This window comes from Nicotiana attenuata, chromosome 10 (genome assembly GCF_001879085.1).
Source record: "Nicotiana attenuata strain UT chromosome 10, NIATTr2, whole genome shotgun sequence".
NCBI lineage: Eukaryota > Viridiplantae > Streptophyta > Magnoliopsida > Solanales > Solanaceae > Nicotiana > Nicotiana attenuata.
This window is the reverse complement of record NC_031998.1, coordinates 14,288,757-14,360,845: the sequence shown is the minus strand read 5'-3', so window position 1 is coordinate 14,360,845 and position 72,089 is coordinate 14,288,757. Positions and strand designations below refer to the sequence as shown.

The 72,089-nt window shown below is 38.7% G+C and overlaps 5 protein-coding genes across 6 annotated transcripts; 4 read left to right on the top strand and 1 right to left on the bottom strand.

Moving 5' to 3' along the window:
• Positions 25,435-26,881, top strand: LOC109233045 (zinc finger protein CONSTANS-LIKE 4-like). The gene has a single exon (XM_019398790.1). It carries the CDS (start codon positions 25,548-25,550, stop codon positions 26,337-26,339), a length of 792 nt encoding a protein of 263 aa, XP_019254335.1. The 5' UTR covers positions 25,435-25,547; the 3' UTR covers positions 26,340-26,881.
• LOC109233595 lies at positions 40,978-41,484 on the top strand. The gene has a single exon (XM_019399479.1). It carries the CDS (start codon positions 40,978-40,980, stop codon positions 41,482-41,484), a length of 507 nt encoding a protein of 168 aa, XP_019255024.1.
• Positions 41,840-44,722, top strand: LOC109233594. The gene is made up of 5 exons (XM_019399478.1): positions 41,840-42,143; positions 42,797-42,984; positions 43,096-43,413; positions 44,089-44,206; positions 44,541-44,722. The coding sequence occupies exons 1-5, from the start codon at positions 41,840-41,842 to the stop codon at positions 44,720-44,722; spliced, it is 1,110 nt and encodes a 369-aa protein (XP_019255023.1).
• Positions 53,350-57,464, bottom strand: LOC109233044 (peptidyl-prolyl cis-trans isomerase FKBP13, chloroplastic). Its single transcript, XM_019398789.1, has 5 exons — positions 57,009-57,464; positions 54,354-54,446; positions 54,203-54,263; positions 54,051-54,119; positions 53,350-53,675 (listed from the first exon to the last, which is right to left on the bottom strand). The coding sequence occupies exons 1-5, from the start codon at positions 57,381-57,383 to the stop codon at positions 53,611-53,613; spliced, it is 663 nt and encodes a 220-aa protein (XP_019254334.1). The 5' UTR covers positions 57,384-57,464; the 3' UTR covers positions 53,350-53,610.
• Positions 58,748-61,766, top strand: LOC109233848 (putative late blight resistance protein homolog R1A-4). Of its 2 annotated transcripts, none has more exons than XM_019399701.1 (2): positions 58,748-59,249; positions 61,083-61,766. In XM_019399701.1, exons 1-2 carry the CDS (start codon positions 58,911-58,913, stop codon positions 61,143-61,145), a joined length of 402 nt encoding a protein of 133 aa, XP_019255246.1. In that variant the 5' UTR covers positions 58,748-58,910; the 3' UTR covers positions 61,146-61,766. The 2 variants fall into 2 exon arrangements, 1 of the variants encoding a protein (XP_019255246.1); XR_002069094.1 differs by lacking the exon at positions 58,748-59,249 and adding an exon at positions 60,610-60,967.

Here is a 72,089-nt window from a genome sequence, read left to right as displayed (position 1 = left end):
ATTTGGTAAAATAACCTATTTTTTCCCAAGAGCCAATAAAAAAATTCATAAAGAAGCTTTCATAAATATACATAAGAGGTCAACATAATCAAAGAGAAATTTAATGTATGCATAATAGAAACAACTGCACAATATATATACATTAATACCTACTAATCATCATATTTTTATATCCTCTTATACGAACTGTTTAGTTCTGTGATTATGTAGGAGAAACTAATTTTGTCCTGTGAGATCAAACATAGTTGGCGATATGAAATTCTCAAAGCTTCAGAATGCTACTTTGGAAAACTGCACGTCTAAACCATTGAAATATATAGATGGAATAATCTTTGAGAGAAAACTCATATAGTGAAGAAACATTAAATCTAGCCATAGGAACGGTTTGTTTAAAGAATATATATATATATATATATACAAATTTTCCGGAATTTTCTTTTTAAAGATAGAATTAATGTTGTAAGGGTACAAAAGTCCATCAATATTTCAGGGATATTTTTGTCGCTCAACATTTAACGTAAATTATTCGTGCTTTTATAATAATATAGATAGATAGATAGATAGATATAGATATAGATATAGATAGATAGATAGATAGACTAGTCTTAGGGTACCCGCGTTGCACTGTATTTATATCAACGAAAATAATTTTTAAAAAAATTACGTATATAACATTATTTAAAAATAATTTTGAGTTATAAACTGAAATATTAAAAAAAAAATATAAATTCTTTTAAAGCGATTTATGTATATTCTACTTAACTTACTAATAGAAGAAGAAATCCTTCCTCGCATAAGTTTTCAGATAGGTTAAGCTTAGAGATTCCTTTACTTCTAGCATATTTGGATGAGTCTCATGAGGACGAAATTTTACAAGGAATATCAAGTTTTTGAACTCTATTTTAACTTTCTCCGGCCGTCATAAAGGTTGAGGAATGACTCAAAAATAAAGAGTTTAAAGTTTAAATCAATTAAAATTTTAAAATAAAGAAATTGCTCATCGAAGTAATCACCTCACTTTGTGCTTTATAAAACTTGAAACAAAAAGTTTCATCCTTGTCCAAATAAAAGTAGAACGAAGAAAGAATCAGTTTAACTTTCCGGAAGAAAATAAGGCAATAAGAATGTAAATAAAACAGAAGCCATTTCAATACTCATTCGCGTATCATGCTTTGACATTTTTTTTTTTTTTTTTTTTTTTTTGGAAACTTCCATTACCTTTTTATATTTCTTTATCGTTTACTTCTTCTTCTTTTTTTGGTATTTCTATTTCTAACTATATTAGCTCCAAAATTGTTCTGTCTAGCTTTATATTCTTATCTTTATTTATTCATATTTTTTTATGGATAAGATACTGAAACATAGGCTTTTTTAATTATTGAAAAATGCAGTTCACCATGCAAAAAAGAACCTAAGTTAGAAGTATTAACAATTATGCAACAGATCAAATCTAGAAAGAGGTATGAACACCAACATATGTAAAAAATCAAGAATTGAAGTATCGACAGTTTTACTTCTCAAATTATCTTGAATTTTAAGAAAGCAAAATGTGATAAGCAAAACACTAAAGAAATTTAATCACATACATCATCACGGTATAAGAATATTATTTTCGAGAATCCAACTTTAACCATCGAATTATAATCCAAGGAATGATCATTATGCATACTATAAAAACATTAAGTGAATATATAAAAAACAAACCAAAAATTAAGATACAAAGAATAATACTCATTGGAGTTCCAGTTATGACCATAAAGTGTTCTTTCAAGATTCACCTTACAAATAAAGTTTTTATATAAATAAATCAGTCCTAAAAATAAATTCACATATACTACTCAAACACATATACAGACATACATACAAAATAACATTGACAGTAAAATTAATACAATATACATGAAAAAAACTAAAACCAAAATCTCACAAATAGGGGTGCACATGGACCAGGTGTTCGAATTTTATTAAAACCAAACCAAATCACTATATCGGTTTGGATCGATTTGGTTTGATTCGATTTTGTCGGCTTTTCCGGGTTGTCGGTTTTTTTTTATTAAATGAATAATATTTCAATCTTACTTCGTTAAAGTTATAGATAAAGTTTTGATAGGTGAATATATGTTTAGTAAAAATTAAAAAAGCAGACAAATATATGATCTATTAAAATATTCTTATAGGAGAACTTTTTTAGTAATATATGATAGTTATTTTCTTAGTCGTGTAACAATAATTTTTCATTGATGTACGTTTTCAAGGTTAACCAAAACCATAAAAGCAATTTTAAAAAAGGGCAGCCTGGTGCACTAAGCTCCTGCTATGCGCGGGATTCGGGGAAGGGCTAGACTACAAGGGTCTATTGTACGTAACATGAAATCAATATGAAACTTAAATAATGATATGTTCTAATTAATTTCAAAGTTATCGAACTGCCATTTCAAATTCGAAAAAGGTAAAAAAGAAATTAACAGATTTTGATATATGAATATTAAAGAACAAAGAGATTATTGCATTTTAATAACACTTGATAAGAAAGTGATGATACAATTCATTATTTAACGATAATAAATATGGATGCACTTCATAATTCTATTAAATATTACATCCATGAGAGGATCCCAAATATTTTTGGACATTTTCTAAAATAATTCTATATAAAATCTTAAAAGTGTATGTATATAAATTATATATTTATATGTCGGGTTGATTATGGTTTTTTTACTTAATACCAAACCAACTCAAACCAAACCTAATAGGGTTTTTTAACCGATTTGATTTGACTTTTCGGTTTGGTGCGATTTTTCGATTCGGTTTGAACACCTCTAATCACATATTTACATAAACTATTATTCTTACTTATTTAGAATATTTTACTATATAGTATACAAGCACCACAACTATTTGGATGATAAACTTTTAACTGATAAGCATACTACTTGATCTCTAGCATAATGTGTTTTTTTTTTTTTTTTTTGGGTGATTTAGCTAATGCAAGGAAGGTAGAATATAAGGAATGAAATTACGAATATTATTCTTTTAAAAGACACTAAATTCAAACGAACAATTGCCGGGAAAAAAAGGCACACAAAGAAAAACACTTCGTAGGGCAAGGGCTTGCAAAATACCTTTGTTAAATCCTTTTCTTTCTCAATTTCATGTTTAAAATTTCTGCCATATCTTTCATCAGTCTATTGCAAACTTGTTAATATTTCTGTCTTTGTCTTCCACAAAATAATTTATGAAGGAACACCGTGATGTTGTTGGGAAAAAAAAATTTCTTTTTCTTCAAATAATCTTTGCCTTCTTCTATCATTATCATCATCTACTTCTGACTCGAAGAATTGTTAAACGCATTCATCTAAAATTTGCAATCTACTTTTGCTCAAATTGAAACCTATTTCGTAAAGAAATTCCTTTGAAGATGAATACTTCAATGGTATTCCGTTACAAATTTAAATTTAAAATCCTAAAATTATAGCATAGGGTTCTTGCTGGTGCACCTTCAACCATTGGTGAGAGATGCTTGCTAGACAAATAAAACTATTTGACAATATTGATCTGAACCTGGAACAATTGTAGCTACCTTTCCTGCAATATTAATTTTTAGAATCAATCGTTATATTTATTTGACAAATACTAAAGACTTCTAAACGTAAAAGTAGTCTTAAGTGACAAAAGTTTCCTATTTTAATAATTTTTCCAACGTTGCTTTTTTTTTTTAATTAATAATTCTTTTTTGTGCTACATCATTTAAATAAGGAAGGATTTATACAATCTATTTAATATTGGGATTTTTTACATATTTTTAATAAGGAAGAATTTAATGTACAAATTTTGTTTAGTTAAAGCTCCTAAATATTAGGGAAAAACTTAAAATGACGATTTTGTTTAATATAAAATCGATTTTAAGGGGTAAAAAAGACGAACGATATTTTGCTAAGGGCCTTTGTGCTTTTAATATAAATATAGATAGATATAGATAGATGCTCTATCATATCTTGTGAAATAAGAGAACTAAAATAAGGAAACAAAATCATAAAATAAAAACTAACTGAATAAAATGTGGATTTCTAAATCTAAGAGGGCCCTAAGATCCATTTTTCTTATATTTTCTTTTTTTAAAAATTTCACTTAGTTTAGTTTCGAAGATAATATTAAAATATGAGGGAGAGTGAAATGGCACAAGATTTGGAATCTATGTGAGAATAAAAGAACACAAAGGAAGATATGTAAATGCACTAAGGAAGCATGGAATATATGGCTGACCTCAAATTGCAAGTGTAATCTTGAGCTAGATTCAAGGATTATGGTAGATTTTTAGGTTATTCTCATCCATTTGAAAAGTGCCCTTTAAATGAAATATATACTGTAAATATAGAAAGAACAACAAAAGCTATTCTCTAATAGTAGGTACAGCTGCAAAGTCAACTTTTTTCCTTTTTCTATCCCTTTCTTAAGTTGGATCCAAAGGACTGATATTTTACTATACTACTTACTACCTTTATTCTAATTTTTATATGACAGTTTCGGCTTCGTTCATATTCTCGTCTGCTGTCTTGGAATTAGTTTTCTAAATATGTTATCTTGCTGCTATTTGTTATCAGTACCCCTTTTATATTATCTGTTGTTATCTCCGATTTAATTTTCTAATTATTATTTTTCTATTACTTGCTACCAGGGCTTCTCTCACCTTCTTTAGCTGAGGGTCTATCGGAAACAGTCTCTCTGCCCTTCCAGGGTAAGGGTAAGGCTGCATACATCCTACCCTCCCCAGACCCCACTTGTGGGACCACACTGTGCTGTTGTTGTTGTTTGTTGTATATGATGTTTCGGAATACGACAATCAAGTTGACTAATTTTATGAATTTGGACAGAGAATTTTCGTGTTCTTTTATATAAAATTTATATATTTAAAAATTACATAAAAAATATTTAGTTATAATAGTTAGCAATTCAAAATATATAAAAGTATTTGTTAAAAATATGGTTAAAACAAACCTTGTTTGACTCTCCAAATAGTAAATGCATGGGTCACATAAAGTGGAACTAAGAGAGCATCTTTTTTGATGATGATAAATTTTAGTGACTTATTAAAATTTAAAATTTAAACAAGTTGCCTTGATTCTGAAGATCACAATTTATTTTGATATTGTCTGTAATAATCGCACAAACTAAAAAGATAAATTAGTATAAGTAACTTTAATTTATGTCTAATTTCAGTCTTTTTGTTGCAAAAATTTAGGGTGTGTAAGTAGTTGTAATTTTAACATTTCTGTTTATCTATTACTATACACATGTCGTACATATTTTATTTTTTCTCATTATTATTTAAGGGTTTAGGCAATAAAATATATTTACTGAAAGATTATATGTAGATTGTTGTTTTGGTTTTTACTAGACAAGATTATGCAAAATCAGTGAATCTTTTTACATGGTTCTAGTTGATACAACTACACTAAAAGAAAATTCGAAATCAATCCAAGGAAATTGGAACATGCATGCAAGTTGCTGTCATATCTGAAATATTCTTCAGTTATTTTCTTCGTATCCAAAATCAAAGCATCTAGAATTTGGGGCGGAGTTAGAATATAACCAAATGGTTCGATCGAATTTAATAATTTTAGTTTAAACAATGTATTGATATTAAAAAATCAAATAAACTTTTACATAAATTAATTAAATTCAAGACTCAGTTATAAACACGTGATATTGCCATTTTACAATTTAGAACGTAAAATTTAAATCTCGATTCCGGCTCTATCTAAAATAAATAAAAAGGCTGGTTGACCCTATTAGTGTCGTCAGATCTCTACCTAGTGGGGATGAATTATTGAATATGTTCTAAACAAAATCTCGAGACGTTAACCTCTTCCTTCTTCCATGGGGCATCTTAGGGTGACTATCATGAATTCATGATACCCCGAATCCGGTCGTGATGGCGCCTCTCGTGAAGACAAGGCCAGCCAGTTTAATCCAATTCATCTTTTAAAAGCAGTTAAACAACACAAAATAGTCTAAACATGATTTAATAATTCTAAGTAGCGGAAATATCAAGAATAATGCGGAAATCCAACCCAACACAGCCCTAACCGAGGTGTCACAAGTCAAGAGCATCTACGAGTCACAGTATAGTCTGCTAGAGTCATAAACTACTACAAGTGTTTGTAGGAAACAGAAATGATAGAAGAGTAGAGACACGGGGTTGCGGACGCTAACAGCTACCTCGTAATCTCCGAAAAAGCCGCCTGGAACTGGAGGAAATCAACACTCCGGAGCGGAACCAGCTACGTTTGAATCTGCACACCGGATGCAGGGAGTAAAGTGAGTACTCCAACTCAGTGGGTAATGAATATAAATAATAACTGAAAGCAAGAAAACACGTAAAGCATATGGCAGTCTATAATGAAGCAGTAAAATCAGTTAATTTCAGTAAAAGCAGTACAAATCAAGGAAATTGCTCTTTAAACCAATAAAACAGGTGATTGACAGGTAATTATGATAACGTAAACAAATAGAAATTTGCCCCTCGGGCATAGTAACACCACATCCGCCCCTCGGGCAACAACTCACAACAGTAACAGCCCCTCGGGCTCAAACTCACATCACAATGGGTACCCGCGCTCACTGGGGGTGTGCAGACTCCTGGAGGGGCCCCTTACGGCCCAAGCGCAATAACAAGCCATCTCGTGGCATCAAATCTAGGCCCTCGGCCTTATATCAATCAAGCCACCTCGTGGCGTACATATCTCAGGCTCTCGGCCTCCAATCGGTATCAGTATCTCCTCACAATATAGGCCCTCGGCCTTACTCAGTCAAAAATCATCACAAGCCCATCGGGCAATAGTAAAACAGTGTTTCTCAGCCCAAACATCATTTAAAATATCATTTAAATCTCAAAATCTGAGTAAAAACGGCTGAGTAGTAAAATAGTGGAATTTAATATGACTGAGTTCAAATAATAACAAAATAGTGAGAAAATATCAAATAAAAGCCCCGAAAAGGTTCAAATAGTTGGCACGAAGCCCAAATATGGCAATTTGCCCAATAAACGATGATAACAAATAGTTTTAAATCCAATACGCGGTAAAATCATCAATCGGGACGGACCAAGTCCAAATCCCTAATAGTACACGACCCCACGCTCGCCATTGAGCGTGTGCTTCACCTCAATATAGTACTACGATGCACAATCCGGGGTTTCAAACTCTCAGAACATCATTTACAAGCATTACTCACCTCGAACCGGCTAAATCCCTAGCTCCGATGCCTTTGCCCTTCGAATTAGCCTCCACGTGCGTCGAATATATCCAAAATCAGAACGAATACGTCACAATATGCTAAGGGAATAAAGCCCAAGCAAAAACAATCGAAAAATACCAAAAATCCCGAAATTAGCAAAACCCGAGCCCCGGGCCCACTTCTCGAAACTCAAAAATTTTTACACCAATAGGTTCCTTATCTCTCCACGAGTTCGTACATACCAAAAAAAAATCAAAATCCGTCCACAAATGACCCTTCAAATCCCAAATCGAAAGTCCAGAATTCCAAGCCCTAGTTCTTCCATTTTTAGCTTAAGTTTCAATGATTTTCTAGGTAGTTTTCACAATAGAATCGAGTTTTAAGTCCAAAAATGTTGCCTCAAATCGTTTCCCCTTGAATCCCTCTTAAACCTCATTCAAAAAGCTCTCAAAATGATCAACTATGGGTGAAAATTGACCCAAAATCGCGGACAAGACGACTTAAAAACATTTTGCCCAGGCCTGACTTTCCTTCTTCGCGAACGCGGTCAAACCCTCGCGTTCGCGTAGCACAAACTTACGTTGACCACTTTTTACTCTTCGCGAACGCGACACTCCCATCGCGAACGCGACACTCCCATCGCGAACGCGATGCTTCTTCTTCCTACACCTTCGTGAACGCGATGAACAAAAGGCCTCGAACCCCTCAGACCCAAATTACTCTACGCGATCGCGAGGCCCATCTCGCGAACGCAATGACCAAGTTCCAATCCCTCTGCGAACGTGAAGCCCCTCTCGCGAACGTGAAGGCTTAATTCTGGCGCTTCCTCAGATCCTTCTACGCGAACGCGAGTCTCCACTCGCGAACGCGAAGGGATAAATCCCTGCAACAGCTGAGCAGATTTTTCTGCAATTCCTCCAACTCCAAAATGGTCCGTGACCACCCGAAACTCACCCGAGGCCTCCGGGACCTCAACCAAAAGCACTAACACATCCTAAAACCTTATTCAAACTTGCTCCAATCATCAAAACACCTCAAACAACATCAAATTATCCAAAACATATCGGATTCAAGCCTAAGTTTCTAAAAACCTTCCGAAATACGCTTTCGATCAAAAACCCAACCAAAACACGTCTGAATGACCTGAAATTTTGCACACACATCCCAAATGACGCAACGGAGCTACTGCAACTCTCGAAATTCCATTCCGACCCCTGGATCAAAATCTCGCCTATCAACCGAAAATCGCCAAAATATCCACTTCGCCAATTCAAGCCTAATTCTACTCCGGACCTCCAAAACCCATTCCGATCACACTCCTAAGTCATAAATCACCTCCCGAAGCTAACCGAACCATCGGAACTCACATTCGAGCCCTCTAGCATATAATCAACATCTGATTGACTTTTCCAACTCAAACCTTCTTAAAAGAGACTAAGCGTCTCTAACCTCTCCAAACCAATCCGGATTCAATCCAACCAACCCGATTACCTCAAAACACAGGTAAACTAAACATAAAGAAGCAAAAATGGGGGAAACGGAGCGGTAACTCATGAGACGACCGGCCGGATCGTCACATATTCCATCTTAGATTTTACAGTAAGATGATTGATATAAATGTTCACATTTGAACATTAGGATAACCTATACTATCTTTTATATATTGAGCACAACTATATATATATATATATATATATATATATATATATATATATATATATATATATATATATATATATATATATATATATCAAAAGAGAATTCTCATTACTTTGATTTGGAAAAACTTTCTTTTTTAAAATATTATTTTTATATTTACTTATTATTTAATAAATTATTTTACATTTAATAGATTCAAACTAGGAGTTAACTAGTTGTTGGAGTAGCGCTTGTATATACAAGGTATTTTGGAGACTTGTTGATACACTTTTCTCAAACTTCTTCTTCCTCCTATACATGGCACTCTTGTAAACAATGACAAAGATTTTCCAACTACCCTTTCTATTTCTCCTCCTTATTCTATGCTGGGTTTCTTTATTGGATTTTGCTAGTTTTATTTTTTATAATTGGAAGAGCTTGTTGAATCCTGATGGATACGCCTAATTTTATTCTTTAGAAATATCCTTAAGGATAGTCACTACTAGAAAATTATCAAAAACCGTCCACAGAATAACGACCAAAATCGATCGAAAGAAAAACCACCCGAAATCGATCGAAAAATAGGTAAATTGATCGTAAAAGTCAAAGAAAAAATTTCACACTAACATACCGACCACCATCGGTCGAAAATAGTGGTCCCACAACAAAGACGTCTGACACATATAAATCGCTCGGGAATTGGTCAATCTTTGACCAAGGCCTCGTCATACTTGTATTTTATCTACTAAAATAAGTTTTAATTAAAAATTTTAAAGTATACCGACCGAAATCGGTCGGAAATTTGAATTTATTTTTTTCCACCCAAGATTAATTAGTTTTTTCCGCAACAAAAATTTCATAACATAGTTGTTGGCGAAAGTAGTATGTCGGTGGGGAATAGCGTTCAACATCCTAGATACCATGAAATGGTTGCAGATGCTTTTGGGATGCACTTCAAGTTTGAACCCCATGAAAGTGTTGAACAAGCTCCTAACGAAGAGACAAAACAATTTTATGAACAGTTAGAGGCCACTAGTCGTCCATTAACCAAAGGGAGTATGCACTCTCAGTTGTCTGTTGCAGTTAAATTATTAAGTATCAAATCAGATACCAATATTTCTCAAGCGGGAATGGATTCTTTCATTGGCCTTATGAGTGAACTAGTGGACCCAACATTCAATATACCTGAAAGATTGGTTTCTAAGTTAGGACTCTCGTCTATGAGAATCGATTGTTGTGAAGATGGTTGCATGTTATATTATAAGGGTGATGCAGATTTAGAAAGTTATAAATTTTGTGAAAAACCTCGTTTTAAGCGGGTTTCCTGCGGGAAGAAGGTTGTTGTGAAGTCGATGCATTATTTACCTCTTATTCCTAGATTAAAGACGTTGTATGCATCGATGAGTTTCGCTCCTCATATGAGATGGCACTATGAAAATAGAAGGATGTCTGGTGTTATGTGTCATCCTTCAGATGGGGAAGCTTGGAAGCATTTTGATAGGACGTATCCGGTTATACTATGAATTGAGGAATGTTCGGTTGGGTTTACGCCATTTTCTATTTTTGCAACACCATATATATTCATGCTGGCGAGTCTTTATTATGCCGTATAATCTTCCTCGTGAATTGTGTATGACTAGTCCATATATTTTCTTAAATTGTGTTATTACCAGTCTCCGCAATCCAAAGTGTTTGATTGATTTATATTTGCAATCTTTGATTGATGAGCTAAAACAGTTGTGGTATGATGGAGTTGAGACATATGACATATCAACTAAGCAAAATTTCAACTTGCGTGCTAATTTAATGTGAACCATTAATGATTTTCCTGCGTATGGAATGTTGTCTGGATGGATGACTGCTGGAAAGTTAGCATGTCCTTACTGCATGGAAAATGGTAAAGCATTCACTTTAAGACATGACCGAAAGCAGTCATGGTTTGATTGTTATCGTCAGTTCTTTCCAGTTGATCATGAGTTCAGAAGGATGAAGAATGCATTAAAAAAGAATGCAGTTGAACATGATTTTCCACCTCCAATTTTGTCCAGTGAGGAAATTTGGGAGAGGGTTCAGAACTTCACTAAAGTTACCAAGGCCCCACCTTCTAGATTTTCTAGATATGGTGTTACTCATAACCGGACAAAACAGAGCATATTTTGGGAGTTTCCATATTGGAAGGATAATCTTCTCTGACACAATCTTAATGTCATGCATATTAAGAAGAACTATTTTAACAATTTGTTCAACACAGTGATGGATAATAAGAATAAGACAAAAGATAACCCGAAGGCTAGACTGGACTGACAAGAATATTGCAGGTGACCTGGATAACTTTTGCAGTCTGCGAACAATGGTAAGGTGTTCTGCCCAAGGCCAGCTACACATTCACTTTGGAACAAAGACGGCAGATTTATGAGTGAGTTACAAACCTAAAGATGCTCGAGGGCTATACTTCGAACTTGGGAAAATGTGCCGATATGGTTGAAAGAAAGCTGACTCATATGAGAAGTCATGACTGTCATATCTTCATGGAAAACTTAATCCCTATTGCATTTTGTGATTTGCCTGAAAATATCTGAAAACCCATCACAGAGATAAATTTGTTCTTCAAAGACTTATATCTACCACATTAAGGGAAGAAAATCTATTTCAAATGAATCCGAACATTCCTGTAATGAGTAATAAGCTGGAATATATTTTTCCATGTGGTTTCTTTGATGTGATGGAACACCTTCCAATTCACTTTGTACACGAGGCGCGACTTGGAGGGTCGGTTCAATGTCAACTGGATGTATCCATTCGAGAGGTAATGATCAAACCTTGATTCATTCTTGTAATTTTCTTTAACGTTGTCGTCTAATATGACAATGTGCAAGACTATCAGCAAGTGTTAAACAGAGGAATAGGATTGAAGGATCCATATGCGAAGCCTATCTTGCAAAGAAATTGCCCATTTTTGTTCTTACTACTTCGACAGTCATGTGCCATGTGCTAGAAATAGGCTCAATCAGCACAATGTCATGATTGAATATGATTCATTATATCCACCAATGTCCATATTCAATCAACCAGGCGGAGGTTCTAAAGATCGAAAAAAAGGGGCCTAAGTAGTATGGAGTACAAATCAACTTCAAATCATGTGTTGCTAAATTGTCCGGAAGTTCAACCCTTTCTTAAGTAAGTGTTGACGTAAGATTAATTTACATGGACTACTATTTAATTCGGTTGACGCAACTAACAAAATTTTCAATGTGTCGCTCAGTGACTTTGTGAGTCAATTTGGCAATGATGTTGTATATACTACATTTGAGGCATGGTTTAAATAGTGTGTAAGTGCATCTTACATACCTTATCACATGTGAATATACATACTTGGTCACTTGTGAATATACTTGCTCACTTGTGATTTATTTAACACTACATGTATGTCAATAATCCAAACAACAGTGTTAATCAATTTTTGAAATATATATCTTGGGGACCTGCACCTATGATTACAACTATGTCTAAGTATTTTGTGAATGGTTACATTTCGCACCGAGGAATGCTCCAAGTATAAAAAATGCAATAATAGTGGGGTGTGTGTCAAAGGTGGTGAAGTAACCAGGATGGGAAAATGATTATTATGGTTTGATCAAAGAGACTATAGAATTATCATATTCAAGTTAGCCAAATAAGAAGATCATTCTTTTCCGACGCAAGTGGTTTTACCCAACACGTAGAAGAGGTAAAAATGTACACTCGCAGTACAACATAATTGAGGTTAATAAAAAGAGGGAGTATGATCGCTATAATCCTTTTATAACTGCAGAAAAAGTTAGGCAAGTGTATTGTGCTCCATATCCATTACGGAGGCATAAGGCGGATTGATTGGTTGTAATCAAAACTAATTGGTAGGGTGGAAGTTGAGAATGTGCTAGATGTTGCTTACCAAAATGATACCTCAAGTGTTAACCAAATGGTGGATGATCAGTTAGAAAATGACTTGGAGCATCCTCAACGCATATTAGAAAAAGTTGATATGGAGGAAATAACAATCATAGAAAATGAGGACGAAGAATCACCTGATGAAAATGAAATAAGAGAAGAGGAAAAATTTTCCGACGAGGAAGGATACTTCGAAGACGACTAGCATGTTAGCGTTTTCTAGTGCTCTCAACTTATATAGATTTATATTCTCAATTCTAATATTTTCTTTAATTTATAGGATCGAGGTAGATCTATGAAGGATAAGAGGCCTATTGATCATGAAGATAATGCTACACCCTCGTTTCCTTCCATTCCACACTTGCATCCCTCCATTTTTGATGGCCATCAACAATCTTCTAGGCACACATCTTTCCACCACATCCATCTACTCATTATACTACCTACCATTCGCCCTCCTAGTAGTATTCTTACCATTATCCACCAGAGGGCTATACCCCGTTTCCTCCACATTATCCTGCATATAGTTACATGGGTTCACCAAGTCAGCAAGTCACAGGACCATGTGGTGATACGCCCGTCATCTGCTCCATTTGCTTTCACTAGATGGATCGCATCCATATAGATTTCTGCCACTCGGATCGTAGCAGTGGTCTAGATCGCAGTAGGGGTCTAGATCGCATCCATCTTCATCAGCGACCCCGTCTCCCTCTACACGGAGTTCGTCTCCTAGCATTTCTAGACTTCGCCTTCGGGATAGTAGTGCTGAGCCGGATGCCTCCCCTTCTACGCACGCTTCAGATTCATCGGAGGGTGATGATCCAGAGGAAGTGCGGTATGATCGTTATCATAGGATGATCATCAGGCCTGAGGGCAATGGGTAAGATTTATTTATTACTTCTTTATTTTTGTTGAATTATAATGTCTAGTCTTGTTTATTTAATGTAATTGCTATGTTGCAGGTTCATTTCTAATTATCAGACTACAAAGATAATTGCTGAAGCTCTTGGCCGGTTGTATGATGCACCCTATGCGACTTGGAGTGAATTTCCACCGGAGCTCGTGGGGCAAATTTTTAAATAACTTAAGGTTTTAATACAATTCTTATCTATTTAAGCATTATATTAATAATATTTTCATTTAACGTTACACACTTTATTTGCAGACTAAGTGTGCCTGGGAGGACTGGCATAACAGTTCCATTCTTGCAAATTTTGTGTTCAAATGCCGTAAGAGACTATATGATTCCTTTTGTTCTGCTCGAAAGAAGAGCAAGAAGCCTTCATGGGTTCTACCGCATTTATGGGAGGATCTGCTGAGGTAGTGGACCACTGAAAAATTCGAGAAGAGGAGTGAATAGGGAAAGAATGCCCGAGCATCTAAGAAGGGTGTCTCCTTGCATTGTGTGGGTGCAATGAGCTTGGGGACTGCAAGGAGACTACTAGTAATTGCTTAAAATATTTAAATATATTTTTATCTAACTATATTTATATATTTTAGGGTTTTTAAAAATATTTAAATATATTTATATTTTTATATTTTTATCTAATTATATTTATATAATTATAATATTATATAGTTAATAATTTTCTATCTTTTAAATAAATGGTCGCTACATGACTAATGTGGAGGAGTACACTCAGTGCTTACCACTGAATGAGAAATGTGAGCGACCACCCATTTCAGACGAAGAAGCGCAAAATATATGGTTGGATGTTGTCGGTGGTCCTAAAAAGGGGATAGCATACGACCTTCCAAAGAGATCATTTCAGATTGGATGGATTGCAAGGGATTTCCGCCCAAGGCGAAGTAATTGATAGGTCGACTCTCTCATCTATGGATAAGAAGATCGCAAAGCTGACAGCAGAGCTTGAAGAGACAAAGGCTAGAGAACAGAAGAGAGATAAACAATTTGATACCCTTCAAGTTCAGCTAGAAAAGATGGAGCAACAATTTATTGTCCTTTAAGGTCAGCTGGCCAACCTTCTTGCTAGCGGTGTATTCCCGATTCCCCGATCTCGTGAGCCTTCCCAGATGCTAATCCTTCTCGTCGTGATCCTTCGCACCATGCCGACGATGAAGGTTCTAGTAGAGGAGATGGAGATGATGTAGTACAAAACACTCATTGAATGATGTTTGAACTTTTAACTTGTGAAATATTTTGTTGTTGGGTATGATGTTTTGTTAATATATTTTAGTGGAGATGGAGATGATGTTTTGTTAATATAGTTTTGATAGTTGTTATTATCGTTGTTATTGGTTGAATGGTAACAATGTAATGCTGTCATTATAGGTGATTGGTTGTTGGCAGGTGGTGCAGCTATAAAACAGTTGTATTCTACCAAAAACTTACCCAGAAAATCGACCGCCTACCGATCGAAGTCGATCGGAAAAGTTCAATTGATTTTCCTAGAAATTTAAAATTACCGATTGACTTCGGTTGGAATTTTTAATTTTTAACTTTAAATATTTTAATAATACCGACCGACTACGGTCGAAATTTTTTATTTTAAATTTTAAATATTTATATAATACGGAGCGATTTTGGTCAGAATTGAAAAATTTTAAAAATTAATAATTAAAATTCAGACCGAAGTCAATCACTAATTTTAAAAATATTTAAAAATTATTTTCAAGAATACCAACCGAATTCGATCGGTAAGTTTATTTTGTGTCAGATTATTTGGTCAAAGTGAGTTAAAAATTACCGACTAACTTCGGTCGCAAATATCGACCGTTCGTTAGTGACCATTGTTTTTTCGATGAATTGAAAACGATCGAAAGTCGGTCAGTTTTTGTTCGATTCCGACCGATTTCGGTCGGTTTTTTTGGACGTCTTTTTTATAGTATTTTAATAGTGAGTGTCCATGATATTCCTCAAACTTTGATAAATCCTATTCTCCGTAATCAATTTGTCCAACAATATATTTGTTGAAGAGGTTCATCTGAATATCTTCTATCCGAAAATTCATTATTTGTATACGAGAGTTTCAATCATGTCATTCTACAAATTTGGCCCCAAAAAATATCAAATTAATAATTTTTTAAAAATTAATAAAATATATTTTGTTTAAAAAATCCACGTGGCAGCACGGAGCTCTCATCCTCTTCAGGTGAGATTGATCTAGAGGGTGGAATAGCCAAGTATATAGGGTAATTAGGACATAAACATAGTTTAGAGGTGTACAAATATATATACACTATAAGAATATTGAACTCTAATCAGGAACATATAAAAGATTTTACAAAATAGAAATTTATAGAAAAAACCACTGTCCTAACTCCTAAGTCCTAACTAATAAATTATGTTCCTTACCCTTTCCACTATTGGTGTATGCTTCTGGTAGGATATCTTGGTTCTTCTAATGCTTTTATTTGCGTTGTAGTCCTTTGATTGTTTTATTAACTGAACCAACTATTTTTCATATTTTACTTTTTTAATAGACAAACTCTATTATTTTTTCGACTATACATGATAAATACTAGGAAAAATGACACTGTATAGCCATTTTTAAAATAATAACCGAAAAAATATATATATTTATATATATACATTTTTTATGTTTTATATAAAAATTATATAAATTTTATATATTTTTTCGGTTACCAAATATAAACGTGGGCTAAAGGTAAAAAAGTCCTAAAAACTAAATTTCAGCCAGTTTTTTCTAGATTTCTCTGAATCCCACCATTGCTAATCCAATGACAAAAAAATAGTATTTAAAATGCTGCATTTTCATCGATTACATTTCCCCTGCAATAATTGTAAACAAAATAACAGTCGTGCATCGTCGTTAAAAGACGGAGCAGTTGGGGTTGGAAATTGGGCCAGGCCCAACAGTCGTGACCAACCAACACGTAAAATACAATAATTCGGTCAAAACTAATTGTATTCTCTAACAAAAAAATATGTTAAATATGTATATTATATGTATAAAATACACATATACACATAACATATATATTTTATTAGTTATTATTTTTGGAAGCGATTAAAACTATATATTTCTCCCAACCAACACGTAGCTGTTTTTCTCACTGGGCTGAGAATAGCAGGTTGCTGTAAAAATAGTACGGGCTAGCCAGCTTTCGGACTGGTAATTGAAAAATAGTCAAAGTTTGAGGAATATGATGTTTTAAGACTTGTGTGCATGTTTGCAAACTCCATGATATTAACAAAGTGCTTTTATGGTCATTCACATACCTTAGCTCTCATGATTGTTCTAGAAAGACATCCCAAGTCTTTCATAAAAGGCGACAGCGCCTTCACACTCATGTAGGTGACTCCATCAAATCTATCTAGACATAAACCACCTTAAGGCTATGGAATCATTAAGAGCAAAATAAGCTCGACCTAATAAAGCACTACCACACGCCATAGGAATAAAAAATATAGTGCATATTGAGGTCTCATATGGCTTCGTTTGACCACAAATGGGTATCCACCATATTTTCTCAATCCATGGACTTTAGCCCCACCCCCCTCGACATTTCAAGGATAAATCTTCTTGCCAAACCCTTGGTTAAATGATCCACCAAATTTCTTTCAGATCTTACATATTCGAAGGAAATTATACAATGTTTCAATAATTATTTTACCACACCATGTCTAATATGGTTATGTCTTCTTTTTTCATTGTACACACTATATTTGGTAATTTCAATTGCTGCTTGTATGTCATAATGTTGAGAAATCGATGAAGCTTGTCTTCCCCACAAAGGCACGTTTGTCAATAAGTTTCTCAGTCCTTTCACTCGGCTTCTTGCCCTGCTATCTCAAGAGCAATGAATTCAGACTCCGTAGTAGATCGGGCTATACAAGTCTATTTTGAAGATTTCTATAAAATAGCACATGCACCCAAAGTAAACACATAAACACTAGTGGAGCTAACTTTATCATTGTCAGTAATCCGGTTTGCATCACAAAATCATTCTAAAACAGCAGGAAATTTATTAAAATGCAAACACCAATCCATAGTAACTCTCAAATAACTTAGCAAACGATAAAGAGCATTCCAGTGTTTACTACTAGGGTTGTGAGAATCTCTACTCAATCTACTAACATCATACACAATATCATATCGTGTATAATTCATGAGAAATATTACACTACCATTTATTTATCATATTCAGTTTGAAAAATACTAGATTCCTTATTATTTCTCAAGTGTATGGTAGGATCATAAGGAGTTCTCACATGAGCTACATCCAAATAGTTAAACCTTTTCAACATTTTCTCAATATAATGAGACTAAGACAACGAAAAACCATTCGAAGTTCTTTTGATTTTAATCCCTAAAATCACACCTCCTTATTCAAGATCTTTCATTTCAAATTTAGAAGACAAAAAATTCTTAGTCTCATTAAAAACATTCACATTAGGGTCAAAGATTAACATGCCATCCCACATACAGACATATAATCACACTGTCTGATACTTTTATCTTGGAATAAATATAAGTATCAGATGCATTAGCAACAAAACTATTTTCCACTAATGTGCTATTAAATTTTTCATACAATTGTTTAGGTGCCTACTTTAGCTCATACAGAGACTTTCTCAATTTGCATACTTTGTTCCCCTGTCCTTGGATCACAAACCCCTCAGGTTGAGTCATATAGATCTCTTCCTCCAAATCACCATTTAGGAAAGCAGTTTTACATTCATTTCATGTATCACTAAATTATGAATAATGGCTAAAGCAACAAGAGTTCTAATAGTAGCTATCTTAGTTACAGGAGAATAAGTGTCAAAGTAATCAATGCCTTTTGCCACGACCCAAGTTTCCCCCTCCGTGAATTGTCGTGATGGCACCTAGTCTCTACGACTAGGTAAGCCTAGTATTGCGAAAATAAAATAAAACACAAAGATAAAAGCTAATGAATATAGTTAATAAGCATTAATGATGCCGCTTGGTATATATAGTAATCACTTTTCCAAAAACCTGGAATGTCGCAATGTCACAAGTTTCTAAGAAGTCCTAACTGTTTTATACATGATTTCTACAGAAAAGAAGAAAATTAACATAGGGGATAGAAGGGGATTCCGAGGTCTGCGGACGCAGCAGATATACCTTGAAGTCTCCTGAAGCAGCAACCACACAGCTAGACTCGAGGCTGATAGCTAATACCTGGATCTGCACACGGAAAACATGTGCAGGAAAGGGCATGAGCACACCACAGCAGTATCCAGTAAGTGCAAGCCTAACCTCGATCGAGTAGTGACGAGATCAGGTCAGGGCCCTACTGGTATAAATATAATAAAATAAGACAGAAAGGATATTACAGTAAAATAAGTACGGAAATCTAACAGGAATAGAACTCAATGGAAACCAACAACTCAGAACACATAGCAACAGGGGGATCTCCCGGGATACCGTCCCGTAGTCCCAAACGTAAATGTGCAGGGGGATCTCCGAGAATACCGTTCCGTAGTCCCAAAGTAAATGCAGTGTTGGGGGATCTCCAGGAATACCGTTCCGTAGTCATAAAGTAAATATGCAGTACAGAGGAATCTCCCGGAATACCGTTCTGTTGTCCCAAAGTAAATATGCAGCTCAACCAAACAGAGATAACGATTACATCAAGAAACCACAATTTAGACTAAGTCCGAATCAAGGAAGAACAGGAAATTTCACTAAACATGCTACACAGAGTTCAGAAGGCAGTTAAGGCAGTTAAAGCACGTAGGCAATCTCTCCTAAACTAAACAAGATAGTTACATACGCTAGTGCTGCTCAATTAAAGGAAAACAGATATTTGCTTAAGGAAAATAGGATTTTTCAATAAATAGCCCATGTACGCACTCGTCACCTCACGTACACGACGCTCATATATCAAACAGTACCAAATCCTAAGGGGAATTCCCCCACACAAGGTTAGGCAAGCCATTTACCTCGAACAAAAGGCCACTCACAACTCAATCACGGCTTTGCCTATCAAACACTCCTCTGAACAAACAATATCTATCAAATTACCAACCAAACGTTTCAAAATAAGCCTTATGAAGCACCCACGATAACTAAATGACTCAATTTAGGTCATTATTTAAAAAGTCTATAAAATTCAACACCAGGGCCCGCTTGGTCCAAACCCGAAATTCGGATCAAAACCCGATTACCATTCACCCCCGAGTCCGGATAAACAATTGGCTTTGGAATCCGACCTCAATTTGAGGTCTAAATCCCCAAATTTCGAAATCCCTAATTTCTATCCAAAGATCCTCATTCCACCATGAAAACCTTAGATTCTAGGTTGAAATCTTGTAAAATGAGGTGAAAGATTGAAAGAAACTAGTTAAGAATCACTTACCTATGATTTGGGGAAGAAGAAGTCTTTGGAAAATCGCCTCTTGAGTTTTAGGTTTTGAAAATTTGAAGAATGAATGAAAAATCCCGTTCAAGTCGCACTTACCCAGCTGCAGATGTCGCAAATGCGACTTGGGCTTTGCAAATGCGAAGCCCGCAAATGCGGATGAGGCATCACAAATGCGAACCCCTTCTCACCTCTGCATTGTTCGCAAATGCGAGAAATAGTTCGCAAATGCGAACACGGGCAAGACCGCATTTGCGACCATGTGATCGCAAATGCGAAGAACACTCCTTCCTAGTTCCCATCGCAATTGCGAGGAATTGTTCGCAGTTGCGAACATTGGCCTCCATAGCTACTCTTCGCAAGTGTGATGAGTAGGTCGCAATTGCGAACCCAACAGCGGTCGCAAATGCGAAGCTTTATCTCGCAATTACGAGACCAGAGGCTCAGCAACAAGAACTGAAGCACACCAGCAAATTTCTAAGTTCAAAACACTCCGTAGCCTATCCGAAACTCACGGGAGCCCTCGGCGCTCCAAACCAAACACGCACACAAGTCTTAAAACATCATACGAACTTGCTCGCGCGATCAAATCGCCAAAATAACATCTAGAATCATGAATTTAGCACCAAATCAAATGGAATTCTCAAGAACACTTTGAAATTTCTATTTTCTCAACCGGAAGTACGAATCACGTCAAACCAATTCCGTTTTTCATCAAATTTCACAGTCAAGCCTTAAATATTATATTGAACCAGTACCGAGCTCCGAAACCAAAATACGAACCCGATACCAACAAGATCAAACATTAAGAATTTCTTAAAATATTGAATTTTCAGACTCACAATTTTCAACAAAAATTCATAACTCGAGCTAGGGACCTCCGATTCCGATTTCGGGCATACGCGCAAGTCCCATATTTTGATACGGACCCATCGGGACTATTAACACACGTGTCCGGGTCTGTTTACCAAAAATGTTGTCCAAAGTCAACTCAAATGAAGTTTTTAATCAAAAATTCTTATTTTTATCAACTTTCAACATAAAAGCTTTCCGGAAATACGCCCGGACTGCGCACGCAAATTGAGGAAGGATAAAATGAGGTTTTTAAGGCCTCGGAACACATAATTTGGTTTTAATTCATAAGATTACCTACCGGGTCATCACATTCTCCACCTCTAAAACAACCGTTCATCCTCGAACGAACATAGAAAAGTACCTAGGCTAGTAAAAAGGTGGGGATATCTACTCCGCATGTGCCGACTCGGACTCCCAAGTCGCCTCATCAACCCGCTGACCCCGCCACTGAACCTTTACTGATGCAATGTTTTTTGATCTCAGCTTTCGAACCTGCCTGTCCAAAATAGCCACTGGCTCCTCATCATAAGATAGATCCTTGTCCAACTGGACTGAACTGAAATCCAACGTGTGAGACGGATCATCGTGATACTTCCGGAGCATAGAAATATGGAATACTGGATAAACTCCTGCTAGGTCGGGAGGTAAGGCAAGCTTATAATCAACCTCCCCAACACGCCACAACACCTCAAAGGGACCAATAAACCTTAGGCTCATCTTGCCCCTCTTTTCGAATCTCATAATGCCCTTCATAGGCGAAACCTGAAGCAAGACCCGCTCTCCAACCATAAATGAAACATCGGCGAACCTTCCAGTCCGCATAACTCTTCTGTCTGGAATGGGCTGTGCGAAGTCTATCTTGAATCACATTTACATTCTCAAAGGCATCCTGAACCAAGTCCGTGCCCAATAATCTAGCCTCTCCCGACTCGAACCAACCCACTGTGGACCGACACCGCCTACCATACAGAACCTCATACGGTGTGTCGTGCTCAACCCCACCCGAGTACCAACTCGTGCTGTACAGCTCTCCAGAATCGTAATGTAAACTGCGTGCCTCGGTCAGAGATAATAGATACCGGTACGCTAAGAAGTCTGACAATCTCACGAATATACACTCGAACCAACTACTCGGAAGAATAGGTCGTCATCACAGGAAGGAAATGAGCTGACTTGGTCAGTCTATCCATAATAATCCAAACTACATCAAACTTTTGCTGAGTCCGTGGGAGTCCAACAATGAAATCCATAGTGATCCGCTCCCATTTCCACTCCGGAATCTCTAACTTCTGATGCAACCCACCCGGTCGCTGATGCTCATACTTCACCTGCTGACAATTAGACACCGAGCAACATACTCCACTATGTCCTTCTTCATCGTACGCTACCAATAATGCTGCCTCAAGTCCTGATACATCTTCGCGGCGCCCGGATGAATAGATTACCGCGAGCTGTGAGCCTTCTGAAGAATTAAGTCACGCAAACCATCAACGTTAGGCACACATAGCCTGCCCTGCATCCTCAATGCACCATAATCCCCAATAGTGACTTCCTTAGCATTGTCGTGATGTACCGTGTCCCTAAGGACGAGCAAATGGGGGTCATCATACTGACGCTCCCTGATACGTTCATAAAGAGAAGACCGAGAGACCACACAAGCCAATACTCGACTAGGCTCAGAAATAACCAATCTCACAAGCTGGCTGGCTAAGGCCTGAACATCCAACGCCATGGGCCTCTCTGCTGCTGGTAGATAAGCTAAACTCCCCAAACACTCTGCCCGGGGACTCAAAGCGTCGGCCACCACATTGGCTTCCCCGGGTGGTACAGAATAGTGATATCATAATCCTTAAGTAGCTCTAACCACCTCCTCTGACGCAAATTAAGATCCTTCTGCTTGAACAGATGCTGCAAACTCCGGTGATCAGTATAGATCTCACAAAGGACACCGTACAAATAGTGCCTCTAAATCTTCAAGGCATGAACAATAACAGCTAACTCAAGGTCGTGGGCAGGATAGTTCTTTTCATGCACCTTCAGCTGTCTGGACGCGTAGGCAATCACCCTACGGTCTTGCATCAACACCGCGACGAGTCCAACTCGCGACGCATCACAATAAACTGTATAAGACCCCAAACCTGAAGGCAATACCAATACTGGGGCTGTAGTCAAAGCTGTCTTGCGCTTTTAAAAGCTCTCCTCACACTCCTTCTTCGGATCCAGTTTGATCCCTTCACTTTACACTGTGTAACCCAAAAATGCCTCGGAATCTAACCAGAACTCACATTTTGAGAACTTTGCATATAATTTCTTTTCTCTCAAGGTCTGAAGCATAGTCCTCAGGTGCTGCTCATGATCTTCCCGACTCTGGGAATATACCAGCATGTCATCAATAAAGATAATGACAAATGTATCAAGATAAGGCCGAAATACACTGTGCATCAAATGCATAAATGCTGCTGGGGCGTTAGTCAGCCCAAATGACATGACAAGGAACTCGTAATGACCATACCGAGTCCTGAAAGCAGTTTTCGGGATATCTGGCTCCCGAATCTTCAACTGATGATAACCTGAATGCAAATCAATCTTGGAAAACACTCGGGCACCCTGTAACTGATCAAATAGGTTATCAATACGAGGTAAAGGATACCGGTTCTTCACTATAACTTTGTTCAACTGGCGATAATCAATCCACATACGTATAGAGCCGTCCTTTTTCTTCACAAACAAGACAGGAGCACCCCAAGGTGACACACTGGGCCGAACGGAACCCTTATCAAACAATTCCTGTAACTGTTCCTTCAACTCCTTCAACTCAGGAGGGGCCATACGATAAGGAGGAATAGAGATGGGCTGAGCGCCCGGCAACAAATCAATGCCAAAAACAATATCTCTGTCGGGCGGCATGCCCGGAAGATCAGCTAAAAACACATCAGGATAATCCCTCACTACCGGGACTAAATTAACTGTAGGGGTATCAATACTGACATCTCTCACATAGGCTAGATAATCCACTAAATATATATAAATATTTAATTGTGAATCCAGTAACTATGACGGGCAATGAGTTCAATATCAGGTTCAAAACCCATAAATATTAAATTCTGTCTCTTTCTCTGGGAACATACCTGGGTACTGATGTGTTAAGATCACCAAGAAAATGAAATTGTTCAAGATTATTCTTGTTTTGATGATTTTGGATACCTTTGGAGTTTTATTGTTCTAAGTTCAAAATCACACTTTTTCTGGATATAACTATCATTTTTGAAAAGACCAATTCTTATATTCAATTATTGTTATATTTCTTCTTCTTTCTTTTCCCCCCTTTACTTGCCTAAAGTTGGCTACCTAATTTCACATTATTCCATACGTAGCAATTGGGCTTATTCATAGGATTTGGGCAAGTTCATAGCGATTTTGTATTTAAAATAGACAACTAGTGAAATTGTCTATGTTCTTAACATCCAAAAAATTAATTGAGTTGAACAAATTTCGATGAGATATTATAATTAATAATTCATTATATATAAGGTGCGAGAAATAAAAGTATTTTTCTTTTACGTAATTTTAGTTTCAAAAGAAAAATGGAATGTATAATATCATCAAGGGCTGAGCTAGCATGTGAGTTATGTATTTAGCAAAATCAGTAACTTTGGTCCGAACTCTGTAATTGTCTTGAAAAATTTATTAAATATATAAATTATTAATTTAGAACACTATAACTTAAAAGACTAAAATTTCATACCTATAATTTTTAAATTTCTGACTCCGCCTCTAAATATCATGCTTAAGTCTAATGTAGGACCATAGACATTAAATTGATTAGCTCAACTATATGATACGTGGTACAAAAAGTTTAATTTCAGTATAATAACAGAAAACTTCACGTTGACATACATGTAATAATCATTGTAATTAGAAAAAAATAGAAGTACCAAAAGGAAAAAATCAACTATTATGAGTTTGATTTGATATATATGTCTAGCAAATTGACATAATTAATATTGGGTGTCTAATAACTACCTGGCACATGCTCATGAAATACTTTTATCACTATAGCTTTTAATATTTATAACAATCGTACGTGACAAATGTGTTCGCACACATTTTGTGTTATCCTTATATTATACTTAATAAATACATATTTTTGTTTTAATTAGTCACTAAACATAGCAAATATTATGATTTGAGTTAACAACAACCCACCCCTAACATTATAAAATGCCAAACATGTCCTTAGCTACCCCACCAACACCTTTGCTTAAAAGTTGAAATCGCACACGGCTTTTTTCTACGTAGACCCCACCTTTCCCAAAACGACAACCCATCTTCCCCATAAACGACAACTACGTCTTTTTCTAACATTAATTGATTCCAACTTATTTGGCTAAGACCAGTCCAGTTGTCATTCGCTGATTCGTCACATCTCAGATTTCCTCTGTCCCTATTTAGATAACTTCGTCTGAATAAAGCAACAAAACAGCACACAAAGCTAAAACGAGTCTCCATTATTGCAATTTTAGTGAGAGAAAGTTTTTTAGAGATTAAAAAAAGTATCAAGCAACTAACCAACAACAATGGTGGCGGAGAGCTGGAGCGCGACGGCGAAGCTGTGCGACTCGTGCAAAGCGACGGCGGCGACGGTCTTCTGCAAGGCGGACATGGCGTTCCTGTGCTTATCCTGCGACTCCAAAATTCACGCGGCGAATAAGCTCGCGTCGAGACACGCGCGCGTGTGGGTATGCGAGGTGTGCGAGCACGCGCCGGCGAGCGTCACGTGCAAGGCGGATGCCGCCGCACTCTGCGTCACTTGCGACCAGGACATTCACTCGGCGAACCCGCTAGCTCGGCGCCACGAGCGGTTCCCTATAGTGCCCTTCTACGACTCTGCCTCCGCCAAGTCTCGTGGCGCAGACGAAATTAATCCTCCACATCCCGAGACCGAGGAAGAAGCGGAGGCGGAGTCGTGGCTACTACAAACGCCGAATAATAATGCGCAAGGAATTGAGTATAAATCAGCGGAATATTTGTTTAGCGATGTGGATCAGTATGTCGAAATGGATATGATAAAGGATCAGAAACCGTGTACTGATATTCAACTTCATGTTCAGGAGTATAAGGATGATTGTGTTGTGCCTCATGTACAGAACAAAAACGAGATCCATTTGCAAGGTCCAGTTGTTAATGGATACCCGACTTATGAAATGGACTTCTCTGGATCTAAACCTTTCATGTACAACTTCAGTTCTCAATCCATTAGCCAAAGTGTATGTCTCTCTTCTCCTTTTCACCTTAATTCTATACAGTACTGCACTTTAATATTTTACACAATTAAATTACTGAAAATACTATTAGATAGCTATATATGATAAATATTGATTGGAAAATTAGGAAGAAATGATCTCAAACCATAACATAATATTACTCAAAGGAAAAAAAAAAACACACACAACATAATACTATAGAGTCCTAATGAAATGGTGGATAATATTAATGATATGACAAATGGTTTAATATAACATTCATTTCTGACAGCTAAGTACTTAATTAAGACTAAAAGAGAGTAGTGAGACTTTAATTCTGCCGCCCTATTTAGTAAGAGTCTATGTTTGGTGTGATCAGTATATTTGGCTAATTTATTGAAGAAAAGAGAGGTGAAATCTTAACTATCAAATTATCGGAGGCGGATCCAGGATTTGAAGTTACTGAATTTCTTAATATAAATATAGAGTCTATGCAAGAGTTACTGGGTTCCCGGAAAGCCGTATTCAATGCTCTAGGTCCGCCCCTGCAAACTACTATTATATTTAATGCACTCTACGAGTGAATTAGTTAGTCGTGATTCTGGCAAACTTTTTTTGAGATTTTCTTGCATCTAGTGAGGAGGGATTTAAAGTTTATGGATTCAAAATGTCATTAAACTATTTGATTTATTGGTTAGGAATTAAATATTTGTATATATTTAATAGATTTATTAACATATATATATATATATATATATATATATATATATATANGACGAGAAGCATACGCAATAACTCTACCCTCCTGCATCAAAACACAACCAATCCCAACTCTCGAAGCATCGCAATATACCGTATAAGAGCCTGAAGCTGATGGCAAAACTAACACTGGGGCTGTGGTCAACGCCGTCTTCTTGAGCTTCTGAACGTCCGACTATACAAACGAGACACCCTTCTGAGTCAACTTAGTCAAGGGTGACGCAATAGAGGAAAATCCCTGAACAAACCGGCGATAATAACCTGCCAACCCTAGGAAGCTGCGAATCTCTGTGGCTGAGGTCGGTCTAGACCAACTCTGCACCGCCTCTATCTTCTTCGGGTCAACCTGAATACCCTCGCTGGACACCACATGTCCCAAGAAAGCCACTGAACCGAGCCAAAACTCACACTTGGAGAACTTTGCATAAAGCCTCTCCTCCCTTAATCTCTGCAACACAACTCGCAAATGTTGCGCGTGCTCCTCCTGACTACGCGAGTATACCAGGATATCATCAATGAACACTATGAAAAATTAATCTAGATAAGGCCGGAATACACTGTTCATCAGATGCATGAACGCTGCTGGGGCATTGGTCAGCCCGAAAGACATGACAAGAAATTCATAGTGACCGTATCTAGTCCTGAAAGCAGTCTTATGAATATCTGAATCCCTGATCTTCAGCTGGTGATAACCCGAATGGAGATCAATCTTGGAGAACACCCTCGCTCCCTGAAGCTGGTCAAACAAATCATCAATACGAGGTAGGGGATACTTGTTCTTAATTGTTACCTTGTTCAATTGCCTATAGTCGATTCACATTCTCATTGTCCCATCCCTCTTCTTCACAAACAGAACTGGTGCACCCCAAGGTGACACACTAGGCCGAATAAACCCCTTATCCAGGAGCTCCTGAAGCTGCTCCTTCAATTCTTTCAACTCTGCTGGTGCCATGCGATATGGTGGAATAGAAATGGCTGAGTGCCCGGCACCAGGTCAATACCAAAATCAATGTCCCTGTCCGGCGGCATACCCGGCAGGTCTGCAGAAAACACATCGGGAAACTCTCTCACAGCCGAAACAGACTCAATGCTAGGAGTCTCAGCTCCTACATCTCTCACGAACGCCAAATAGGAAAGACAACCCTTCCCAACCATACGCTGGGCCTTTAAGAAGGAAATAACTCTGCTAGGAATATAGTCAGTCACACCACGCCACTCGATCCGCGGTACACCCGGCATAGCCAAAGTGACTGTCTTAGCATAACAGTCTAGAATAGCATGACACGGAGATAACCAGTCCATGCCCAGGATAACATCGAAGTCTACCATGCTCAATAGCAATAAATCAACTCGGGTCTCCAGACCCCCAATAGTCACCAAACATGACCGGAATACGTGGTCTACAACAATAGTGTCGCCCACTGGAGTAGATACATGAACAGGTAAGGCAAGACACCCTCGGGATGTACCCAAATGATGAGCAAAATATGAAGACACATATGAATAGGTAGAACCGGGATCAAATAATACTGAGGCGTCTCTGTGACAGACTGAAATAATACCTGTAATGACAGCGTCTGAAGCAATGGCGTCTGTCCTGCCCAGCATAGCGTAGCAACGAGCCTGACCACCACCATATCGATCTCCACCTCTGGGACGACCCCTGGCTGCCTGATCTCCACCCTTAGCTGACTGGGCGGGTGATGAAGTAACTGGGGCAGAAGTCGAGGGCTGACCCCTCTGCTGATGCTGTCTGCTGCGAAGGCGAGGGCACTACCTCCTAAAATGACCCAACTCTCAGCACTCATAGCAGCTGTCCGGTACTGAAGATGGGGACCGGTGAAAACCTCTCGCACCGGTGTGATTAGCAGATGCACTCGGCGCAGAACAACCCTGAACTGATGGGGCATGAGATGAACTCTGAGCTGGGAGGGCGCTGAGTGAAGTCTGACCCTGCTGGGGCCCATGATGACCACGGCCTGAAGATCCCCCACGATACTCTGGACGAGCTGACTGAGCAGGCGTGAAAGAGCGACCTCTACCCTGCTGGAACTGACCTCTCGACGGAGCACCACTATAACTGCTCGATCCACGAGGCCTCTTAGCCTCCCTCTCCTCTCGCTCTCTACGGCGAACTGACTCAATCTCATGAGCAATGTCTACCACCTCCTCAAACGTAGCACCCAGTACTCTCTCTCTAGTCATCAAAATGCGGAGATGATAGTTAAGACCATCCACAAATCTCCTGATCCTCTCGCGATCTGTTGGAACCATCCAAGTAGCATGACGAGCCAGCTGGGAAAACCTCATCTCGTACTGAGTCACTGTCATGTGTCCCTGTGTCAACCACTCAAACTGCCTACGCAGCTCCTCCCTGTGGGATTGAGGTATATACTTCTCCAGAAAAAGAGCGGAGAAATGCTGCCAAGTCAGAGGTGCTGCACCGGCAGGCCTACGCCTCTCAAAGTCCTCCCACCAAGTAAGAGCAGCCCCCGTGAACTGAAATGTAGTAAATGCCACACGACTCGACTCGAGGATCCCTGCCGTACGGAGCATATGCTGGCATCTGTCAAGAAAACTCTGGGCATCCTCGCCCTCAGCACCACCGAATGTCGGAGGCTGGAGTCTACCAAACCTCTCGAGACGATGCTGCTCATCGTCTGGCATAGCTGGAGCTACAAAACCCTGAACTGGAGGTGCCTCTGGTGTCTGTAGCCCCTGCACTCCCTGCACTCCCTGCGCAGGTGTGCGGGCATCGGGGGTCTGATTGCCTCCCCCGGTATGTGAAGTAGCTGCTGCTGCTGTGGTGGCTAAAACTGCCTGAGCCAAGCCAGTACAGACCATCAAGATCTGTGCCAAGGTCTCCTGAAGACCCGGAATCACAATAGGCACAGCTGGTGCCTGAGCAGGTGTTGCTGGAGTCTCCACCGCTGGAGCCTGATCCTGAGCTGGGGCAGTTATCGGATTAGCAGGTACTGCCCCGGCTACTCTACCCCTGCCACGACCACGACCTCGTCCACGGCATCTGCGGCCTCAGTAGGTGGCACTGGTGGTCGTCCGACGCGTTCAGTAGCTCGCGTTCTCACCATCTGTGAGAGAGTAGAAATAATAAAGATTTAGTTCACAGTTCAACAAAGCCGCACGACAAGAGTTTCAAGAATATGAAATATTTCCTAAAGGTTCTGAAGCCTCTCGAGGATAAGTACAGACGTCTCCGTACCGATCCACGAGACTCTACTAAACCGGCTCATGACTCGCGAGACCAAGTAACCTAGGCTCTAATACCACCTTATCACGACCCAACCCCGGTCATGATAGCGCCCAACACACTGCTAGGCAAGCCCGACCATTTAGACAACCTTGACCGATTAATCATAGAGGATAAATAAAGATTCACAACTAAAATACCAAATTAAATGCGAAATTTTTGAAACAATTTCTAACATTCGAAACCCCAAAATAAAATAAAATACTAATCAGCCCACAGAATCTGGTGTCACGAACATGAGCCTCTAATATAGAATATTCACCTATCACAAGTATGTCTAGGAAGAATGCGAAATAAAGGATAAAGATAGATGGGAGAGATAAGGCTGCGAACGCCCTGCAGCTACCTCGATACTCCCGGATACTGCTGCTCAGCTAAACAAATCCTCACTCACCCTGTGGTGTACCTGGATCTGCACACAAGGTGCAGGGAGTATTGTGAGTACTTCCAACCCAGAAAGTAATAAATATAAATAAAGTCTGAGGATAAGAAATCCCAAATAACACAAGGTAAAGCTATAAATACGGTAAAACAGCGAAGACAATTATAATAATACCACTACAGATAAAGAATAAATGACAATTAAAATATGCAGTGCAACACATAAACCGGTACTCTCCAGTACCCCGCTGCGGCGTGCAGCCCGCTCCATTTATTTAACATCGACGGCGCTCACTGGGGGTGTGCAGTCTCCGGGAGCGGTCCCTTACGGCCCAAGCGCAATAATAAGCCATATCGTGGCATCAAACAGGCCCTCGACCTCATATCAATACCAATATCATACCACTGCGGCGTGCATTCCGATCCCATACTCAGTCCCAAATCACATAAGCCTTTCAGCACAATAATGTAAAAATATTCAGCCCAAACTTCATTTAAAAATATTACTTTAGTTTCTACTTTTAGAAAAATGGCTAAGTTTACAAAAGCAGTGTTAAATACCAGGACTGAGTGCAATATCTAGAAATATGATAAGAAACCAGTAAAAATAATCTGTGAAAGATTCAAGTAGTTGGCATGAAGCCCAATTATGATAATTAATCCATTTTTATAAGGATATCACAAAAACTACAATCAATTAGGTAGTAATTTTATTAAGCGGGACGGACCAAGTCACAATCTCCGACGGTGCTCTACCCCACGCCCGTTATCCGGCGTACAAGTCACCTCACATAGCACTACATTGTGCAAATTCGGGGTTTCAAACCCTCAACACAGCATTTACATTTATTACTAACCTCAAGCTAGCCAAAGCCCTAGCTTGCTATGCCCTTGCCTTTCGATTTAACCTCCTCGTGCGTCGAATCTGACCAAAACCACAACGAATACATCACAATATGCTAATGAGACAATACCCAATCGAAAACAATCGAAAAATAGTGAAATTCCCGAAATTAGCAACAACCCGAGCCCCGGGCCCACTTCTCGAAAATTAGTAAATTTACCATCAACGGATTCCTTATTTCGCCACGAGTCTATACATATAAAGAACACCAAAATCGGAGTCCAAATGACCCCTCAAATTCCTATTTTTGTTCTCTTAGGTTTCAAGCCCTAAGCCACCATTTTTGACCTTAATTCCTTGAGTTTTCAGTCCAATTTCATGTATTTGCATGAAAAAATCATGTTCTAAGTCCAAGGATGCTTACCTGATCGAAGTCCTTGAATTTCCTCTTCAAAATCGCCCAAAAACTCCCCAAGTCCGAAGTTAAAATATGAACTCCTTCAAAATTCGCGAAGGAAATGAAAACCTCTTCTGATCAGTTGTTTCCGCATCTGCGGTACCTTTGTCGCTTCTGCGACTACCACATCTGCGGTAATTATCCGCTTCTGTGGAATCTCCTTAAGAAATCCAAAACCGCCGCAGATGCGGCTTCCCCAACCGCTTCTGCGGAAACAGCACTCAGGCCCGAAATTCGCTTCTGCGATCCTCCCTTCGCTTCTGCGCGACCGCACCGGCGGTCCCACAACTGCAGGTGTGAAAATACCAGATACCAGCAGACCTGCAAATCTCCAAACTTCAATTTTCATCCCGTTTGCCATCTGAAATCACCCCGAGGCCCCCGGGACCTCAACCAAAAACACAAACATGATCCAATACCTTATTCAAACTTGCTCCAATCATCAAAACATCTCAAACAACACTAAAACCATCATTTCTCATCGAATTCAAGCCTAAGTTCTTCCAAAACTTTCGAAACACGCATTCGATCAAAAACCCAACCAAAACACCTCCGAATGACCTGAAATTTTGCACACACATCCCAAATCACCTAACAAAGCTACTGCAACTCTCGAAATTCCATTCCGACCCCCGGATCAAAATCTCACCTATCGACCTGAATTCGCCAAAATCCTAACTTTGCCAATTCAAGCCTAGTTCGACTCCGGACCTCCAAAATCACTTTTGATCACACTCCTAAGTCACAAATCATTCCCCGAAGTTAACCAAATCATCGGAATTCATATTCGAGCCCTCTAACACAAAAGTCAATGTCCGGTTGACTTTTCGAAATTAAACCTTCCTTAAAGAGGCTAAGTGACTCATTTCCTTCTAGAACCAATCCAAATCCACTCTAACACATCTAATACTGATACTAAAGCATTAAGAAATAGAAAATGTGGGAAACGGGGCGGTAACACACGTGACGACGGGTTGGGTCGTCACAACTACACCAAGGAAAACTCTATGAGTATTATGGGTTCTATAAATGAAAGCTATAAAGTAAACCTATCAACTGAGGTTTTGCAGCGTATTTATGATCCTTGGAAACAATCGGTAATCATTAAGCTCTTAGGGAAGCGAATCATGCACCACTACCTAAGGAGAAGGGTACAAGAACAATGGAGGATATCTGAAAACTTCCCACTAATCGATTTGGGTGCAGATTACTACGTTGCTAAATTCACAAACGAAGAAAATCTAACTAAAGCCCTACACCAAGGTCCTTGGTTCATCAATGGACATTTTCTCTCGGTCCAAAGGTGGGTGCCAAACTTTGTGGCATCAGCTTCAAAGCCCCTAAGTATTGCTATATGGGTTCGCCTTCCTCACCTTCCGACTGAGTTCTACGATGGTGTGATCCTTAGGAAAATTGGGAACACCATTGGGAGATTGTTAAAAGTCGACGCATGCACATCAGCTACCTTACGTGGTCGTTATGCTAGATTATGTGTGGAAATCCCCATGGATCAACTAGTCAAATCCTTTATATTCATTGGGTCACATAAACAGTCCATCCATTACGAAGGAGAGAATTTTCTCTGCAAAAAATGTGGTAGGCTTGGTCATATCAGCCCACACTGTCCTCACTCCAAGTCATCAACAACTCCAAAAGAAATGGAATCGCAGAGTCCCCAGAAGAACCATCAAGATCCAAGCAATGAAAGCTGGGAGACAGTTTCGTTTAGCAGGCTCAAAAGCAGAGGCACATGTTCTAAACTAAATGTTGTTAACGTATCAGACACACCAGGTATTAATGTTAAGATCTTCAATGCAGACACAGGTAAGTTCCTTCAAAATCAGAAATTAAAGTTTGTAGAAAAAGATTCTTATGATAAATCCTTAAAGTTCAAAGGTTTTAACAGCCCTTTATCTGCTATTAGTAAAGCTAATTACATTCCCACTACCAACAAATTCCACTCATTATCCTTAACGCCCACAGATTCCACCTATAACCAAGATCAAATGGTTTTGAATGAAAACACTGACCAATGCATGGAGGGTAAGTTGTGCCCTACGGACCCATCTATCTTACACGTGGAAGGTGCTGTTATACCCCCCTCCTTCACGCCCCAATCATTAGCTAGGCCTACAATTAGCAATAATCCCCCGGTAGGCAGTAATCTTATCAAAGATCAATCGTCTAATACAATTTACACTCAAAATCAACCAATTAACGAGGCTCTCCCACACCACTCCACCAATCAACCTTACCCATTGGGTGATTCAACGTCCAATAAGATGACATTACCACAACACCTGTCCACTCCTTTAGTAGATATTGAACAACTGGACACTATCCTAATAAACGTGGCCTCTACTAAATCTCTAGATGAATTGGTTACGCTTCCCCATCCCCTTCCCATGCACATAGACCCTAAACCTATAAAGCTATCAAGTGTCTCAATTCCTATCAAGTGTGCAAGTAGTATAAACTCCCCTTTCTAGTCCCAAACAGTATCAATATGCCAAGAATTCCACACTCACTAAGAAGGAGAAATAAACTCATCCAAGTTCTCCGTCAATCCCCTCGTCCAACTATGAACAACCTGCCCCCCCTCCCACCTCAACTCCCAAATCCAACAGTCTACTACACCTCTCCACCACTACCTCTAAACTACCAACCACTCAACTGGATCGAAGCAGGCTTAATGGGCCATGCGATCTCCTTCAATATGGAGATCAATGGCTAGGACACAGTCATAGTGATCCAAAACACCCCTACGTGGCCCAACTTATATCGGAGGGGGTGAGGTTAGCCATGAACAACTTCATGACACAAAACTGGATCAACAATGTGTTCCAGCCTCTTGCACCATCTATGAATGTCAACCTGCTTCAATCCATGCAAAGCCATTGGAATCTCCCACCTCGAGCAAACCCTCAGATCCCACTCCCTCACACTCTGGATCTTACCTTCTTTCTCCCAGAGGAGATCTCTCTACTCAGTTCCATTCTCATTCCATGGGACTCCCATGCAAACCATGTTCCAGTCAACATGCCAAACCAGATGGAGAATAATCCACCTCCTAACGAACAAGGTCAAGGAGAAAATCAAATGGAGGAGGAGGAAGAAGTGGAACCCCTAAATACGGAGCTGAGTGTGGAATTTGCAAACCTAAACGAGGTAAAGGTTCTGCTCTTCAAGGAAAACATGAGCAATAAGTTCATATTCAACTGGCCTCCCTCAGTGCTCAAATGCTCGATGGACATAAGGCCACCAAGGGACCGAACGATGGGCTCCAATGCAGTGATCCTAGTCCCATGCAGCAGAACGAACCCAACCCCCCTCTGGAGGCAGTGACCATCCCAACCAACCAAAATCCAATAATGATGAATAGAGCTACTGGCATCATTTTCTAGAACGTGCGAGGAGCAAACAATGAAGACTTTCACAGGAACTTTATAGATCTTTTGGATACCCACAAACCCTGCTTAGTAGCCTTGCTCAAAACTAGGATGTCCTCCCATGCAGGCCTTCTCAACGACTACAACTTCACAAAAATGATTGAGGTTCCCGTTGAAGGCCAATCTGGTGCTCTAGCTGTCCTCTATGACCACAAAGTGGTTACTGTCAACAACTTTACTAGAAGGGGCCAGGAAATCCATGCTATGTTTGAGGTAATCCCCTACAAATTTTCATGGCTTCTTAGTACTATTTATGCCAGCACAGATGTCTATATAAGAGTCTATGTGGAATTATCTATAATATATTGCTAGTAATTTCAATGGACCCTAGCTATTAGGAGGTGACCTCAATGATATTACTATGTCATCTGAAAAATTTGGAGGTAGGCCAATAAATCACTCTAAAACTAATAGGATTTGGAACCATATCAATAATTGTAAGCTATTCGATTTAGGGTTCAAAGGATGTAAGTATACTTGGTCTAACCACCGAAAGAGGCACAAAGGCCTTATCATGGAAAGACTAGACAGATTTTTGGCTAATGAAAATTGGCTAAGTCTTTTCCCAGGCTCCTCAGTAACTCACTTACCTAAAACCTATTCGGACCATAATTGCTTGCTCCTTAAGCTGAACTCCTTTAAAGGTTGCCATAGTCAAAAACCTTTTAGGCTTGAAAACATTTGGTGCACCCACCCCGACTTCACTAGATTAGTTCATTCTCACTGGGCCAATAATAATTTTAAATCGGCCTCACACGAATTTGTTATCAATATTACAAACTGGAGTAAGTCTACCTTTGGGGATATCTTCAAGAAAAAGAAGGAAATATTAGCAAGACTTAAGGGCATCCAGTGCTCCCCCCACTATGCTACTATTAGGTTTTTACAAGAGCTTGAACTTCGTTATAAAAAGATTATAATACATTCCTCAAATTAGAAGAGGACTACTGGAAGCTTAGATCAAGAGTCAATTGGCTCAATAATGGCGACGCCAATATGAAATTCTTCCATATTAGTGCCACTAATAGAAGAAGGAGAAATAACATAAGCTACTTTAAAGACAATTCCGGAAACTAGATTGATAATCCTAATGAAATTCTGAGCCATCTCCAAAATTATTTTGAGGAAGCCTTTACTACGTCCCACCATCTCTCAACAAAGTATAACCTACCAAAGAATTTAGATCACGTAGATCTTTCCAGTATAAATAGAACAATGTGTAATAGTGAAATTCAAAAGGCCTTATTCTCGTTTAAACCTTATAAAGCCTCGGGACAGGATGGTTTCCACCCTTTTTTCTACCAAAATTATTGGAAAATAGTTGGCCCCAGTGTTACTACCTACTGCCAAGAAATCTTTGCTACTCAGCACATCCCATTGGAAAATAATAGCACTTACATCTGTCTCATTCCTAAAATACCCATTGCAAACGACCTAAAATTTTTTAGGCCTATCAGTCTCTATAATACAATTTACAAAGTGATTACCAAAATCATCACTAATAGACTAAAACCCTTCTTGGATAAAATCATTAGTCCTTTTCAAGCTAGCTTCCTAAAAAATAGAAGTGCTAGCGATAATGCTATTTTAATCCAAGAAATTATGAACCATTTTAGAAAAAGTAGTAGTAAGAAAGGCAAAATGATTCTTAAGCTTGACTTAGAAAAAGCCTTTGATAAGCTTGAGTGGTCCTTTATCCATAAAACGTTGATTTACTTTAAATTCCCCCCCAAAAATAACTACTGTTATCATGTCTTGCATTACTACTAGCACTATGTCCGTGCTAGTTAATGGTACAACCACAAGATGTTTCACCCCAAGTCGTGGTATTAGGCAAGGCGACCCTATGTCACCATACATATTCATTCTATGTATAAAATGTTCACTAGATATATAAATCACCAAGTAGACATTAAAATGTGGGACCCTATTAGGCTATCAATGAATGGTTTAAGCCTTTCTCATCTCTTCTTCGCAGACGACCTAACCCTAATGGGTCACATTAATAGTAAGACTTGCAACTCTATCCTCTATGGTATTAATCAATTTTGCAACATGTCAGGACAATCCATAAACCTTGTTAAATCTAAAATTATTTTTTCAAAAAGTTGTCCTAATAGTTGCATCACTGATATCTCCCAATTTTTTGGTATTAAAAAATGTGATTCTTTTGGAAAATACCTTGGCTTCCCAATATACAACTCCAGCCCTAAAGCTAAGGATTTCCAATATGTTCTTGATGCAATGAGAGCTAGATTAGCCATGTGGAAATCGAGCTGCTTAAATATCACTGGTAGAACTACTCTTGCATGCTCTACTCTAGCAAGTATCCCTAGCCACGTGATGCAATATACCCTTCTCCCCGTTAAAATCCTTAAATCAATTGACAAAATTCAAAGAGATTTCATCTGGGGTACAACGGATTCCAAAAAGAAACTTCATCTTATTAGCTGGGAAACAATTACTACTAATAAGGATAAAAGGGGGCTTGGGATTACGCAAAGCAAAATCCAAGAATTTAGCCTTACTTACTAGTATAGCTTGGAGGTTTCTTAACTCTCCTTCTGCCCCTTGGGCCAACATCCTTACCCGGAAATTTATTAACAATAACAGAAAATCGAAGCATTCCTATACATGGAATAGCCTTCTTAAGGGTTGGCACATCTGTAACAAAGGGAGCCTATGGTCAATCCATAGTAACTCCTCACTCTCCATTTGGAGCGCTAAATGGATCCCAAACACCCCCCTCCTAAGAAACTGTATAGAAAGCCCCGTAAATATTAAGGATCACGATTTGAAAATCAGTGGTCCTTCGATAAGCTATCCTTCATCCTCCCCGCTAAAGTCTCTAATAACAATGCCAACATCTGTATACTCACTGAACGCTATTATGATCACCTTATCCGGGAACCCAATTCTGATGGCTCCTTCTCCACGACTTCATGCTACTCCCTAATTGAGAATCCTGTACCATCTCCTTGTAATAACTCTAACAATTTCAAATGGGTATGGGAGGCTCACTGCCCAAATAAAATTAAATTCTTCCTTTGGAAATGTTGCCACAATAGACTCCCCACACGCTCCTTCCTTCATCATATTGGAATGAATTTAGACAAAACATGCACTGTGTGTAGGTCAGGGGATGAATCCCTCCCCCATATCTTCCTACACTGCGAGGTAGCCATGCATCTATGGACATCCCTTAATGTTGATATGACTCTCTAGACTGTGAAAATATCAATTGGCTATACGCCATCCAAAATAGTAACCCTTTGGTTCCATCCAACATCATCAACTGGAACCTATTGTTCCCTTTCTTACTCTGGAACATTTGGCTAAATAGAAACCGTAATCTGGAAAACAATACTACTAATCTCATATCCTTACCACGTATCATCAATCAAGTTAGTGAATTTCACTACCTAACAGAAAGGGAAAGTAACCAGGATCTTAGACTCAGCTGCAGCACAAATTGGAGGAAGCCTCCAATAGGTTGGTACAAACTAAATCTTGATGGTGCTCATAATAAAGTTACAAGCGGAATAGGTGGAGTGGTGCGCGATCATTATGGCCAATGGATACTAGGCTTCAACATGAGAGTTCACATAGCTTCATGCATCCATGCAGAACTATTGGCTTTCGAGCAAAGTATGAAGTTCGCATTAGAAAGAAACCTACTTCCTCTGGAAATTGAATCCGACTCATTACAGGTATTACAATTCCTGGAAAATAGTAAAACTATTTTTGACTCTATTGTTCATAACTGCAGGTGGCTACTGGCAGGGAAGGAGAAGGTCATAGTGGTCCGGCATAGCTTCAGAGAAGGGAACAAAGTAGCAGACCGTCTGGCTAAGGAAGCTACCAGGCAGACTCTTATAAATAAGTTAGTTTATTTTGATAGACCTCCCACATATGTCATGGCCAGGATGCTGGAGGACAGAGATAGAGGCAGTAGTAGGAAACTAGTGCTTAGAAGCACCTGTAGAACCCTAGCATCTTTTGGTAATCTAAATGCTATAGATGGCATTAATGCTTTGTGTAATGATCCAGTGGATCAATGTACTAATGCTCCTTAGCTTGTTTTAAATAAAATTCTCCTCTGTTAAAAAAAAGGAAATTAATGTATCGATCAACTAGGCGTTTGGACATAAAAATTTATAGTTTTTGAAAAAGTAGTATTTGGAGTTAAGTTGAAAAATACTATTTCGAATTTGAAATGATATTTGGATATGCATTTCACTTAAAAAAATATTGCAGTTTTGTGAGTGAGGAAAAAATCTTAAAAAATTTTGAAATTGGTTTTTGAAAAACTCATTTTTGAAAATTTCCAAAAACTTACAACAAACACATTTTTGAACACTTTCTTTTTTTAAAAAAAGAAACTTTTTATGGACAAACGGGCCCGAATATGACTAAAATAGCGGAGAATTGATTTTGTAATCTATTATATATGCTATTGTATTTATATGCTTTTTTAGATCAGTAAAAAAAATAACACATGAGATCATTATATGAGCATTTTTTATTATTCAAATTGTAAGTATGCAGAGAAGAGCATTCTCTCAGAAAAGACGATAGATTGGCCGTTTAGTTTTTAAAAAGTTTTTCTCTTTTTGTGGGTAGTTGTCTAACTGTGAATGTGTTAGCTTATGGAGATAACGACTTTAACGAAAATTTGTTTAGCGTGTGTTTTCTTTTAACACGCTACACAATAATAAAATAGTCATATTTTAATTTAAGAATATTATAATGCTGGGAAATGGGAACATACTTTCAACACATTAGTGGCAAAAATAAAGGGTAGGGGAGACTGAAGCCCTCAAATCCAATTTTAGAAATAAATTTTTCAGTGTTAATTTTAAATAATCGTACTAACTTATGTAAAGGATGTGTCCACACATGGAGTGTCTTAGCTCACGTCTGTTTTAACTAAATTGTAGTTAGTTCACCTTGTAACTGTAGTTAGCGTATTATTCTGTTAATTGTACAGCTGTCCATGAGTTGGCATTACTTAGTTGGTTAGAGTAAAAGTTAGTTATATAGAATTGTACAGTGTAATTCCGATACAACTGAAGATGAAGATTTCATTCTTTGCTTTCTCTTCTCGAAATGCTTCTTCTCTTCTCCAAATGATATTTGTTTCAGCTCATTGTGAGAATTTAACATGGTATCAGAGCAACTGATCGAGTAATTCTAGGAAATTTTTGAGCAATTGAAGAAAATTCGAGAGAATTCACTCAGTTTTGTTTTCTAGAACCCTAATTTTGTGCAATTGCAATTTTTTGGTACTTTGATTTGCCGTAATTCATGGCTATTTCTGATGAATCAAGCAGTACTGTGAACAACAGAGCTACTACGGTCGGGGATCTATAATTCTCGATCACAATCACTCGCTATATCTACATCTTTCTGATGGACCTGGATCTTTGTCTGTAGGACTTGTGCTAACTAGAATGGAGAACTACACTCTCTAGAGTCGTGCGATGAAGGTTGCTTTGTTAGGAAAAAAAATGTGTCTAGTCGACGGATCGACTTCAAAGGAGGACTTTGGATCTGAGTTAACACACCAATGTAATCGATGCAATGTGATTGTAACCTCATGGTTAATGAGCAATGTTAACAAGGATCTGATAACTGGAGTACTTTTCTCGTCTAATGCTCGTACAGTGTGGTTTGCGTTCAAGGAACGCTTTGATAATGTCGATGGATTGAGGCTATACTATCTGCACAAGGAGATTTTCACAATGACTCAAGGAATTTCTTATGTTTCTACATATTTTACCAAGCTCAGAGACCTATGGGCAGAGTATGATTCCATCTTGCCTCCACCTCCAGCTGCAGAGTATGTTGAACAGTTGGAATATCAATGTCTATTACAATTTCTCATGGGATTAAACGATAGCCTTGAACAAGCTAGAAGCCAAATCCTCTTAATGCCTACCTTGCCGTCTATCAACAAAGCCTATGCTATGGTAGTTCAAGATGAAAGCAGGCGCATGATCACTGGTAGCAGTTATGGAAATGCGGGAAACATTGAGCCTACTGCTCTGTTTACTACACAATCAGGAAAAAAAGAAGGAATTATAGTTTGGAATGTGACCTTTGTCACCTAAAAGAGCATACTAGAAAAGACTGCTATAAACTAATAAAATTTTATTTTTGTAAAACAAAAACAGGACACCTAAAGAAGAGTTGCAACAAGATTGTGGGTTATCCTCCAGATTTCAAGCTAAAGAGAAAAGTGAATGTAGTTTTGCTAGAAGGATCAGGGCAACAGTCTCAGACCCCACCAATGCCTAATCAACAAATGAGTAATGCAGCTGTTCCAACCTAGTTCTTCACAAAAGATCAGTACAATCAACTTATACAACTGTTAAACAAGAACTCTGTTGGAGATGTCAGTGCTCACATGGCAAGTAAATGCTTCCGTGGCAATGTAAAGTTCTGTGAGAATATGGTACTTTGTAAATGGATTGTACATACTGTGCTACGAACCATATGACTGATACTAAAGGCTTATTACATTATAAACTATCAGTAGGAAGCACAGGACATGTTCGATTACCTACTGGAGATTCAGCCACTATTTCACATATGGGGGAATGTCAGCTCACGGGAGGTGGTACACTTAAAGATGTTCTTTGTGTTCTAGCTTTCAAGTTCAATCTTTTGCCAGTGTCTAAGATGACAAAGGACTTGAAATGTTGTGTCACATTCTTTCCACAATGCTGTGTATTTCAGGACCTCTTGTCTGGGAAGGTGAAGGAGATTCGTATATAGGACACAAAGTGAATCGAGCCTTTGCAGCAACTCATGGGACAGGTGTAGACTTATGGCATAAACGAACAGGACATGTCCCAATGTAGGTTCTTAGGAAAATTCCTAACTTACTGAATGACACCAGTTTCTCTTGTAACAATCGGTTGAATAAGTGTGAAATATGTCCACTAGCAAGGCAAACTAGAATACCATTTCTACTTAGTAAGAGTAGAAGCTTATCTAGTTTTGACTTGGTACACATAGATGTTTGGGGTCCTTATAAAGTTACTACTCATAATGGAATGAGATTTTTCCTTACCTTGGTGAATGATTGCACTAGATGGACTTGGGTGTTTCTTATGAGACTAAAGTTTGATGTGGTCTTCTTACTCAAAACTTTTATTACTTTGGTCAAGACACAATAAGGTAAGCAAATTAAGGTGTTTAGATCAGATAATAGAGGGGAGTTTTTTAATGACATCGTGCATCAAAGTTCTTGCCCATACATCCCTCAGTAAAATGGGTTGGTTGAAAGAAGACATAGGCATATACTTGAGACTGCCAGAGCTATCAGATTCCATGGACACTTGCATGTTAGGTACTGTGGCCATTGTATTGACACAACAGTTTACATCATCAACATGATTTCCTCCTCAATTCTTGCAGGCAAATCCACTTATGAAATGCTACATGGAAAACAACCATCTATTTCACACTTGAGAGTGGTAGGATGCCTGTGCTTTGCAACAAACATAATCAAGCATGATAATTTTGAGCCAAGGGTTTTGAGGTCTGTTCTATTGGGGTATGTAGCACACCAGAAGGGTTACAGGCTGTTAGACCTGGAGCACAGAGTTTTCTTCATTAGTAGAGATGTAGTCTTTTATGAGGTTGTGTTTCCTTTCCAATCACTGGACCTTAGTTCAACAGACTTTTTTCTGGACTCTGCTCATGTTCCTGAATAGGATTTTATCACAAATTCAGCTCCAATTGCAACACAGGTTCCACACAAGGAACTTTGTACACAATCAGCACCATGCTCTTCCAATATACCCAAGACTTCCCACTCCACAAATACTGTACCTACTACAATTCCTAATGGTGCTTCTATACATGTTGATTCCACTCTTGCTAATATTCCAGCATTAGGTTGTTATCCAAACACATATGGTCAGGAGATTAGGAAATCAGGGAGAGTGTCTAAACCTCCCATATGGATGCGGGATTATGTTCAGCCTACCAAGGGGAAGTCTGCTGGCTGCTGCAAATACCCTCTTTCCGAGGTACTCACCGATGATCACATTGCACCTAAATATCAAAGCTATCTGTGTAGAACTAATGACTTACCAAGAGGCAATTAAAGATAAGAGGTGGGTAGAAGCTGTGCATTATGAAATCAAGGCCTTAGAAGACAATAACACATGGGATCTTGTTCCTCTATCTAAGGGAAAGAAGACTATTAAATATAAATGTGTCTATAAGATCAAATACAAGGCTTCTGGTGAAGTTGAAAGGTTCAAAGCCACATGTGTGGCAAAAGGGTACAATCAGAAAGAAGGCTTAGACTACCAAGAGACATTCTCACATGTGGTAAAATGGTGACCGTCTGGAGTGTGCTTTTCATAGCAGCTTCAAAACATTGGAACATCCATCAAATGGATGTGCACAATACAATTTTGCAAGGTGATCTCTTTGAGGAGGTGTATATGAAGTTCCACAGGGGTTCAATGATTCCACCGATACGTCCTTAGTATGCAAACTACTTAAGTCACTCTATGGACTTAAGCTGGTTTCTAGTGGGACATCAAATTGTCCACAACATTGCTGAATTCTAGTTTTACACAGAGCCACATAGACTATTCCTTGTTCATCAAGCGAGTGGCAGGAAATTTGGTGGTGGTTTTAATCTATATTGATACCTATTGATCACAGATGATGATATACTGTTGATACAATAGACCAAGACCAAGGATGATCTACAGTCCAGTTTTAAAGTCAAAGACCTTGGTGAGCTTAAATTTTCTTGGGCATTGACTTTGCTAGGAGTGACAAGGGGATCTTCATGCACCAATGAAAGTATGCCTTGGAGTTGATCTTTGGTCTTGGGTTAGCAGGGTCCAAACCTGTCCATTCCCCTATGGAGCAGAACCTCAAATTAAATACCACTAAATTTGATGATCATATAGCTTCTACTCGTGATTCTATACTCTCTAATCCTGGCCCCTATTAGAGCTTGTTGGGAAAATTGCTCTACTTAACTATTACTCGTCTTGACATTTCAGTTGCAGTGTAGTGCTTAAATCTATTCATGCATAAACCCAAGACTTCCTATATGGAGGCTGCTATGAGGGTCATGAGATACGTTAAGTCTAGTCTTGGTCTGGGTATTTATTGAGTGCTACCTGCTCAGATTCTCTCTCAGCTTTTTGTTATGCTGATTGGGCTGCTTTCCCCAACACACACAGGTCTGCCACAAGGTATTTTGTCAAGTTTGGTAGCTCCTTGATTTCTTGGAAGTCCAAGAAGCAGTCAACTATTTCTCGCAGCCCAGTAGAGGTTGAGTATAAGAGTTTGGCCTCTACAATAGCTTAGGTGATTTGGATTCTTAGTCTGTTCAAGGAGTTGGATATCCCTCAACCTTCTTCTGTTCCTATCTATTGTGATAGCAAATCAGCTATTCAAATTGTTGTGAACCTAGTGTTTCATGATCGCACGTAACATATTGATATTGCCTGCCATTTTATTCGAGAAAAAGGTTCAATAGGGACTGATTAGTACCATCTATGTACCTATTGCAGAATAGGAAGCTGATTTGCTAACCAAGGGACTTGGGCGATCTCAACATGATTATTTAGTGTCCAAGCTAGGACTGAAGAACATCTTCAGTAGTCCTAGCTTGAGGGAGGGGGGGGGGGTGTAAAGTATGTGTCTACGCATGCAATGCCTTACCTCACGTGTGTTTTAACTTAACTATAGTTAGTTCACCTTGTAACTGTAGTTAGCATAGTAGTCTGTTAATTGTACAACTGACCATGAGTTGGCACTAGTTATTTGGTTAGAGTAAAAATTAGTTATATAGAGTTGTACAGTGTAACTCCGATATAATTGAAGATGAATATTTCATTCTCTGATTTCTCTTCTCGAAATGCTTCTTCTCTTCTCCAAATCTGATATTTGTTTCAGCTCAATCGTGAGAATTTAACAACTTGTTAGTATTTTATAGTGAACTTCCGCATTCCCCCCCTTCCCCCCCCCCCAAAAAAAAAAAAATACTTACCATAGATCTCCTCCTCTTTTCTCTCTTCACATTCTAATTCTCAAAATGGTGAAATATTTCAATGCTAAAATAAGATTTTATGACTTTTGAGGGTGTGTTTACATTTCTTAGACAAATTAGCAAAAGACTACTTTTTTTTAATTTCCCTTTTATTTGTTGTGGACAGAAAATTCACTTTAGTCAACATCAGCATGATGTCAGAAGTCATACCCTCACACGGTCATTTCAACAAACTACACACTAAAAAGAACAATAAAAAGAGAAGAAAAAAAATTATAATAATCAAATCGTGGGTCCAACTTTAATATCAAAATCTGAAAGCTTATTGGTGGAATAGATTTTTCTCATATCCTGAACCTACCAGTTGGACGTCTGCGCCAGTAAAACTAACAAGAACTCACTTGTTCTTGTTAGTTGTTGGTAGGTAAGTTCTATCTAAATTATAGCCAGATTGTACCCTCATTTTTTAATTTAACCATATGATATCCAAAATTCAATGTCCCAACTAACTCAATTGTGTGTATCCTCATTATTCAAATTGTACCCTCATTTTGCCCATGTAACATGTGCGTAAGCAGATGAAACATTGCGATATGATCCAGAATAATTGCATAATAATTGAGTAATTCTTTTAGTTGTTAATTCCAATATTAGTTGTAAATTCCAGCTGTCAAGTTAGTTAGAAGTTAGTTGCCACATGTGAGCTTCACCGAGTTAGTTATAACTAACTTTCTCTCCCCTTTTCTGTTAAGCCCTCAGTAGATATAAGGCAGTAATTGGCATTGTAATAGTTTTGTGATTTGATTTTTCATCAACAATACCAGCTCTCCTTCTCTCTCTAAACACAGAACTCAATTCGAGTATTACAGAAGTCTGTTCAAGAGCAATTATGCAACCTTACTCTTTAGGATTTCTTATTTCTTTTCTCAATTTCCTTTAGTTGCTATCATTGGTATCAACACACGATCCTTGGATATATGGGAAGCAAAAATGGGGGAGCACAACACTAGAATACAAGAGTTTCGAAGAGATCATGATGGTCTTCGAGGATCTTTTGAAGGTATCACTGGAACCATGGAAGAATTACAGAGGAACATGGATGAGAAGCTTGCGAAGTCGATGGAGGAGTTTAAGAGAATCCTCTTGACCACTATGGAGAATCAAAGACCACAAGTGAATCCCAGAACAGAGGAGGAAAATACAACTGCAGCTGCTAGAGGTCGACGCCAAGAAGAGTATCAGTTGCCTACGAGGAGGAATCAACTGGAATTTCCAAAGTTCGATGGCACTGGTTTACGCGATTGGTTGTATTAGTGTGAGCAGTTCTTTGAAGTAGATGAAACCCAGAAGCATCTAAGGTGAAATTTGCTTCGTGCAGACTGGGAGGCAAAGCCCTTCAATGGCATCAAGTTTTTATGAAAACCAGATTGTTGAGGGAGTGGCCTAGCTGGGGAGAATATGTGAGATGTTTGTACGCAAGGTTTGGTTCAGAGTTATTCGATGACCCAATGGGAGATTTGAAAGACCTCAAGCAGGTAAACTCTGTACAAGATTATGTGGATATGTTTGATGAATTATTAACTAAAGTAGAATTAAATGAAGAATATGTTGTTAGTTGCTTTTTGAGAGGTCTGAAACCTGAGATAGGGTTGCCTGTAAAGATGTTTGCTCCTCGATCCTTACAGAAGGCAATTAGTTTAGCTAAAATCCAAGAACAAACACTAATAATCCGAAAAAATGCTTCAAAAAGTACACCAATTCTTTCTAATCCCAGACCAACCCAGAGATATCTCCCTGCTAACACCAACTATTACAACAATCAGCCTTTTCTAAGCCAAACCTATCTATCCAAAAAGCTCAGAGTTCTTTTACTGGAGCTGTTAAACCAATTTACAAAAATCCAAAGATTCTAAGTCCCGGTGAAATGGAGGATAAGAGGTCTAGAGGGTTATGTTTCTATTGTGATGAAAAGTATGTCCCTGGACACGTGTGTTAAAAAAGGAGGCAGTTGTTTTCTATTGAGGTGGAGGAACCAGAAGGGGTAAGAGATGACGGTGAAGAGGGAGATGTAATGCTTGATCCCTCTGAATTCCTGTGTATGGAAGGGGTAGAATTTGAGGTTGACAATGAAGGAGCCATCTTACCTCATGTTTCAGTTCATGCTATGACTGGTGCTCAAGATTTTAGAACAATGTTCAGAACTATGAGGGTTACAGGTTCACTGAAGGGGAAGGCTATCAAGATCCTGATTGACACAGGTAGCACTCACAACTTTATGGACCTCAACACTGCAAAGAGATCGGGATGCCACTTAACTAGGATCCATCCTTTTGCTGTGTCAGTAGCTGATGGCAACATAATGCACAACAACTTTATCTGCAAAGGATTCCTCTGGAAAATGGAAGGGGCTCAGTTTATGTCTGATATGCTGACCTTACCTTGGGTGGCTGCAATATGGTTTTAGGAGTGCAATGGTTGATCACACTGGGAGATATTCTATGGAATTTCAGGAAGCTAAAAATGGAGTTTACATATAGGGGGCAAAAGGTCTCATTGAAAGGGATACAACCTCCTGCTATGAAGCTGGTAGAACAGGGAAAGATGGATAAACTCTTAGCTAAACTTGCTGAATTGTCCATGATGATAGTAGGATTGTTTGCCACCAGTCCTGAACCTGGGGCTAGTTTCTGGAAATTGCAAGCTCATATAGAAATAGTGAAGGACAAGTCAAGATTGCAGGAGGTATTGCAGAAGTATAGTGACTTGTTTGATGTTCCTAAAGGCCTTCCACCACCTAGGCAACATGATCACAGGATTGTATTGAAGGAAGGCACCTCCCCTATCAACATTAGACCCTACAGTTACCCTACTATACAGAAGGAGGAGATTAAGAAGATGATTGAAGAGTTGAAGACTGCTGGGTTGATAAGGAATAGTACAAGCCATTATTCCTCCCCTATTGTTATGGTGAAGAAAAAGGATGGGAGCTGGAGAATGTGTGTTGGTTATAGGGAGCTTAACAACCACACAGTCAAAGACAAATTCCCTATACCAGTAATTGAAGAACTATTAGATGAACTCTATGGTGCCAAATTTTTCTCTAAGCTGGATTTAAGGTCAGACTACCATCAAATCAGGATGTGGGAACCTGACATTCCAAAAACTGCCTTGAGAACCCACCATGGCCATTTTGAATTCTTGGTAATGCCTTTTGACTTAACCAATGCCCCATCCACTTTCAGAGCTTGATGAACCAGATCTTCCTCCCTTATCTGAGGAAGTTTATTTTGGTTCTCTTTGAGGATATACTGGTGTACAACTCTTCTTGGGATGATCACTTGATACACTTGGAGAAAACCTTTGAGATCTTGAGAACTAATACACTCTTTGTTAAGCAAAACAAATGTGCAAAAGTGGAGGCCTAATCTATTGGGCAGGCATTTCATCATCAAGACTGATCATCATAGCCTAAAGTATTTGTTGGAGCAGAGGATAACAACACCTAGCCAACAAAAGTGGCTAGTCAAATTACTCGGATATGACTATACTATTTCCTATAAGAAGGGGAAAGACAACATTGTTGCAGATGCTTTATCAAGTAAAGAGGAACCAACTCAACTTTGCAGTATCTCTGGAGTTCAGGTGGAACCGTTAGAAGAAGTTAAACAATCCTGGTTACAAGATCCTATTCTACAAGTGCTTCTATAGAAATTGCAAAACTCTGCACCAACCAAACCATACTGCAAATACTAGGCTGGAATTCTGAGTAGAAAAGGAAGAATTATGGTGGGCTACAATGAAGAGTTGAGAAGAAAGCCGGTAGCTTATTATCACAACAGTTCTATAGGAGGGAATTCTGGCATTTCTGCTACTTTAAACAGGCTCAAGCAGGATTTTTATTGGAGGAAAATGAAGCAAACAGTCTACACTTTTGTAAGAGAGTGTGACACCTGCCAGAGATGTAAAAATGAGAATGTAGCATACCCAAGTTTGCTACAGCCATTACCTATTCCTGACAAGGTATGGCAAGATCTTTCCATGGATTTCATTGAGGGTTTACCAAAAGCTAAAGGCAAGGAGGTCATTTTGTGGTAGTGGAGAGGCTGAGTAAAGCTGCTCATTTCATGGCTTTAAAACGCCCTTATACTGCATTAGAGGTGGCCCAGGTGTTCATGGATAATGTGTTTAAACTCCATGGTATGGGCAAGTCTGTGGTATCTGACAGAGATGTGGTTTTCACCAGCAAATTTTGGAAGGAGCTGTTTAAATTGCAGAAGGTGTCCTTGCTTACTTCTACTGCGTATCATCCTCAGACAGACGGCCAAACTTAGGTGGTAAATCGATGCTTGGAGTGTTATATGAGATGCATGATAAGTGATAGACCTCAAGAGTGGCCCCAGTGGCTACCATTGGCAGAGTGGTGGTACAACACTGCCTACCATTCAGCTATCAAGATGACACCTTATGAGTTTGTTTATGGTTAGAAACCACCCCTCTGTTACCTTATATGCCACTTGACTCTCAACTGGAAGTGATAGACAGAAGCCTACAGGCAAGTGATAATAGGCTATAATTATGTATTTTAGTCGATTATTACACTCTAATTTACTGCACTTTAGTTGAGTTTGCGCTTTAATCGCTAGTGTTTCGCACTAATTGTGTATGCCTTGTAGGAGTGATTCCGAGCTATATAGATGTTATGGAATGAATTCAAGTGATTTGGAGCTTTGAAGTCTGAGTAAAAGCCAAAGGAATTAAGCCGGGACCGTATTCGGGGATCAACGGATGATAGAGCAATGAAACGAAGAATCAAGTAGGCATATTGCGCACTGTCTAGTAAAAAGCACATAACTTTTCGTTCAGAACTCCATTTGGGCACCACAATATATATGGTTGGAAAGCTAACTAAGGACTACAACTTTCATGTTTTACGTTTTTCCATATTCCAAACGGAACAGGGTGAAAAACGCGGTTGAAACTGTGACAGCGAACCTGGACGTGGACTGAGGCTGTGCACTGGAAAAATACCGCGCCCGGACCGCGACCGCGAGCGTCCAGACCTGAAAAATTATCCTTTTCCGCGTAGGAGAAGCTATAATTGTTTGGGCCCGACCCTACTTGGTAGATATACATGGAGAAACGGTATTTTGAGGAGGTTGGACAAATTTTTGACACAGAATCGACCTAAGGAGGCAGAGACGCAATAGGAGCAAGGCGGGGAATTCTTCTACGAGTTTTTCCTTCCTCTTCCTATCTTTCATTGTTGGTTATGAATTTTAGTATTGTAGTTTTACATACTATTATGAATAGCTAATTCGTTTTCTAGGGTTTTGATGGAACCTTTTGTAGGATAAATACTTGTTATGTTTTTATATAATTGAGCCGTTGGTTTTCTCTACTTGTTCAACTACGTATTTGTTGTTGTTGATTGAATGGCCATCAATTGATTGCCTATTTAGTGTGTACTGTTCGAGAGAGAGTACATATTTAGGTAGGTGTTGAACAACGCCACTCCTAATGTATGTGAGAAATCAATACAGCGGGTTTAAAGGCAGGTTTAGAAATAGCAAAGCCTTGACGTGGTCATAATGAGCGGTTAGATAAAGCCAACTAGCGTAGTTCGAGAGAATATGTCTAGTAAATTGTTGTAGTTGCTCGAGAGAGAATTACAACACCTATAAGTGCTCATGATCAGTAGAGAATACATTGGCGAAATTGTAGGGAACATAGCTAGAAGGATTCCGACGATTGGGGAAATCATAACTCTAGACCTCCTTAATTTAGTCTCCAACCCTTTGTTTCGTTAGTTGATAGTTTTACTGCTTTGTAGTATTTGCTAGTTAATTAGTTAGAAATATAAATCTCAATCTTTATAATTTAGAAAATTGTTCAAATTTGTCTTCTTAGTGATATTAAACAAATATAACTAAGCCTTAGTTCTCTGTGGGATTCGACTCCGGACTTATAGACCGGATTATATTTGCAGCGACCGCTTATCCTTTTTAGGACTAGAGTTGGTGTGATCAGCAAGGGAGGCCACATTGAGGACAGTCAAGTTCCACCTGCTGAGAGCCCAAAATAGAATGAAGTCCCAAGCGGATAAAGGAAGAACATATAGGAACTATGAAGTTGGAGATTGGGTTTATGTTAAATTGCAGCCCGATAGACAGCTTTCCCTAAAAAGCCATTCTTTTCAGAAGCTTTCATCTAAGTTCTATGGCCCTTTTCAAATCACCCAAAGGGTGGGACCAGTAGCTTATACACTGGCTCTACCCGCTCACTCAAAAATCCATCTCACTTTTCACATATCCCAGCTTAAGAAGAAGTGTGGCTCTCATACAGTCTCACCAACCCTTCCTAGTGTTCATGCTGAGCATGGTCATGTGTTACTCGAACCAGAAGCTATTTTGGATAGACGATTGGCCCCCAAGAATGGTAAAGCGACAACCCAAATTCTAGTGAAGTGGTTCAATACAGCACGTGAAGATAGCATCTGCAAAGATTGGCAGGAATTCCAGCTCAAGTTTCCAGCTTTTAATCCTTGAGGACAATGATTGTTGAGGGGGGGGGGGGGAGGTATTGATATGATCCAGAATAATTGCATAATAAGTGAGTAATTCTTTTAGTTGTTAATTCCAATATTAGTTATAAATTCCAGCTGTCAAGTTAGTTAGAAGTTAGTTGCCACATATGAGCTTCACCGAGTTAGTTATAACTAACTTTCCCTCCGTTTTTCTGTTAAGCCCTCAGTAGATATAAGGCAGTAATTGGCATTGTAATAGTTTTGTGATTTGATTTTTCATCAATAATACCAGCTCTTCTTCTCTCTCTAAACACAGAACTCAATTCGGGTATTACAGAAGTGTGTTCAAGAGCAATTCTGCAACCTTGCTCTTTAGGATTTCTTATTTCTTTTCTCAATTTCCTTTAGTGGTTATCACATTGTGAGTTTAAGTTGTATACATTAAATATGCAATAAATTATTTATATAAAGAAGGATCTTATTAGATAATTACAGGTAAATATCATGATAAACATTAGTTGTTGGTAAATTAGTGTAAATGATAACTAACCTACTATCATTGTTTAGAAGAGTTTTTCCTTCCTTCTACTTACAGTATCCTAGACTCTCCAATCTCCATAGTCGCCTTTCCCTCGTCCAATTAGAAGAAAATTACTTCAAGAAAAAAAAGGTTCATTGTAGAGTAACATTTCAAAGTTAGGTCAAAGATTATATAATTGTAATGGTTGAGATAAAATATGAACAAATGATCACATGTCAGTTCTGATGTTATACTTTATTTCAATTTGCAACTTTATAATTTAGGAAGGTGAATTCACAGTATTCTGAGTTTCAACTTAGTAGGCAAGTGGAATAAGTTATATTTAAATTTCAACTTAGTATGATCAATGATCTTTCTAGTTCGAGTGTTCTCTAGTATAATTTAAAAATGGCACCCCGGTGCACTAAGATCCTGCTACGCGCGAGGTCTAAGGAAAGGTCGAACCACAAGGGTCTATTGTATGCAGTCTTACCCTACATTTCTGCAAGAGGTTGTTTCCATGGCTCAAACACGACCTCCTAGTCACATGGCAACAACTTTACCAGTTACGCCAAGGTTCCCTTCGTCTAAAGTATATTTAATAATGTGAAATTTGAAAGCATATACCAATACAAATATACAGTCCATATAAAATTGAAAAATTATATTGATTCCGAGCTAAAAAAGTCTACAAGTAAATTAGTGACGAGGAACTTTATTTTGATAGTTCAAGAGTAGTGAAGTTCAACTTTGGCTTCGAAGTTTTTCTGTTTCTTTAGTCTTGCCTAATTTCTAAGTTCTTGCTTAGTAAAAAGGACAAAAATCCCTTTTGAGAAAAATTGATTAATAGGTAAGGGCAATAGTTAGAGGAAACTAAAACATCAAAAGCACTTAAAAAATGGAGACTTCAAAATAATCGTTTTAGTAAATGTAACCATGAATTCACAAACACCATATGGTATTGCATTCTGTATTCTGAAGAAGATCTCAAGTATAAATTAACAGACAGTATCGTTTCCATTGCAGATTACAAAAATGCTTACCCTCTTATGAACTAATTAATTCAACGATAGACCATCACAAATTGGCTGCAAAGAAGAATCACTTTATGAATAGCTCCTTGTAACAAACTATATATTATATACCTCTGTTGCTGAAACCTAAGCCTTGCCAACGAACTCCACATCGAACAATAGAACTGAATTTGGAGGAATAATGCATGTACCTAAACAACCAATACGAGGTAGTTAACGCAAATTTAAACCTACCAAAACTCCATCCATCTCATTTTATGTGGTACACTTTTCCTTTTTAGTCGGTCCCAAGAAAAACTATCACATTTATATATATTTGAAAACTCTATAATCTTGTCATTCTCTGTTTACCCTTAATGACATGACTTGTTATATTCAACTTAATAAACAAAGTTTAGAGAGGTAATATGAAAAAGCATGCGGAGCAATTTTGGTACTTTGGATAATTTAACTTATGTGTCAAACGTCTTTCTTTGTTTCTTGAACTCCATCCAAAGTCAAAAAGCCGCCACATAAAATGGGACAGGGGGAGTATGCAACTGGCATTTTTCGATGAATTTGCTTACCTCCTTTACAGCCAGCTCCTCTCATTCCATATCCAAGTTCTGGAGGAATCTTCAGTTTACGCTTTCCTCCTGAAATTCAAGTGATGAGATAGTATTTACTTTTAAAAAAATTCAAAGTATCATGAAATTTGAACTATGAAATGTGCTCCTACCAGTTAGCATTGGAGGGAAACCATCACCTCCTAAAATTCCCTGATCCCAACCTTTAATAACCTAAGAGGAAAGAAGCAGGAAGAATGAGTCTATCATCTATTATTGGAAATTTCCAAGAGCTGGTAGTACAGATACATAAAAATAACCAACCTCACCAACACCAACACGAAATGTAAGAGGCTTTCCACGGTTGTAGCTGCTATCGAAGACCTTCCCGTTTTCCAGCTTACCTACATAATGTGCCTGCACAAGATAATCTATTAGTAATCCGATACAACTCACTATGGTACAAAGAAAAGTTAGCTAAGAGTTCTGATGTCTAGTCTCACTATACCAGAATAACGAAGAACATCTTTCGACCATAAAATTTATTTCAGGTTTCAGGTTTCAGCTTTTACCCTTAGCTACCCTTATAAAGCTAGTATAACTTAAGTTTGGGTTCAATCTTCGCTTTTTGATGAGTGAAACATCAGTAAAGGCCAGTTGATGCACGGCTCCAAACTATGTGTATAATGAACCCCCCCTCTAGCCTTCACTTAAATAGCAGGCTTTTTGTCCACAGCAAGACTCAAATCCATGACATGCGCCTAACCTATGCATCATAGTACTGCGCCCTTATCACTGAACCAATCTTTGCAATGTTGATAGCTAATATAACTACATAAAACTATCTTCTATCTAGCATTTTAAGTCTTAGATGAGACGATATGCACTATCAAACATGCTCGCATAAAACAGAGGAAGAGGCCTAGGTTATTGAAGCTCTTATGTCAATGGCTCAATGCCCATTGTCAAACCTAGGGTAAAATATGAGTTAAGAAAGCCTTTTTTCTTCTTATATATGTCCATCTAATCCTTACACCAAAAGAGGGAAAATCCTGAAATGAATCATAAATAGATTCTTATGACAAATTTTTGAAACTGTGGCTTTCAAAAACTCTTAACTGAGAATAAGGAAATATATCTAATGCATAAAGAGGGCATGAGCAATCACATAAACTTAGTAATCCTGTATGACTTACAAAACTTTTCATCATCTCCTAACTAAAAGTTTTATCCAATTTTACGAATTCTATTCCTTTTTTGGAAGTTCTACACTTCAAATCTTTCTCTTGTCACGTTTACAATTACATAGAAACTTATTGCTCAACTTTCCCTTTCTAGCTATCCCCCTTCCACTCCACGCCCCTTTGATACATAGAGACGGAGTCAGAATATAAAGTTTATGGGTTCTGAACTTACCATCGAACTCGTACCTCGTCTTGATTTTTGGGTTCACAATTAAATATTTATACATATTTAATGAATATTCTAATACAAGTATAAGCATGGGCGGATGTACAGCACTTGTATCGGGTTCATCTGAATCCAGTATTTTCAGTACGGAATAGAATATTATGAGTAAAAATTCACTAAATTTGTAACAAATAATAGATATGGACCCATAACTTTTAAGGGTTCAATGCTAGAACCGTAAAAGTTGAACTCATAAAACTTAAATACTGGATCCGCCTCCGAGTATAAGGTCGAAGCAAAAACTATCTAATACTCTAGCTCTTCCTTTGTTGATACATGCTACCTAACCATACTTCTTTTCAAGTTATATAGCAAATTGCAGCAAGTCTTGGTACTTGCTTTAAGAAAAGAGAGGAAACAAAAAGAAAAATACTATCTACCCAGGCAGAACAGCTTGACTAAACGTGCGTCTTTTACATACCTCGATCCATATTGTTTGTTCCAAACATTTAACGTTTTAGAAAATTCTATTACTTCCTTTTTGGAAATTCACCTTTACTGATCCAATTGATGGAGCATTGTTAATCAAGTGAGACGTTTAATAAGGTTCAAAGGGTAAGTTTTTGTGAGAAGGGTAAAAAGAAAAATAGAGCTAAAAGGGTAATTTAGACAAATACTCCTAAAAGACACAGCCCGTTTGGCCAAGCTGCAAAAATCAGCTTATTTTGAGAAGTGCTTTTTTTCAAAAGTGCTTTTCTCAAAAGTACTTTTGGTGAGAAACAGTTTGTGTTTGGATAATTAGTTTGAAAAACACTTTTAAGCAGCAATTAGTGTTAGGCCAAGCTTTAAAAAACTGCTTCTAAGTGTATTTTTCTCAAAAGTGCTTCTCAAAAAAGTGCTTTTGGAGAGAAGCTACTTTTTTCTCCTTCTCCAAAACTGCTCCTGCTTCTCCTCAAAACACTTTTTTTCTTTCCAAAAGCTTGGCCAAACACCTCATTTTTTTGCCAAAAGTGCTTTTGGCCAAAAAAAGCACTTTTGGCCAAAAAGAAACTTGGCCAAACAGGCTAATAATATAAACTGGAAGCACTACTTATAGCCTGTTTGGCCAAGCTTCTCCAAACCTAGAAAAAGTGTTTTTTTCAAAGTTAAAGTGTTTGGCAAGTTTTTTGAAGGAAAAAAGTGCTTTTTGAGGAGAAGAGAAGCAGTGCAGAAAAAACAGCTTCTCCCCAAAAGCAATTTTGAGAAAAATACACTTAGAAATACTTTTTAAAAGTTTGGTCAAACACTAATTGCTGTTCAGAAGTGTTTTTCAAATTAATTAACCAAACATAAACTGCTTCTCACTAAAAGTAGTTTTGAGAAAAAACACTTATCAAAATAAGCTTATTTTAGAAGCTTGGCCAAACAGGCTATTGTCTTGATTAATGAATGCATCAATTTGTAGTCAATGCACCTTTTTAGTTAAATTAACTTAGTGTGAGTAACTTTTTTTTTGGCTCTAATCTAATAACTATAAAATACAAATTAAAAGCAAATAGTGAAATCAAATAGAAGTTTAAAGAGAAAAACCTTAATTAACTGCCCTTTAACAACTTCAGGGCCATAACCCACAACTTTATCACAATAAGACAGACCAGAAGGGGTAACGGTAAATTCACATCCAGTAGCTGTAGCTTCTTCTTCGGCAACTGCTTCAATATTTGACTGTGGCTGCAAAAGTGCCTCGAGAAAAGTTGCAGCAAAACTTAACCCAAGTGTACTAAGTGCTTCTCTTCTTCTGAATAAAGTAGGCAATTGACTTTTCTCTTTGAGTTTATTCACAGATAAAGATCGTGAAATTGAGTCGTTTGTTTGAGAATTTTTGTTACAGAGAAATGGGGATTTGAGTGTGTTATTGTGCTTTGTAAGAATGTATGTTCCAATGGAAAAGGGAACTGAATTCATTTCCACTGTCTACAGAGTTTTGAACGGATAAGAGAAGATGCAAAGGTGCGTGGGTTATAGCCAAGTTTTGTAGTCTCTATTTGTTTAATTTTCCCGTTTCCTCTTTTCTATTTTTTTTTTTTTAATTATCTCATCTGTTTAATGTGATGCACTTTTGTTTTTAGTTTGTTAAAAAAAATAGCACCTTTATATTTAAAAATAATTTAGGTAAAATTGCATTTTTGGCCCCAAATTGTTGATAAACTTTGATTTTAATCCTTGTGACATTTGATTAAGCACATTGAGCCTTTAATTAATTAAAGTGGTGCATTTCTAATCAACCATTGCACGATTTAGTTGTTCATGTATAATGTTAGATTTGTACTTTACTCACACAAGCTGTTTTCAATAGACCCTCGGCATCCTTCCCTCCAAGAATTTTCCACCTTGTTCTTGTGATGACTCGAACTCACAACCTCTTGGTTGGAAATGGAGGGTGCTTACCATCAGAGCAACCCACCTTGTTGCTTAAAGTGGAGGGTACTGTGAGCGTTACTGTGTTAAACCAAAAATCAGAAAAAAACTGTTAGAAAAATAAAAGAAACTGGAAAAATAGAAGAGTTTAAGAAATATTCCGAGTCCACAATTTTCTTGTGTGTCCTTAAGGAATTTTAACCCCCTCACACGTTGCCAAGGTAATGGATTAAATCCTCCCAGGATAAAACGGAATAAACCTTCCTGCAACAGTGGCAATACAAACTGCAGGATACCAACGAACTCAAAGAACGGAGCAAAATCACACTTACGAATTTGAGAGAGAGAGACTGCGAATTAGGATGCAATATATTCAGAAAGAAAGAAGTTCTGGAGTGTTTTTCGTGTGTAGAAAATGGAGCCTTGCCTCAGAATTTATAGGCAATTATCAGAAGAGGTGTCTGGAATAGGTGCTTTCAGAAGAACCCTCTGAACCTTCATCCGAAGCCGAAGCCGAAGCCGAGCGAGCGACGACGACGGCGCGGGGGTTCATTCTTTTCAACTCCTTTTAAGAGCTTTAAGAAGTGATTCTATATATAAGCACACAAATGTGGTTGTCCCTCACCAATGAGGGACAAAGTGCAAGACAAAAGTTCACTTCTTCAAATTTTCAATTTCCCTCCATTTTATTTCCCTCCATTTCCAATTCACACTTCTTCTACTTTAAAGCCCAATGGCTTAAAGTCCAACAATTTATAGTGTTTGGATACCATGATCAAACCTGCATTCCCGTTACCATTTGGAGTATGACAAGCTTGAGACATCTGCATATAACACCGCTATATACCTATCAACCGTTACACAATCTTGACAACTTACATACATGTTCCGATCTGGTTATTTTTCCTGGGATGTATTACCAGAATTTTATGAAAAGATTTCCCAATCTTGAAAAGCTCATTTGTCAATTATATCGTTCAGGAAACTCGTCTAGCAATTTCTTTCCTAGTTTTGACTCTCTTAGTCAACTGAATTCTCTCAAGATTGGTGTCTCTGGGGAATTGGTAGATCCCTATGGATGGTTTTGAAGACTTTACATATCCGTTAAACCTCAAGAAATTAACTTTAGCATGTCTTGAACTCCCCTGGAGTAGAATCTTAACTATCAGCAGGTTATCCAACCTTGAAGTTCTGAAACTCGAAGGAAATGCCTTCAGAGGGAGACAATGGGACGTTAAGGATGGGGAATTTCCTAACCTTAAAGTTTTGAAATTAAAGGATCTACGAATCTCAGAATGGACGGCCTCTGATGACTCGTATCCCAGCCTACAGAAAGTACTTGTGCAATGGTGTTGGAACCTAGAGGAAATCCCTGAGAGCTTCGGAAGCAAGTGTACGATGCAAATGATTGAGGTAAGATCATGTCGCTACTCTGTTGTAAATGCTGCCCTCAAAATTAAGGAAACACAAATTGAGGAGATGGGGAATTCTGAATTCAAGGTCATTATTTGTAAGTGAAAGTCAATAGTCTTGATCAGAGGGATCGTGCAGTTAGATAACCTTGTTTTATGTTCTGGAAATTAAAGTAGATGCTACACATGGTATGCAAGGACCTCCTGTTATTTGCTTGATCTAGTACTTTTAATGTGCTATTATTCGATTGTAGTCTTGATTAAGGTGTGATCGATATCAGAAAAGGTTCATTTGAATGGGTTTGATGCACCCCCTATAGTTCATAAGGACTTGATCTTTTCTAGCTTATAAATTGCAATTCTGCAAAAGCTACTTCACCTTTTGCATGGGTCAAGTTGCCCCTATAGTTGCTGCAACTGGCTTTTACCCCTCTGAGTGTGATTTTTCACTTGAATTGAAAGATGAAAGGAAAGGAATATTGGCCACTCAATGAGTGCAACTCCATACTCTAATGTCTAGCTGTGTCGCGACATGAATTCCAAGTTCAAAACAGATGGTGAAAAGGATAGTATGTATTACCAATAATGGCATGCCAAACATTGATGGCGTTTTAATTAACTCGAAATCATCAGATGATTAAATGGTTCTTTCCACAATTTATATCTGTTGATTAACCAGCTATTAGACAGTGGATGAAGTATTGGATATCCAACACAAGCAATTCTGAGATAGTACTTGACCATTGATAATAACATGGGGTAATTGAACAATTGAAACTTTTGAACATAAAAGAATAGGCAATATTCCTCATATATCTGCAACTGGATAACCCCCAAGTAGAGGCGAACCCAGGAATTGAAGGTCATGGTGCACTTTTGGATTCAACTAAAATTTTATATAGTGTGTCCACTACTAATATTTTACTATTTTCTAAAGACATACACATGGAATTTTTACCGAATTTTACCGGTGCCGGTGACCCCTCTGTGTATAGTATAAGTCCGCCCCCAAGAANCCGATCTAGATAACCTTGTTTTATGTTCTGGAAATTAAAGTAGATGCTACACATGGTATGCAAGGACCTCCTGTTATTTGCTTGATCTAGTACTTTTAATGTGCTATTATTCGATTGTAATCTTAATAGTCGATTTCCAAAATATATATATATATATATATATATATATATATATATATATATATATATATATATATATATATATGTGCCTAACAGATAAATTGAAACATACATAAATTGGGCAAGGTAAAGAGGATAATTGAAATGAAACCCAAAGCTATTATGTGAGACACTCCACTGATATCACTAATTCCTTTTCCGTTTTCTTGTTTGATTTAACTCATTTTGTCCATTATGGTACTCATAGTCCATAGTGGTTTAAGAAAAATAAAAAATTGAACCAAATTATCTAAAGAATTTGAAAAGTATTTTCGCTTATTTTTTTTTGATTTTTAATTCTAAAGGTTGACACTTAAGGAAGTGATATTCAGCTTTGAGATAGATACTGAAATACTTATGGAGCAACTTGTGACAGGACCTCGTTGATTAGTCCGTCTAGGAACACACTGATCCGACTAATTCAAATTAATTGCTCAAGTCCATTAAAGGGCAAACGCTATCTATTGACTCCAACTGAGATCTCCGGTTAAGGGGAGGGACCGAGCTCCTTGGTGGTGACACAAAAGAATTCATTTATTCGGAGGTTCAACATTTGCTTTCATGAATTCAAATTGTTTGACAAGTTCATTCATAAGTTGTCTCATTATCCAATTGTCTGATTACTTTGTATTTTAGCTTCTAATACAAGTTGTCTATAGGAGATACTGCTGGTGTTGCTGGTTGTGATTTATTTGGCGGCGATGCTAACAGGGCAGAGCTAGGTGCGGAACGGGGTTCAGCCAAATCTTTTTGCCAAAAATTACACTGTGTACATAAGATTAAAATTTATTTTCATATATATAGATTAGATGATGAATTTTCTTTTTCGCGTGTTTACTTTTTTTAATTTTTAAATATTCTTGATAAAAATTCTGCATCCGCCACTGATTACTACTAGTATGTTGCACTTGATTGAAGTTGGTCAATCTGTTGTTTAAATCTCAGTGGCTATCTTTTACGTTATTTATCTTTACTGAGTATTAGGTGACTTATATGTTTCTTTTTTACTATATATGCTTTTGAGTATCAGGACAAACGAAAGCTATCTTCTTCAATTTCATTGTCTCTGTACTTAATTGGTATTTTCCCATCCCTTATCCTTCCACTTTACATGGCTATTTGTATACGGTTGAAATCAGGTATGCCCGATTTCTCAAACTCGAGGGGTCGTCTTAAGTTCGAGTTCAGGCAAGGTCGAGTTCGAGCCCGATGGATCAGACTCGAGCTCGAAGATGGGATGCAATGCCCGAAGATCGAAGTACGATGAATACCGAAGCCGAGTATGCTCGACCCCGAAATAATGCCGTTATGGATTTCTAACAGAATGAGCGAGATTCCGCCACGTCCCCAAAATCATGACGCAAATCCCGGAATAGAATTGTACAATTCCGTACTAGGCGTTTAGACAGTTGTCCCAATAAGATTCCTTACTGTAAATGGAAATGTACCTTATTTAGGGTTCCCCTGTTATATAAAGGGGACCCCAATCATTTGAAAGATCATCCAATCATTGGCAAAGAATATACTATCTTATTTTTTGGCTCATTGTTCATCAGACTTGTCCTTTCTTTTTACTATTCTTACTTTATTGTTCTTGGTTCATCTCGAGGTCACTAAGCTTGAGGCCAATACTGTTTGGTAACACTGGTTTGATTCATTCATTTCTTTCATCTATATTTTATACTTCTTGATTATTAATTGGTAGTGAACTAAATCACATATCTTTGAAACCACAAATCAAATTTAATTGTTACTCGTATTTTCGAGGTAAACAGTTTGGCGCCCACCGTGGGGCTAAAGATAATAGTGATTATTTCATTACTGATTCTGATAACACACGTTATCTTTACACTTTTTCTTGTCAAGAATTTTCGATTCTCAGGATTAAACATGTCGAATCGCAAAATACACCTATTCATGACAACGAAGGTCTTGGATTTCATGGGGAAAACAACAATGTAGGGATCGGTGTACCACCGATAAACCCAGGGGAAATGCCAAATGTGGAACTAGTTGATATTAGTTCACACATTGCCTTGCAGATCTAGGCACAGACCCCAGAGGGAGTGTACGCAGGGAAGTCCGATCTGGAGGCCAAGGAACACCAGGAATAGGAGATGGGGGAGTCAGCCTCCAAGTGATATTCGAGATGCTGCAAGCTCAGCAAATCGCCACCGCTCAACTTTAGAGTCAGAACAAAACTCCGAGTATAGCTGAACCGGAAAACACTCGACGTGCTGAACCGGCGCCAGAGAGGTCAAACGAAAATGGCTCGGGGACTGACCCCACTATTATGAGAATGCTCGAAGAGCTCACCAAGAGGATAGAGTTCGGGGAAAAGAAGATTGAGGACAACGACAAGAAGGTGGAGACTTATAACTCCCGTGTTGATCAAATACCAGGGGCACCCCCGGTCTTGAAGGGTTAACGAGCATATTACTTCATACATTTGCGGGATCAAAGGAAATTACTTGAATGACGATGAGATCGATTCAGTATTGTTAAAAAAGTTTGGGGAACATTGTCGAAACGAGCCATGATTTGGTATCATAACTTGCCTCCTAACTCTATTGATTCATTTGCTATGTTAGCAGACGCCTTTGTGAAAGCACATGCCGGGGCCATAAAGGTGCCAACGAGCAAACCAGACGTCTTCAAGATAAAACAAAGGAAAGACAAGATGTTGAGGGAGTTCGTGTCCAGGTTTCAGATGGAGCGAATGGAATTACCACCGGTCTCGGAAGACTGGGCAGTACAAGCTTTTATGTCGGGTTTGAATGAAAGGAGTTCGATTGCGTCTCGACAATTAAAGCAGAATCTGATCGAGTATCCAGCTGTGACGTGGTTGGATGTACATAACCGTTATCAATCGAATATTAGGGTCAAGGACGACCAATTGGGAGCCCCCTCGGGTTTAGTTCATCCTAACAGATCGGCAGCTAAGCCCGCGAGGGATACAAACAGGGAATCGAGGTCAAACAAAGAACGGTATCAGCCGTATGTCGATCGGAGAAATAATGGTTTGGGCCGTAATGCTCTCGGAATGATCGGAGAAATGATCGAGGTCAAAGCTCTCTGGGACTCATGAGTAAAAGCGGGTTCGATAAACACACTGACCCTTCGGAGGTACCTTGATTGTCAGAGTATAATTTCAGTGTAGACGCATCAGGGATCGTGTCTGCTACCGGAAGAATCAAAGACACCAGGTGGCCCAGGCCCATACAAACCGATCCTTCTCAAAGAAATCCAAACTTAATGTGTAAGTATCATGGCAAACATGGCCATAGAACCAAGACTGCAGGCAACTAAGGGAGGAGGTAGCTCCGCTGTTTAACAAGGGGCACCTTCAAGAATTTCTCAGTGATCGGGCTAAAAACCACTTCAGGGAAAGAGATGCAAGAAAAAATGAGCAAGAAGAACTACAACATGTAATCCATATGATTGTTGGTGGTGTCGATGTCCCACAAGGAACCGTATTCAAGCGTACCAAGATGTCGATCACTAGAGAAAAGCGGACTAGGAGCTATGTGCCCGAGGATGTTCTTTCATTAAGTTAAACGTTGTCCAGGTAGCTCAGCGAACATAATCAGATCGAGGGTCATGGAACAGCTCGGCCTACAGGATCAGATTGTAATACATCCCGGGTCCTAAATTGCTTTAACATGGCAAGCGAAACAACAAAAGGGGAGATAATCCCGCCAGTCAATGTAGCCGGAACCATACAAGAAACAAAATTCCATGTTATCGAAGGCGACATGAGGTATAATGCACTCCTCGGGAGACCATGGATACACAACATGAGGGCGGTACCTTCAACTCTTTATCAGATGATGAAGTTCCCAACGGAGGATGGTGTGAAAACGGTCTACGAAGAGCAACATGCTGCAAAAGAAATGTTTGTAGTCGATGAAGTGACGCCGGTACCAGAGCCTTCGACCTCGAAGAAATTGAGCATCAAAGGTAAGCAGGCGACTAAATAGTAATCAGCGCCCCCAGCCTCGATGGAATCGGAGCAACAGGTAATCGAAGACGAAGAACAGGATTTACTTACTCCTCGAACCTTCGTCGTTCCAGAAGAGTCCGATGCAACCAAATTAACTGCCGAGGAACTGGAACAGGCCATACTGATCGAATACATGCCCGAGAGAAAGGTATACCCGGGAACGGGATTATCCTCGGAACTCAGGAAAAAACTCATTCAATTTCTTATTGATAATTTGGATTGCTTTGCTTGGTCCAACTTAGATATGACAGGGATTCCACCGAAAATAACATTACATTAGCTAAGCCTCGACCCCATGTTCAAACCGGTAAAGCAAAAAAGGAGGCCTCAGTCTGAGGTAAAATATGCATTCATAAAGGACGAGGTAACCAAACTCCTTAAAATAGGGTCTATTCGGGAGGTAAAATACCCCGAATGGTTTGTCAACGTAGTTGTAGTTCCTAAAAAAGGAAATAAACTTAGAGTGTGCGTAGATTACAAGGATTTAAACAAAGCATGTCCGAAAGATTCTTCCCCACTGCCCAACATCGATCGTATGATTGATGCCACGGCCGGCCACAAGATCCTAACTTTTCTCGACGCCTACTCTAGGTACAATCAAATTCAGATGAACCCGGAGGACCAGGAAAAGACTTCGTTTATCACTAAGTTTGGAACTTATTGTTACAACGTATTGCCCTTTGGGCTAAAAAATGCAGGAGTTACATACCAACGCCTAGTTAACAAAATATTCGAAGAACAGTTTGGTAAAACAATGGAAGTTTAGATTGATGATATGTTGGTTAAGTCCCTGCGCACAGAGGACCATTTAACTCATTTGCAGGAAACATTCAAAATTTTGAGAAAAAGTACAACATGAAGCTTAACCCAGAGAAATGTGCCTTCGGAGTCGGCTCGAGTAAGTTCCTCGGCTTCATGGTGTCAAATCGGGGTATCGAAATTAACCCTGACAAGATCAAGGCCATCGATGATATCACGATCGTGGATGGTGTGAAGGCCGTGCAAAGACTAACTGGACGAATAGCTGCCTTGGGTCGATTCGTTTCGAGGTCATCAGATCGGAGTCGCCGGTTCTTTTCCTTGCTCAAAAAGAAAAATGATTTCGCGTGGACCCCAGAATGTCAACAAGCCTTGGAAGAATTGAAGCGATACTTATCGAGCCCGCCTTTGCTTCACACTCTGAAGGTAGATGAAAAACTTTACCTATACTTGGCAGTATTGGAGTTAGCGGTAAGTGGCGTACTGGGTCGAGAAGAGCAAGGTACGTAATTCCCTGTTTATTATGTAAGCCGAACTCTAGGAAATGCTGTAAGTAGATATCCTCACTTAGAAAAATTAGCACTTGCTTTGATAAGTGCATCTAGAAAGCTAAAACCATATTTTCAGTGTCATCCCATATGTGTATTAACAACTTACCCCCTTCAAAATGTTTTGCATAAGCCCGAGCTATCGGGCCGGTTGGCCAAATGGGCCATCGAACTTAGCGGGTATGATATTGAGTATCAACCCCGAACGGCCATCAAGTCGCAAATCCTAGCTGACTTCGTGGCAAATTTTTCGCCGACCCTCGTACCCGAAGTGGAGAAAGAACTCCTGCTAAGATTGTGTACATCTTCGGGGGTATGGACCCTTTTCATGGACGGTGCCTCGAATGTGAAAAGATCCAGGCTTGGCATTGTCTTAAAGCCACCTACGGGTGGTACCATTAGATAATCTATCAAAACTTCTACGTTGACTAGTAATGAGGCCGAGTATGAGGCCAAGATTGCTAGTCTCGAGCTAGCTAAGAGCTTGGGAGCAGAAGTCGTTGAAGCCAAGTGCGATTCACTGTTGGTGGTAAACCAAGTAAACAAGAGTTTCGAGGTTCGAGAGGACAGGATGCAACGGTACTATGATAAGCTACAGGTAACTCTGGACCGCTTCAAGGAGTGAACTTTGGATATCGTGCCTCGAGAATAAAATAGTGAGGTCGATGCACTTGCTAACTGGGATCCACGGTTGAAGAATATGATATTGTCCCGGGGGCTGTCGTCCAATTATCGAGGTCTGTGGTTGAAGAGGGTCATGCCGAGATAAAATCTACAAGCGTGACTTGTAAGTACATCGATTATTTGAAAAAGTGGAAAACTCCCATCGGACCACAAAGAATCGAGGGCCCTACGAACCAAGGCTGCTAGGTTCGCATTAGGTGAAGATGGAACATTTTACAGGAGAACGTTCAATAGACCATTAGCAGTATGCTTAGGGCCGGGGGACACCGGTTACGTTCTGCGAGAAATCCACGAAGGTACTTGTGGGAATTACTCCGGCGCCGAGTCTTTAATTTGCAAAATTATCAGAGTAGGGTATTACTAGGACAACATAGAGAAAGATACTAAGGGGTTTGTTAAAAAATGTGATAAGTGCCAACGGTTTGCACCAATGATCCATCGGCCTGGGGAACAACTCCACTCGGTCCTATCCCCGTGGCCTTTCATGAAATGGGGAATGGACATAGTCGGTCCTCTACCAACGGCCCATAGGTAAAGCCAAATTTATTTTGTTTATGATTGATTATTTTTTTAAATGGGTCGAATCACAGGCCTTCGAGAAGGTCATAGAAAAAGAGGTTATTGACTTCATTAGGGTCCACATCATATGTCGGTTCGGGATGACTACCGAGATTGTATGTGACAATGGAAAGCAATTCGTCGGCAGCAAGGTAACGAAATTCCTCGAAGCACATAAAATAAAGAGGATCTTGTCAAAACCGTACCACCTAACTGGAAATGGATAGCCCGAGTCCACAAACAAAACTATCATTCAAAACCTAAAGAAAAGGTTGGACGATGCAAAGGGAAAATGGAGAGAAGTTCTACCCGAGGTCCTTTGGGCATATCGAACAACATCGAAGTCTAGCACGAGGGATACTCCGTTTTCTTTAGTATACGACTACGAGGCCCTTATCCCTGTCGAGGACGGAGAATCCAGTGCCAAGTTTTTACATGAGTCAGAGGAATCAAATCACGAGGCTATGAATACTAGCCTCGAGCTATTAGACGAAAAATGAGCGGCAACACTTGTTCGGATGGCCGCGCAGAAGCAAATAATCGAGAGATACAACAATAGAAGGACCAACCTTTGACAATTTGGAATTGGGGACTTTGTTCTACGGAAAGTCACCCTCAATACTGGAGACCCGAATGAAGGAAAACTAGGCTCGAATAAAGGACCGCACCGATTCCTCAGAGTTATCGGTATATGATCTTACAAACTTAGCACAATGGAAGGTGAACAACTGCCGAACAATTGGAACGTATCATTACTCAAATGATACTATTGCTAAGGTATGAATGTATCTTTCTTTTCCATTTTAATTTGAAACTAACCCATTGCAGGTGTTCGATCGAAGCAATCGAAGGCACCTTTTTTACACGAAGGCCTTAGGTTTTAAAGCATGCGTTGCACTCTTTTTCCTTTAGATCGGATTTTGTCCCAAATGGGTTTTACCGGAGAGGTTTTTAACGAGGCAACAACTATATGCTACCTAAGGAGAAATAAACAGTATCTAAGGCTTCTTTTCAATCAACCTCGAATACTGGGGGCATCACCCTCGAAGGTTATATTTTCGATGAAAATACTTCACGCCTAAGAGGGCCTCGATAGGAGAACTTTGTAATGGGCTAAAAGGTCAGATGAATCGTGTCCATATAGAATAGTCGAGCCCCGACGGCAAAACATGTATGCATGTATCAATTATTCAAAGAAGCATTCCTTCTTTATCAAAACACTTTGTGTCTCAAAGAAGTCTACTATTATACGAGCTCTACACTTACAATTCTACGAGAAATACTCGGGGACTGTCATCGACAGTCAACGCATCCGAGTCATCAAAAAACTCAAACTCATAAGACCTCAAAGAGGCATCCCCTCGATATAAAGGCCAATGCTATCATACTCGGGGACTAACCTTTCGAACAAGTTCGAAAGGTTATCGAGAAACAAGTCCAAGAAGCATACCCAAAGGCTACAGCCATATTAAAGACTACAGTCATATAAAAAGGCTACGACCAAAATAATGCGGCTCGGAGACGTCCGACTTCCGCCATAAATTTAAGGCCTTCAAACACTTTGAAAATACCGGTTAAATTAGGCTATCCTCGGCAAAAGCAAAATATTATGGGCTTCGATAAAATCAACCCTCGAATAATTTAAAGGCTTCGATAACATCAGCCTTCGGAAAAATCTCAAGAGGTATTCGTTTATGTTTACATAAACAAATTATAATAAGGTTCCAATCTGTCGAACCTTCGAAAAACCCAACGGGTACAAAAAACACATGCTAAGGCATAGATAAATTTTCACTAAGCCTTTTAGCCGGAAAGAGGGAAAAATTATAGCCACTTTAGAGGACGAATTGGCTCAACATAAAGAGCCTAAGGGCCGACCTAAAAGAGCCTAAGGGCCAATATAAAAGAGCCTAAGGGCCGATATAAAATAGCCTAATGGCCAAAACATATAGGGTTTGTAACCTTGCTCTCACTCAACTCGGACTCAAGAGTTCCATTATCTCGAGCTCGCGTTGAATCAACTTAAGCATAGCTCGCAGACTTAACAAAAACCTTAAGAGGTTTTCTTTTCTAAGTTCGAGGATCACACGCTGATCATTAAAAAACCTAAGGGTTGTTATATTCAGAATCCGAGCCAAGGTTCACTTGATCATTGAAGTTATCAAATTTTTCACAAAATAAAAACAATACGGAATTAGAGATGAAAGAGGAAAGGAAATCAGAGTAAATTCAATGAAGGAGTAAAGTTTTTGGTTTAAAGAATAGCCCCGTATTTATAGATAAGCGACAATGGTTCAGAGGTGCTAGTGGCCGACCATTACTAGAATGCATTCAATATTTTGGGGAAGCAAACCGACGGGACGTTTCGGTCACTTCAAATGCCTATGTCACGAAAATGATATCATCATTGGAGACTCCAGAAATCGAGGTTCAAATTGTTTCTTATCATCTTATTCTATGAAATGCGGGGCGTATACGGTCGAAATCAGGTATGCCTGATTTCCCAGGATCGAGGGGTCGTCTTAAGTCCGAGTTCAGGCAAGGTCGAGTTCGAGCCCGATGGATCGGACTCGAGCTCGAAGATAGGATGCAATACCCGAAGATTGAATTACGATGAATACCAAAGCCGAGTATGCTCGACCCCAAAATAATACCGTTATGGATTTCTAATAGTATGAGCGAGATTCCGCCACATCCCCAAAATCATGGCGCGAATTCCACAATAGAATTGTACGATTCCGTACTAGGCAGTTAGATAGCTGTCCCAATGAGATTCCTTACTATAAATCGAAATGTACCTTATTTAGGGTTCCCTTATTATATAAAGGGTACCCTAATCATTTGTAAAGATCATCCAATCATTGGTAAAGAATATACTATCTTATTTTTCTGGCTCATTATTCATCAGACTTGTCCTTTCTCTTTACTGTTCTTACTTTATTGTTCTTGGTTCATCTCGAGGTCACTAAGCTCGAGGCTGATACTGTTTGGTAATACTGGTTTGATTCATTCATTTCTTTTATCTATACTTTATACTTCTTGATTATTAATTGGTAGTGAACTAAATCACATATCTTTGAAACCACAAATTAAATTTAATTGTTGCTCGTATTTTCGAGGTAAACACTATTAACCTATGAGAAATGCGTCCTGAAGTTTGAACTAAGAACTCAACTGCATGACACTGTATCCTGACGTTCGAATAGAAAAAACTCAACTTCTCGAAGTGTTTGTACATGAAAAATGTTACAGGGAAAAAAGGTTGGATATGAGGCTGAATAATGTAACATGTACAAATTTTTGGTCTTGATATATCTATATAAGACTTGATGTATGTGTAAACACTTTTGGGTTGTCAATTCTATGTTCTGCTCTTACAATCCGTTTAGGTGTGTATTATATTTGAATTGATGTTTTAACAAATTAAAGCTAACTGATATAGAAAATTATAAATTTAAGCTGGAAATTGTTGTCATAGGCTATCTGAAATTTGTTGCAATATCAGTGGTTCTTTTGCAAGTCAACTTGCTAAATTCCAATGTAGACTGTGGTGCATGATCAACTAGCTAGAATCAATGGGACAAGATGAAATTTCGAACAGCTAGTTCACTTATTTCCTTCCAATTTTAAGAAAGATAAATCTCAAGAATTTTAGTCAATAAGTATGAGTATTGAAGCGTAAGTTCCTCAAATTATTCCACATTTCCTTCTTCTTTAGGAGAAGGAGAAGGAAGAAAAAAGGACTTCCCATTTAAATTGAGCCCTCTCTAGCAATTTCTTTCCTGCTTTTGACTCTCTCAGTCAACTAAAATCACTCAAGATTGGTGTCCCTGGGGAATTGGCAGATTCTTATAATTTTGAATGTTGAAGCAAAACGGTCCAAAGATATTCTTAACATAGTGTGATATTGTCCGCTTGGACCAAGCCCGCATGATTGTCCCCAAATGCCAAATGTGGAACCAGTTGATATTAGTTCACACATTGCCTTGAATGCATATCCAGGCACAGACCCCGGAGGGAGTGTACGGAGGGAAGCCCGATCTAGGGGCCAAAAAACACCAGGAATAGGAGATGGGGGAGTCAGCCTCCAAGTGATATTCGAGATGCTGCAAGCTCAGCAAATCGCCATCGCTCAACTTCAGAGTCAGAACAAAACTCCGAGTATAGCTGAACCGGAAAACACTCGACGTGCTGAACCGGCGCCAGAGAGGTCAAACGAAAATGGCTCGGGGACTGACCCCACTATTATGAGAATGATCGAAGAGCTCACCAAGAGGATAGAGTCCGGAAAAAAGAAGATTGAGGACAATGACAAAAGGTGGAGACTTATAACTCCCGTGTTGATCAAATACCCGGGGCACCCCCTGTCTTGAAGGGTTTAGATGCCAAAATGTTCATACAAAAACCATTCCCTCAAAGCGCAACTCCGATCCTATTCCTAAGAAGTTTTGCATGCCCGATATACACAAATATAACGGGACAACCGACCCTAACGAGCATATTACTTCATACACTTGTGGGATCAAAGGAAATGACATGAATGACGATGAGATCGATTCAGTATTGTTAAAAGAGTTTGGGGAAACATTGTCGAAACGAGCCATGATTTGGTATCATAACTTGCCTCCTAACTCTATTGATTCATTTTCTATGTTAGTAGATGCCTTTGTGAAAGCACATGCCGGGGCAATAAAGGTGGCAACGAGGAAATCAGACGCCTTCAAGATAAAACAAAGGAAAGAAGAGATGTTGAGGGAGTTCGTGTCTAGGTTTCAGATGGAGCGAATGGAATTACCACTGGTCTCGGATGACTGGACAGTACAAGCTTTTATGTCGGGTTTGAATGAAAGGAGTTCGATTGCGTCTCAACAATTAAAGCAGAATTTGATCGAGTATCCAGCTGTGACGTGGTTGGATGTACATAACCGTTACCGATCGAAGATTAGGGTCAAGGACGACCAATTGGGAGCCCCCTCGGGTATAGTTCATCCTAACAGATCGGCAGCTTAGCCCCCGAGGGATACAGACAGGGAATCGAGGTCAAATAAAGAACGGTATCAGCCGTATATTGATCGGAGAAACAATAGTTCGGGCCGTAACGCTCCTCAGAATGA

What these genes read in the sequence shown, in the direction of transcription:
- LOC109233595 (XM_019399479.1), top strand. Translation starts at nt 40,978, where the DNA reads ATGAGCAATGTTAACAAGGATCTGATAACTGGAGTACTTTTCTCGTCT.
- LOC109233044 (XM_019398789.1), bottom strand. Translation starts at nt 57,383, where the DNA reads ATGAATTCAGTTCCCTTTTCCATTGGAACATACATTCTTACAAAGCAC. An exon ending in TTAAAGGGCAGTTAATTAAG is followed by an intron (nt 54,447 to 57,008) that starts GTTTTTCTCTTT and finishes TATCTTGTGCAG; the next exon opens with GCACATTATGTAGGTAAGCT. An exon ending in TTCGTGTTGGTGTTGGTGAG is followed by an intron (nt 54,264 to 54,353) that starts GTTGGTTATTTT and finishes CTTTCCTCTTAG; the next exon opens with GTTATTAAAGGTTGGGATCA.
- LOC109233594 (XM_019399478.1), top strand. Translation starts at nt 41,840, where the DNA reads ATGGATTGTACATACTGTGCTACGAACCATATGACTGATACTAAAGGC. An exon ending in TGGGAAGGTGAAGGAGATTC is followed by an intron (nt 42,144 to 42,796) that starts GTATATAGGACA and finishes CAATTCTTGCAG; the next exon opens with GCAAATCCACTTATGAAATG. An exon ending in GCAAATACCCTCTTTCCGAG is followed by an intron (nt 43,414 to 44,088) that starts GTACTCACCGAT and finishes TTGATACAATAG; the next exon opens with ACCAAGACCAAGGATGATCT.
- LOC109233045 (XM_019398790.1), top strand. Translation starts at nt 25,548, where the DNA reads ATGGTGGCGGAGAGCTGGAGCGCGACGGCGAAGCTGTGCGACTCGTGC.
- LOC109233848 (XM_019399701.1), top strand. Translation starts at nt 58,911, where the DNA reads ATGGATGGTTTTGAAGACTTTACATATCCGTTAAACCTCAAGAAATTA. An exon ending in GTACGATGCAAATGATTGAG is followed by an intron (nt 59,250 to 61,082) that starts GTAAGATCATGT and finishes AGTTGTCTATAG; the next exon opens with GAGATACTGCTGGTGTTGCT.